Source organism: Drosophila montana, unplaced genomic scaffold, assembly GCF_035044405.1.
Source record: "Drosophila montana isolate Dmon_TW-CO22-7 unplaced genomic scaffold, ASM3504440v1 contig_1964_1, whole genome shotgun sequence".
NCBI classification, from domain to species: Eukaryota; Metazoa; Arthropoda; class Insecta; order Diptera; family Drosophilidae; genus Drosophila; species Drosophila montana.
Window position 1 is genome coordinate 372,158 of NW_026996881.1, and position 72,089 is coordinate 444,246.

The window sequence follows — 72,089 nt, forward strand, 5'->3', positions numbered from 1 at the left end:
CTAAATTTCATTTTCACACGTATATTTTGAATAATTTTAGTCGCGAGGCAAATCATATCCGTATACTTTGCCGCTCCAATCAATCTCCAGCTTATCGATCCTGTGTATTATTTCTCTCACTTGTCGCTTTCGGACTTTCCATTCTCGGTTATTACAGTTTCAACAGCATGGAGGAACATATTATCAATAATCACAAGAGTCATCATGGCAATCATTAATAGCTTTGTGTTATTTAAGGCCATTGTTAAATTTGTGCTTGTGATTTTAAATTTCTTTTATTTAAGAATTAGGGACTTTTGTAGATTTTTAATGTCATGGGTGACTTGATAGAACCCAAAAAGGTTAAGGATTGAAAGATCAAAACTGATTAGACGTAATATCTCACCGATTCTTGAATTTAACCACTGATAACTTATAGTTAAAATAGTTAAATTTAACACATGCATAGGAATAAAAAGAAAACGAAGAATAAGTCTTTCCAGTTGAGTATCAGAACATCCAACTTTCCTCACAAACTGATACCCATCCAGGATCTAAGCCTCTTATCTTCCAACTCGGACCCTCGTCTTAATGTTTTTCCCAGCGTACGGCAATTGTAAAGATTGAGAAATCGACCAACCTGAATGTTAAAAAATTAAATAATATCAAGGAAAATAATATTTGTAAGCTATAACCTCGAGGAAAGTACATAATATTTGGCTATATCTATATCTATACCTTATATGTAGTCGACAAAGATATCAGGTAGACAAAAGTTACTATCGATGCTGTTCTCCAGCTTTTATCCCTACATCGTTTATGCCTTTAATCGGTATAGGCTGGATTTTTTCCTGTGGCCTGCCACATTTTTATGTACTTTCTTTTCGGTTGAATCTTGTGGTTGCGCCGCCCAGAGGTCATAATTTCTTGTTAAGCCCACAACGCAAATGGCACTTTTACCTAAATGGACCATAAGGCGTTAAAATGTTGTTATCGCCCCAAGGCCCCCATCCACAACTCCCTCTCTGCCCGTACGCACACACACACACACACATACACACCCTCGAGTCTGAGGCCTTACCTTGACTTGGCTGGCGCAATAAAAAGCCGAAATACATTTCGATTATGCGACGCGAGTTTTTTCTTTTCTTTTCTTCTCTTTTTTATTTTTATTTTATTTTTATTTTTTAAATTTCATTTGTACAGTTGGCTTTACAGGTCCTTAACAACAATTGAATGCTCTGTTGGCTTAAGTTAATCGAATTTATGAATTTACCGACGCAATGCAATACAAATTTCTCGCTACAAAAAAGAAAAGCGAATTTGCCTCTTTGTACACAGGTATCCGATATTTTTGCCTAAATGGGAGTTTGTGACTTTTCTATCATATTTTATAACGAGTTGCTTAGTATATACAACCGAATTTTAAATTATTATAAATTAAAGATGTGTAGCATATGCAAATTGTAAGTAATTTTGGCTCCCCCCATTTGAATAATAACGCTAATGAATGCCATTTACATTTCCAGCTGTATAAAATTAGGCTGCAAACTGCTTTGTGTGTTGTTTTGTTCGATTTTCGGGGTACTTTTAATTCTGGCACTGGTTATCTATTTTGTATGCTTCCATAACAAGGGCGATAGCTCCAAGTCCGATGCCAAGGCGCTGAGTGACTTTTCTTTCTAAAATTGCGACCTGAACATTATAAAGGTTTCTGATTTTTTTCCATATTTTTTTAATACAAATTTTTATGTCACAGGAAATAATGTATATATGAAAAAGGTTTCGGATTAATGTGGAAGTCTTCTGAATAAATAATAGATTTTGTCTGGTATTGGAATAGTTTCATAAAGTGTGTAACGGGTGGAGGGAGGAAGATTGGAGATCGTTCCCAAGAGAGATATGTAACATATTCTCTAACATTTAGAATAAATATGTCTTAGTATTGGGGTAAGATGAGGGCAATTCTGAAAAATGAATCCTCTTCAATTTATCCAGAACTCATAGTTGACAGAAGCAAAGTATCGATTGTGGGCAATAGGTTTCGGGCAAAAGCCACATGTGATCGCTAGCTAAGATAAATATTTGGATTCATCAGTCTGTCTACTTAGGAGCCCATTATTAAATAAAATAAGAGGAATTTTTGTATAGCTATTGTATATTGTATCTTAATTAAAGGTAGATATAGTAAGATTCATAATGCTGGCGGTAATTCATGTCATTATCTAAAGTTTAATTTAAATGTGTAATAATTTGTTATTAGTGGAAAATCAGCTTTGTTGGCCATAGTATATTTATAGTTCCAGCAGGGCTCCAATCCTTCATATTGGCAATCGTCTCTTATGCCAGAGATTCAGCTCAACTTAACCTACAAGTCGATGAACACGGCTGTGCCATATTAATTATGTGTTGTTGCTGCTGCTGCTGCTGTTGGTCCTACTATATATACTATTCTAGAAGCTTAATGTCAAGTTTGGTGATTAAAGCTCATATTATTTTCCGAAATTGTCAAAAAAACAGGATTTCCATATCGATTTTTATCGATTACTTGGAAACGGGGCAAGTAATCGAATATCGGAAACAAACTCGATCTGCGCGGCACTAGGAGGACCTTCAGCTTCCTGCAGCTAAAATTTCAAGTCTCTAGCTCTTATAGGTTCTGAGATCCTTGCGTTCATACATACGGACAGACGGACGGCCTTACCTTGACTTGGCTGGCGCAATAAAAAGCCGAAATACATTTCGATTATGCGACGCGAGTTTTTTCTTTTCTTTTTTTTTTATTTTTATTTTATTTTTATTTTTTAAATTTCATTTGTACAGTTGGCTTTACAGGTCCTTAACAACAATTGATTGCTCTGTTGGCTTAAGTTAATCGAATTTATGAATTTACCGACGCAATGCAATACAAATTTCTCGCTACAAAAAATTAAAGAAAAGCGAATTTGCCTCTTCTACACAATATACACGATATTTTTGCCTAAATGGGAGTTTGTGACTTTTCTATCATATTTTATAACGAGTTGCTTAGTATATACAACCGAATTTTAAATTATTGTAAATTAAAGATGTGTAGCTTATGCAAATGGTAAGTCAGTTCAGCTCTCCCCATTTGAATAATAACGCTAATGAATGCCATTTACATTTCCAGCTGTATAAAATTGGGTTGCCAACTGCTTTGTGTGTTGTTTTGTTCGATTTTCGGGGTACTTTTAATTCTGGCACTGGTTATCTATTTTGTATGCTTCCATAACAAGGGCGATAGTTCCAAGTCCGATGTCAAGGTGCTGAGTGACTTTTCTCTCTAAAATTGCGACCTCAACATTATAAAGGTTTCTGCATTTTTTTCTATATTTTGCTAAAACAAATTTGAATGCCACAGGTAATAATCTATAAATGAAAAAGGTTCCGGATTCATGTGGAAGTCTTCTGAATAAATAATAGATTTTGTCTAGTATTGGAATTGTTTCATAAAGTGTGTAACGGGTGGAGGGAGGAAGATTGGAGATCGTTCCCAAGAGAGATATGTACAGAGAACTATTCTCTTCTCTAACATTTAGAATAAATATGTCTTAGTATTGGGGTAAGATGAGGGCAATTCTGAAAAATGAATCCTCTTCAATTTATCCAGAACTCATAGTTGACAAAAGCAAAGTATCGATTGTGGGCAATAGGTTTCGGGCAAAAGCCACATGTGATCGCTAGCTCAGATAAATATTCGGATTCATCAGTCTGTATGCTTAGGAGCCCATTATTAAATAAAATAAGAGGAATTTTTGTATAGCTATTGTATATTGTATCTTAATTAAAGGTAGATATAGTAAGATTCATAATGTTTAATTTAAATGTATAATAATTTGTTATTAGTGGAAAATCAGCTTTGTTGGCCATAGTATATATATAGTTCCAGCAGGGCTCCAATCGTACATGTTGGCAATCCTCTCTTATGCCAGAGATTCAGCTCAACTTAACCTACAAGTCGATGGACACGGCTGTGCCATATTAATTATGTGTTGCTGCTGCTGCTGTTGGTCCTACTTCTGTTTCTGCAGCTGGCAACTAGGCGTATGTGCAATTTATTTGCATATGATGACCGGCATTGCGTAAAAATTAATGAAAGGCAATTAAAAGCATTCGGAAATGTAATAAAATGGGTAATGCGCACAGCCAAAGCCGACGACAATTAAATGTGGAAGCTGTTGTTTGCTTAATGCAAATATAATATTACACGCAACAAAGCTGTCAACTATAAATAAACAATTTTAAATTTATATGGTAAATAAGTATACTTTAACATGCATACGAACAATGGCCACTCGTACAATTCAATGCAATTTGTTATAAATGTTTGGCAACATGTTTATGCCTATGAAAATTGAATTCAATTGTTCGACTTGTTTTTAGTGTTGAGAGCCAAATTGAATTTGTTATTTCGGGCATTTTAGTTCATGTTGTAGTTGTTGTCTGTAATCAATTGGCATGACAAATGCAGTTTGTCGTTGCAAAATTCCTTTGCTCATACCCTGTAGCTATACGCTTTGAAGTGAATATCAGCTCGGTAGAAGCTTGCATTTGTGTATTGATATAAATAATGTAATATAATAATAACAAACAGGCTTGTCTTAAATCCTATTTTCTGCAACCTCGACTTGCCAACAAATGGGAAACATGATTTATACAAGAGGTCTTTGTCGTGTTTGGTACTTTTCCTATTATAGCTATTATGTGAAGGATCATAGAGACATAGATAACAATTCCTAAGAAAACGAGGAACTTTCTTTCAGATAAAGAGTATTTTGTTGTTGACCAACACTGGGCTAGCCTTCATTGGGCATACATTATTAGCTTATAATAAAACGTGTTAATGTTATTATCAAAGGTTGACTCAAATCGTGGTCTGTCACATATTTTTTTGGATTCATTATTTTAATTTATTTTATGTCTGTACAAACTTTCATACGTAAAATTGTATATAAAAATGTTAGGTAAAATATATGCTACACCATAGACAGTAAATTTATTTTTTAAATGAAAAAAAAAATAGATTCTAGTAAGCAAACAAGAGGATAATAAAATGTTTTTATTATCCATGGTAACTCATAGTTCAGCTTCTTCACAGAAAGGAAAATCTTAGTTTTTGTTGTTGCCGCTGCAGCTGTTTGTCAAGTTTTTCGGTCATGCCACAAATCGGTAACAAACACTGTGCAGCGTTTGGAAACTGGCGCATTATTGCGATTTTACACGCTGCTGCACTTGAAAATGAAACGGACAATAAGCTCCACTTGGCTACAATAAGTTAGTCAGTTTGCAGCTTTTTAGGGCTGCGTTGGGGGCTGAGTTGTGTGTACTTTGGGGCGTGGCAGCCGCATCGTTGTCGTGGCCATCATTGCCACTGTCCGCCGCTAAAAGCTTTTTGATTATGAAAAATGTTCGAAACATATGCTCCAAATGACTGTGGAGCGTGCAAAGAACATGAAGAAGCACAACATTGCAGAGAAGAAGCATCAGCAGCAGCAGTAGCCACAGCAGCAGCAGCAGCAGTAGCAGAAGCAGAAGCTGTAGCAGAAGCAGAAGCTTGTACTCAGTACCTTTCTGCTGGTAGTGTGCTTTTTGCACTGCACTACAAAACTGTGTGTATACGATCCCATTCGAAGTACTTAAATCTGTATATGTAGAACACGTTCGCAACCATTGTGTAAGTGAACATATTTTTTGCCCGGCTTTAGTTTACTCGCCTTTCAGAAGTTATTGTTGTTGCTGCGTTTCCCTGTTTATTGTGGTTTCTATACCCTGGGCCCATTGAAAACGGGTAATAAAGGGTATACAACTACTGAGCAAATGTATGTTGCAGTCTAAAGGAATGGATTTCGACCCCACAAAAAGTGTAAACATATTCTTGATGATGATGCCGAGCTGTGGCATATAATTTTGGTATCAACAGAAGATGAATATATATCGATTTCAAAAGAAAGCTTTCTAAGCATTAGCTAAATATCCAATCTGAAAAATAAATATATTTTGATCGGAAACAGCTTTCGCATGTTTAAAGAAAGGGACTTGTTATGTCTGGTTAGAGGGTATCTCCTAGTCGAGCACTAGCAACTAGAGCACTCTAACTTGTCTTGCGTTTTACGTGTGAGTGTGTGCATTTGTTTTGTTGCTCGTGCATTGTTAATGGTTGCGCTATTTTATTTTGAAATTAATAAAGTGGCAAAAAGCGTACAACAAAAACAAACTATTTACTTCAAGAGTTTGGAAAGTCCGAGTGGCGGTTGCAAAGTTTAATTTGTTTTATTGTACTCTTCGCAAAATGGCAAACAAATTGTGAATAAAGTTTGTCCAGATCTTGTTTTAATGAAGCAGCAGCTGTAAAGCTCGCCAATAATATAATTTCACTTTAAGTACACAAAGTTATACAAAATTGTTGAGCTTTTGGTTAAATGGTTAAGATAATGTAGTTTTAAACCATTCTTGTGCTTTCAGAGCTTAAAATCTGAGTCGATAGATAATATGAGAAATATAGCATAAAGTATGTTTATATATGTTTAAAATATAATACTTATATCTATTTTTTCGAGCTGTGTGCTATAAAGCTGAAATGTTTAAAGAGTTTTTCATATTATTTCGGAAAGGCTTAAGGAACTTATGAACTTTTAAATTTCGAAATGGTCGTGATTCATTTGTATCAAAAGTGTTCAACATGTTTGTATGTTTATGACTTTTAGTCGTATTGGGATTCATTATATCAACTATGCAATTGACAATATTATGTTATAACGCATTATCACAGTTCAGGACAAAACCCTCATATCTCTGCTAATGAGTTTACTAATTCACACTTGTACACTTGTGTGTCCTATCCTAAAATAAAGCTCATGCGCCTGGTTGTCGCCATATATATATATATATATTTACGAAGCAAGTTCTGTCTTAGTTTTAAGTATATCAAACTGGAATCTTTCTCTTTGACTTCTTTGGTACTCAAGAAGAAACTTACTAATCTTTCATCGTTAACGAATCGGAGGACAGTTTTCAGTGTTGTCCTCCTATAGGATGTTGGCGACAGGCTTCTTTTCGCTCAACCCTTTTCGTAACGTATTACATCTATTTAAAAAGTATATTTACAAGTTATAATTGTTTTTTCCCATCTCTGTTATTATTGCATTTAATTGAATAATGAATAATAAAAAGTGGCAATCCTCGCCAACTATAATATAGAGGTAGGAAATTAATAAAATAAATTATTCCTACAAACTAAAGGGAAATATTTTGAAAGCGCTTGGCTTTAATATCTGTCGACAATCTCAGCTTTAGGTTAAACGTGCCTTTAAATGCTCCCAATTTGGTAACGCCAAGTGTCTGCAGGCAGCCGAGAACTTTGGAACAACTTCAAAATAAGATCAGACGTACTTAAAATGCTTCACAAGAGACACACAAAATAACAATTAAACATCAGCGAAACTGACAAACTTTGTTGAAGAGCAAACAAACCCAAAATACATAACAACTGGCAGCTGGCAGCTGGAGGCACGAGTATAATCCTATATGGATAGAGGTATGTATATGCATATGCAGTTGGTATGTATGTACTTGCCTCTATGGCCGCAAAAGACGCGACGTTTGAAAAGTTCGCGCCTTGGCACGGGTAAAGGTTACGGGCTAGAAAACTTTGTCAGCGAACGTGACATGAAAATCGCAGCGCTGATGAAAAATGCTAAATCGTGACTGGAATATGTGATGTAACAAAACAGGGCCCAACCACGCCCCCACCCAAAAAAAAAGAAGTAATAATAAGAAGAAGAAGAAGAAAGTTACAGCTTTAGCGACACATGGCCCGAGCCTATGGCTTGCCAATTGAATTTCCTCAAATAAATTTTGAGACATTCGAATCGCAAACTCGCGTCCATGTAACACGAGAGCGCAATGCGCTGCCGCTGTTGGCCAGCCCAAATATAGGAACTCCATTTCGAGTGTTGGACAAGTTGGACTATATTTAGGCCAAGACTTGGCTATATGGCTGGCGGCGGCTAATGGCTCCATTTGCTCTGTTGACTCAGTCCAATGCCCAACGCCCCGCCCCGGTTACTTGATGCCAATGCAATGTGCTCGGGAGTGTGTGCACTTGACTTCGCCTGCTGTGATTTTATCGTTTAAAAATATCATAAAAATTATCTGCCCGTTTCTCTGCTCTCTCTCTCTCCCTCTCTCTCTCTCTCTGTCAGATGCGCTCTCATAGTTTATAGACTGTATCTCTTTCTAGTTGTATTTGCATCTCGGTTTCAACGCGTTGGTTTCTATAAATACAAAGTCGCCAGTTCGCTCGCTGCATTTTTCCGGCAGCATTTGGGTGTGTGTGTGTGCGTGTGCGTGTGTGTGCGCTTGTTTTCTTATAGCTACAGTTACGTGGCGATCGCTCCCTGCCCGCTCCTCTTCTAGCCTCCTCTATTTTAGCTGTAATTAGATGTCGCCTTGGGGTTGGTCTTTCTTCTACTTTGACAAAGGCTATTGCACTCGGCTCTCGACTCTCGGCACTCGGCCTGCCTGGGGCATTCAATTACCAACGCGTTGACAAATATTTTCTAGTTGCCAGGCGGAGATTTTAAATGTATAACTGTCGAGTTCAGAGGCCCAACATGTGCACGTGCATCCCGATGAGCATTTAGATCATTTAATTGCTCAATAAGTGCCAATTGCTGTAGAAACTGATGGAGCTGCTATGCTGCTTGTCAAGTGGCCAAAGTACAGTGGTCGGCATAATTATTTTGACGAACAATATAGTCATTCGCTAGAAAACATTACATGTATCATGCTTGAAGCATAAAGAAAATGAACAAATTAAGTAATCGATATTGTAAGACTAAAAAAAAAATAAAAAACTTATTACAATTTGTCTCGTCCACATAATTATGCCCACCACTGTACATTGACGTTTAGCACTTGGCCAGGCCATGTGCGCCTGTCAATGTGGGAGGCGGCAGCTCAGAGATTATTTGATGAAATTGCCGCCTTGGAGGCTGTTAGATAACACGACGATCGAAATCTTGAAATGTGTTAGAAACAAAGAGCACCGTTCTTCTACGAAACCAAAAGAACGGAATCCTAGCCACGTATTTTGTGCGGGAGGCAGAAAGATTCTGAATCATTTGTATAACAAACAGGCCCAATTTATTAAGGGTTATCCATTCTTCTGATTGAGCGCCCTCAAGTTGGCTTTTGCTTTTTTCGAGTTTCAAATCTTCAACTTCAACAGAACGCATGGAGGAAACTTAATATATTCTTGTTCAGCTTATTATCGAGTATATTAGAATTCTGCTTATCTCGTACAAGGAAAAGTATAAAAGTTATTTTGCAATCTGCGTTGCTCTATTAGACTACTACTTTGTTGTTTTCATTTTATTTTGCCAGCTAGCAATATTTAGTACATTTTTTATTTTGTAGACATTTATATTAATACGGGGCATAAAAAAATATATGGTCTAAATTTTGTAGATGAATTGATCAAATGAGCGTGCTCTGGTGAAGAGTGTCCGACTACGAAATACCCTGGACCCAATGCCAGGCAGCCGCGGCGGTTTTGTGTGCTTTTAAGTTATGATTAAAAATCAAGTCTCGATAGATAAAAATAAAATCCATATTTTGGAAATGGGATGAGATATTGACAACAGCTTTTGTAGCTTTTCGGGCCGACGCTAAGTAGACTCAGCTCGTTGCCTTGATCAGGAATATATTTAAGCTTTTTTGCCTATAAACATAAATATGCACAAAAAAGGGAGGACTGCTCTATTCGAGGGTTTATTTCCATTACAAACAGCGCCAGTTAGACCCAGGTAGAACTATGTTTTAATCAACTTAGCAATATTCATTGCTAAATTACTTTTGAATTTATTAGCATCAAATGTTTGTACACACCAAAGTATGTCCACACATCTGCAAATGCATACATTTCAATTTAAATGGGCGTATCCAAAAAATGAAAATATTTATTCATGATCCACATGTATGCTATGCGAGAACTTAAATGTCAGAACAGGTGCTGCTATTTTTACTGTTACTGAGATCGAAATAAATAATAAGCAGAGTATATTGAAACTTATCTGTTTCAATCAAACATTCTGCAAAGAAAATTATCTATAGCCAAAAATGTTTAATTTAATTAAATTAATAATAGTATGCATGTTAAAAGGTTGCCTTCTTTTTTTTGGTGACTGTGAGTTTTGTTAGCGTGTTTCTTTTCTTATATAATAGATAATATGAGTCCACATGTATTTATTTATAGCATACGGTTCTTTCAGAGGCAAATTTTTCAAGACAATTTCTTAATATTTCGAGTATGTTCAACAATATTTTTAAGAGATCTCTTTGTTTTTTATATATTTTTATCTACACATATTAAAACTATTGTATGTACTTATATATATTCAAATATTTCAACAATATTTTCTTAAGGTTTGACTTGCTATTCTTTTCTCAAAAAAAGCACAGCAGATATTTCCTTTTGGTTGGCCAAAATAAATGTTGTCTCATATCTGTGCAACTTTTTAACCTTCGAAGATACATCGAGCATAGAAAAAACACCCTCCCCGTATGCCCCTTCAGTATTGCCCCCCCGCTTGGACAATGTGTGGAATAAAAATAAATATTAGTTGCTAACGCAGCCACATACAATCTATGAGTATGAAGGAGGGCATTTGTATCTAAGTATTTGTATCTTTGTGCCTGTATCTGTGTCAGCTGCCCACGTTGTTGATGCTGACTGCTGACGCCGTGTGTTGCTGTCGAGAGCATTTTATATTTTAATTCCTATTTACGTGTGTGTGTGTGTGTGTGTGTGCATGTAAGTGCTTAACTAGCAGAGCAGAGCCCTGGCCAGAAGCCGAACAGAAGCATCACCAGAGGCAGTTGCAGCGCCCGAACCCACCCACACACTCAAAAAATGTTGCCTGTATCCACTTGCGTGCGATTTCAAAGCGTTATTTATTTGTGGCACAAGCGACCATATTTCAAATGCACACCGCCAGCCTCCTCCAACCGCCAACCTACTGTAACCGCCAACCTCCACAATCCGCGCCCAAGTTGAAAAGTCGACAAAAATACACGCAGCGCGAAAGAGAGAGCAAAAGCGAACGCCAAAGAAGGATAGAAAGAGTAGGGCGAAAACTATACTAAATGGGGAATACTTCGTAAACGCGACGCCAACTTACCAACTTTTGAATGCCCTAAGCAGCACATATGAATATTGAAAATGGAACTAATACCCTTTTTCAAAAATAAGAATTATAAACAATAGAAATCCAATCATTTTTAATTCAAAAAACTTTGTTTTTGAAGATGTCTGCAGCTCTTATTTGAATGCAATTTTCATTTCATAGTTAATCATTTATTAGACATAATAGAACCTTGTTCACCTTCTGGACCAATCGTTATTTTTATATTTTTTAGTAAATAATTAGAGATTTATGCAAAATTTAATTAGGAACGTGACTTTCAAGGTAATACGGATAATTAAAGCAGTTGAGAAAAAGGTAGCAAACATTTTTTTAACTTGAAGAAAAACTTGAGCCGTGCAACGCTGGGTAATACGCATTTGAATAATATACAAAATAAGTATTTCGAATGAAATGTCCTACGATGTAATTCAACTCAGCTCACCTGTTTCTTATAGCTAGGATATTTAAGTATTTGGGATAGTTTAGACCTTGGCTTCTTCAACTTCCGGTAGGGGCTACCGGTTGCAGCTTTGCTGGAGGATTACGGGTTTCTTTGTTGTTATTATTGCTGCTGTCCAAAACGGTTGCTACAATTTTTTGTTATCCCCGAAAACTTTTTCGCACTCGTTGGCTTATGTTGCTGCAACTGCTGTTCCAGTTTTAAATTTTGTTGTTTTTGTTTTATTTATTTTTTTTAATTTTACAACTTAACATGTCGCACAAAGGTGCACATGAAGCGCATGAGTGTGAGTAAGGGTGTGTGTGTGGATGTGTGTGTGGCTGTGCGCTGATATCAGTCGCATGCATTGCTGCCGCTTGGTATTTGGCTCTAACCAGCTCTATAACTATCTAGCCCTCCCTTTAGCCGTGCCGCTCGCCTCCCCGCGGACAGCCACTTTTTTGTACTAAATTTATGCGCTTTCATTTTATGAAAAACTTTCGCAATAATTTCTCAAAACGTTTTTGTGGTGAATTGAAATGCGAGAAAAACATTTTGCGGATGGCGACTAAAAACTTGAGAAAAACCTTTGCCCACACACACACACACACACACACACGCACACTGAGCCCTTACTATGAGGAAAAACAAATACTTCCATTTTTTTTGTTGCACTCGACCATGCCCACAAATGACGTTTAGCAGCGCCTGCCAGCGGCAAAGTTATTCGCGCTTTTCCTAGCTCCTCCATGTCTTTTGGCTCTGCTGTGCCGTCGTCTTCCTCTTGGCCAAAACTTTAATGAAAAGTTTTGTTAAGAACTTTTGCGTTGGAAATTTCAACGCTTGAATGAAGGCGCTGCTGGCGCATCGGCAGAAGGCAAGGCAAGGAGACAGAGAATTGGTGTGTGGCATCGTGCCTGACATAAGATTGTTTTTGCAGCGGCGTTTGCCAAAAGTCAGCGAGACTTACTAACCTGGCCATAAACAACAACAACAAGCAACAACTACAACAACAACAATGAGAAGAGCGCGCTGGTAAATGGTATCAATTTTGTTATTGCAGTTGCCGACGCTTTTCCACCTGCACTTTCAAATTATTTACCTGAATAAACATTTGGTATTTTAATTACACAGCTGGGCACGTGTGTATGTGTGTGAGACTGTGGGGAGGCGATAACTTGGGCATAATTGAATTAACACACAATTTACGGTACATTGCGTAAACTTTTTGCTCTGCTGCCACATTGGGGAGGCTGCGCCGACTGAGAAGTACGGGTAGCCTGTTTGGGAGACAGGGGCTAATGTTGCAGTATTTGGCGGGATGCCTGGAATATCAATTTTTAGAGAAAAAATAATGGTAGAAAAGTTTTGCAAAACTCAAAAATCTGGCACGAAATATGCTCAAAGTTTTCTGTTTTTTTTTTTTGGTTTTTGTAAACCATCTTCTTATGAGTTTGTCACGAAATGCGGGATTAGTGTTTTTGACAATTTTAGCTTTTTAAGCCTATATTCACCTTAAGCTGCTATATGTTAGATAACTTTATCAAAAACTTTATTTTCCAACGATTTTTTTCTGTGGTGCTATATGATTCTGTAGTCAGCGTTTCAAATGATTTTGTTCATATATTGTTATGAGAGTGAATCTTGAGGTTGGTTAAAATATCTTGAAAAATGGACAACTTTTTTATCGACAGTCCAATCGCCTGAAGGGTAGGCCAGAGTATGGTAATGTCAGGACTAATAGACTAAATCTCAATTAAAGGAGTTTACTTTTAATGAATAATAGCTTTATTATGGACGCATTTTACACATCTTAGGATTTTTAGTTTAATCGTTATTAAACTAAAAAACCACTGAATGCAAGGCAACTATTATTATATATATACTCCATGACTTTTTTTTGATTTACGTTTAAAATTGGCAAATTTAAAAGATTTACTTTGTTGCCTTTAAAATTGCTTTCTTTTGTTTCGTCTTTTTTTTTTATGAAATAGCTTGAAATAATACATAAAAAGGCCGCCACTTGAGTTCATTCATACCCAGAGCCATGTGCAATAATACAATACAAGTACGAATACAAGTACGAATACGAGTTTAAGAATAAGTGTGGGTATGGGTATGAGTGCATGCGAGTATGCTGTCTGGTATACGTATCGGACCGGCTATTGGTACATGTGTAGGCATGTGGCATGTTCTACATGTGTCCGCTTGCCGGGCTTGACTTCCACGTAATTACGAAACAGTCGGCAGACAAACGTTGCAAGGGGCCACTGCCACTGGCTGTGGCAGAGCCCTGAGACAGCGGCGTCATCACATGTGGCACTGGATAAGAGTGGTAGATAGCCCAATAAGGGCTTTGTCCATGTCCAGATCTCGCCGACGAGTGTGTTACACATGTAACCCGTAACAGACAATGCCAAAGTGGGCGCATTGTGATTAAATGGGTGTGGCATCAAAGTGCATGTTGATGGGACAATTTATATATATATACATATATTCCACCATGTTCGCTATGACCAAATATTTAAGCCACGGGACATACAGACTCGACTAGGGGATACCCTTAACTGCAAGCCAGCTAGCTTCCTTCCATATACACACACGCACTTACAGCAGCTGCTTCCTCTGTCCTTAGCCCATCATTATGAGGAATGCTTAATTAAATAAGAAGTTTTATGTTAATTGTCCGATCTTCATGCATGGAAACATTATCATGAAAGCATACAATATTTTTCTTTACCATCCGATCGACTTTATACTCATTTTCAAAGGCTTAATTCATCATATACGTGCTTCACATCTTTCCCAAGATCCTCCCCTCTTAAATGAAAAATACGGTTCAATGATAGTTTGCACAAACTTTTGTTTATCAGTTTCAAGGTTCTCCAAAATGGATATGGAAAACTTTGATTCCAACAGTCCTTGATTCGATGGACATCAAACTCATTTATAACTATCTACGAAAAATGTAATTAAAACTTGGAGTTCAAAATACGACGGGTATATTTACATTTTCTACTGTCGGGAAACATTCGAAGCAAGGTCTGAGGAAGGCATATAAGGCATATATAACAAATATTTAAAATTAGTATAAATTTATTAGCTAAACTTTCTTGACATAGCTTAAAAGCATCTAAGTAATTTGTATTAATTCCAAATGAGGTTAATCTTGTAAATAATTTAAATTTATTTGTGAAATAAAAAATTAAAAAAAATCAATAAAATATTTTATAAGTAATAGTTTTTTAAGGTGGTTAATATAAAATTTATTTGTAATGACTCTTAAAGAAATTATTATATTAAATTTACATTTAACATAATTGTGTTATAATAAAACAAAATAGATAGTAAAAAATAAAAAATATTTCCCAAATTCAAACTAGCCTGAAAACTTGGGTACAATAACATACAATTTCTCTAATTTTATCCGTCTGATACTCAAAGTGATATTGAATATTTATGAATTAACGATTAAATTATCAATATTTTGGTCTTTAATATTATTCTTTTGTGTTTTAGTATTTACCATGTAATGTTATGTAAATTTTTGGAGCACCCTAAAGTAGAATATCATTGTAAATTGTATGGAATATAATTTAAAAATTAATTTTGTTGTTGCTGTCACTTAGATAATATTTTTAATGCATTTTTGTATGAAATGCCAATGCTCTTAAAGGTTCACTTCAAGTTTCTATATTTATGCATCGTCAAGGGGCATAAAATCTAAAATCGTTTGTCACGTTTTGCACATAAAAGGATTTTCAATTTTCCAATGTGACAAGCGCGCAATGTCCGCATTTGCATACTGAAGTTGAAATAGCAGCTAGGGGAGGGGAAGGTGCTTCGGGAGGCAAATGGGAAGCAAATAAAATCAAATTTTATGTAATGCCGCGAGGACAAACAGCGAGGCAGCATTTTAAGATTTTTCACTTTTTATTATCAATAAAATAAATGAAATCAAATTCTGCAATTTAATTGCTGTCGTAAAAACAAAGGAAAGTTGACAAAAAAAAAAAACAAATGTTGAAGATTTGTTTTGCGGCTGTGTGACGCATTACGAGTATGAGCCACAAAATATGGCATATAAAATGAGCGGGACACATAAATAAATACAATACGTGTCAAGATATGATTTTGGACCAATGATATTTTTTTTATACCCTGAGCCCTTCGAAAGTGGGTAAAAAGGGTATAATGTTTTTGCAAATGCGTGCAATGGCAGAAGAAGACATCTCCGATTCCATAAAGTATATATATTCTTATTCAGCTTCAATATTCAAGTCGGTCTGTTAGTATTTATGTATGAACGCGTCCATCTCAGAGGATAGGGACTTCAAATTTGCCAGAAAGTTCGTGACGGTGTCTCGGCGAGGGGCTAAGGTAATCTCTTAGTCTGGTATCCACGGCTAGAGAACTTATACATGTTTATTTTAGTACTATTATTTTATTTATTTTTTGGCACATTTTCAAGGCTTATCAAATTTCTGAGTGTTCCTCTTCACGTCCTTCCTAAAAGCTTATAAATATGAACGGCATTGAAGAGATTTTTCCGTACATTTAATGATGATTAACATTTTTAATGAACTACGTAACCGCATATTGTAGTTAATATTTATTTTAACAATTTGTACATTCTAAAAATTGTCTTATATTTTATTATTTATTGATTTTGTTAAGGTCCTCAGTGCATGTATAGGGTATCTCCTAGTCGGATACTCCCAACTAGAGCATAAGGGCTATCTATTAAAAGTTTCGAATGTAGAGCGACAACGTAAAGAGCATATTTTCATTTCATTCGAGAATCTTGCAGAGAATTCACAAGTAAACCGTTTTCTTAGCAATTGGAACGACGGGCCAAAAATCGTCTATGTATAAAACACACAATTTATTTTAACATTTTGATGCAATTGAATTTGTTTCATATAGAATTTTATAAATATAAATTAACTAATAAGTCCTAAGGCCTAACCGAATAAATGTTTCGACTGTAGTTTGTTCTCGTTATTTCTCTCTCGTATGATGCGTTTTTATGGTCATGCAGCTTTCAATGCATTTGATGAGGGTTTCTGTATCTGCATAAGGGGCCTAACGAGTAGTGGGTATATGTATACATGTGTGTTTGTGTGTGTGAGTTTGTTGTGTACTCCTTAAAGAGATTTATATGTAGACAACAGTTGGTGCCTATGTTTTTATGGCACAACAGCGACAGACAAATTCATCAAGCTAACGGCAAGGACGAGAATCTCTCTGGAAGCTATTATTGCCACCCAAAAATACGTATCATACGCGCCAAAGATGAGAGAGAACAAAAAGGAGAAATCGTCCAAAATCGAGCAAAAAATTAAATTGCATTTGTGTGTTTCGCTCGCATGTAAGCAGAGGCATCTTCTACTTCTTCTTGCTGGCTGTATCCATCAGATGCATACATTATGGGTATGTGTGTGTGCAGCTGCAAGTTTTTCAAAGATGCCTGAGTGAGTGAGCGTGACTGTGTGTGCATTAGTTAAGCTTTACATTTGCACATTAAAAGGCGAATTGTGTTTTAGCTTTTTGTGCAAACTTGAACATTTTCTAAGCCCTTAAAAGGGTTTCATGTCGAATACTTTAAAATGCATTTAAAGCATTTTATGATTAGCAACAAATACTATTATAAAGCGTATTTCACATAAGTAACGATAGAAAGTTTAAAACAAAAAGATCTGCTTCTAAAAATCAAGAGGGCCTGTGCCAAGCTGCCTTTAAAAATATTTTAGCTGCCTTCTATACATACAAATTTAAAAACACACTCATTTATTTGCATACAGTAGCTTATTTTCCTCTTCTCTTAGGCCCACGCTATGAGAAATTCTTTATTGAATGGCTTCGGTGCTTATAAATGAAATTTGTAGAGGATATATATGACACCCGAATATCAAACGGATATATATGAATCCACAATAATTTAATATAATTTAACTTATTTTTATTCAGAGAATTAATTGTATCCAATGGAAAATGTTTGTCACAACTGCATCCTATCGGAATAAAATAAAGAAGTATCCGTTAATTAAAGCATATATTCATTATTATTATTAAATATTTAAAAAAATTAAGCATTATTAAAAATTTTAACGCATTGCTTTAAATGGATGCTCACTTCAGTTACTTAAGTTAGTCGTCTGAATAACTAAATTATTAATCTATAGTTGATGGCTGACGGTTTGTAGAACCAACATAAATTATTAACTATTATATTAAATTAGATAATCAACCCAAGACCAATCCGTCCACAAACAAAATTAAATTCTAATTGTTTGTGGAAAGTTCAGAGAGGAGCTGTACTTTGGTACATACGAGTGATACATAGTGATAAACCGATCACCATTTGGGAGGTAGCCAAATGAGTTCGGTTGTGTAGTTGTGTGTGTGTGTGTGTTGAAGAAAAGTAATTAAGCAATTCAAACGCATTTTGACATTTCCAAAAATATGTCAACCCCAAAAAAGCGAGTGACTCGAGAGTGTGCGAAAAAAAAGAGAAAGACAACAAAATAAAAGAAATGGCAAATCGATGCCTATGGCCGGGCTGGGCTATGGCAATTGCTGATGCTACATGTTGCCAAAAAGCCGAAACACAATCGGATCGTAATGCTAGATCGTGTGCGACCAGACATACTCATACACTATAATTGTATCTCTATCAGTTGTTGTTGTTTGGTTTTTGAATGTTATTTTTAAAGCACGATGTTCGCATTGGGACGACGAGGCCCATTCGAACCAGCCAGCAGTTCCACGATCGGCCAATCTTCCGTATATACCAAAGCGGCTAAGTATAGACAGAGTGCTGGGTGTGTGTGTGTGTGTGTGTGTGTGTGTGTGTGTGTGTGTGTGTGATGCGCCTGCGTAAGAGGATCAGTGGTGTGGATCATTTGAGGCGGAATGTGGAAGCAAAAGCCCGAAAACAACAACAAGAACACCAACATCAACGACGAAGTCTTTGGCATATTTTGGGCGGACGATCTTAGCTATATAACAAGCTATATATCAATAGCTATATACGCCTTATATACATGCTCGTACATGTATAATAAGCAAGACAAGAAGACGAGACAAAGCTATAAATATGTACGAAATAAATATATATACATAGAAATACACATATACAAATGAAATGAAAGTTCTCATCGTCGCCGGCACTGGCAGACGGGTAGGTGAGCGGAGTGGGTGCTGGCGGGCACAGTTGCGAGTTCTCGATTCTTTGATTCTTGATTCTCGGATCTTTTTGGGGTAGCGCTTGTGCGTTCGGGCTGCCGGTACAGTTATAGCCGGGCGAAACGGGCAGCAGCAACGCGTTTGGGGGCCGCCACAAACAGCGCCAAGAATTAATTTGAGAATATTTTTTGCATCCTTTAGTGCATTACCGATTCTGTTGTCGAGCTGTGCAGATCGGTTGACTCCGGCCTGCCCTCTCCGCTTTGTTTATAATATCTAAAAAAAAAAAAAAAGAAAAGAAAAAGAATAAGAATAAGAAACACACTGATCAAGTGTTCAAGCGCAGTGCTCTAAAAAAGTCGCTTGTAAAAATATTTGTAAAATTCCTTTTTAATATGTTTGAAAATATGTTAAAATTGAAAAACAGTTCAACGCGAAAGTGAGCGGATTAATTGTGGAAGGCAAGAAAATCCAACTAAAAAAAGGTCTTGATAAAGTTCAGTTCAACTCGTTGGTGTGCACTTTCAAGCAGTCTCTGGCTATTTATGGAGAGTGCCGCAAATTGTTATAAATACAACAGAGAAACAGCGCAGAAATCGCCAGAGAAATCTGTATCTGTGCCTGTGCATGTGTGCGAATGTGTGAGTATCTGTGTGGGGCTGAGGTATGCGAGCGCTGAATAATGCGGCTCATCGCTATTTTCGTATATAGCGGAAATATAAAGAAATAATCTATGCATATAACAAATTTCTATTACATATGATATATACATATGATATATGTATATGCTTATAGTTGAGGTTAACAAATCTTCGGCTACCAAGTGAAAATTATATAAAATTTAGTTTGGCATTTTAACTGCCCGATTTTAAGGAAAATATGCCTAGTTATATAATTCACAAGTTTGTACAGTTGTCAGGTTTCACTGCTTCAGCTTATTACATTTTTTTTCCATAATCCCAGAGGTTTTTAAAAATTAAAATATGTTTGCACAGTTGTTTTATTATTCATATAATTTTTGGCTTAACTCTATTTAAATAGTCTATGTAAGAGTGAATGTAAAAAATACTTTTCTCCCCTCTTTAAACATACTCGTTTTAAATTGTTATTCTACTATTTTTTTTGAAGCCTTCAACCACTTAGATCCTTGTCAACATATTAACATTAACCGCTTTACGCATGCAGCTCAGTAATTAATTTGAATTAAAATATGTACACGTTAATAGCTATAATAGCATTTAAATAATTAGTTACATGGCGACCAAGCCGCTTTTTGATTCAATGCTATTATTATTGTTATAGGCACAGAACTGCACCTCTCTTTCCACCTTGTCATTGGCTTGTCCGTTCGTTGCTATTACACAGAAATTATAATTTAACAAAAGTGCATTAAATTTGCTCGAAGTGCATTAAGAGAGCTGAGAGCTGTTAAGTTTGGAGTACTCGACTATGGGATACGCTTTCTCATATTAATAGTTCCGCATATCAGCTGACAGATTTGTGAAATATTTCCTTTCTGCTCAGTTAGTGAAATCCTATCCAATTATTTTAAAAATAAGATATAGATATAGATCGCGCTCGTCGGTAAATTGCAGTGTACTTATCCCTCTGATCGTTGTAGCTGCTGCATTTGCAACCAAATAGTTACAGGGTATACATTGGGCAATGCGCACAGGCCACACGGCAAATTGCTAATTAAAATACGCCATTGTGAATTCTGTTTTTTTTTTTTTACTTTGACCAATGCTGCTGACACGTTGACAATTTTCATTACAGTTCGATTAAGTTTCATTGCGCTGGTCACAAAATGTTAATTGGGACAACATTTCAGCAATAATGCGCGTATAAATCTTGCGGCTTGTAGGACATAAATCGAAATTGCAGAAAGGTTCTAGTCATTTATTTAGCGTATTGTAAAATCCAGGATTTGAGAAAATTATTTGTTCTGTCCATTAAAAGATCATTAAGTTTAGAAAAGGTGTTTCTCATGCTGGAATTGTTACCCGTTCGTCTTTTTTTTGTTCTTCGATTTTATTTGGTTCATTTGATTCCTTTGATTCATCCTGGTCCGCTGGTGGCTCCGGTTTAGGGTCTGCTTCGGGGACGTGTGGGCCTGCGGTTCCTGACGGAGACTCTGAGACAGCTGGTTCCGGCGTTGGGGCCTTATCGGGTATCACATTGAACTCCGGCGTCATCTGGCACAGATCCTCCTGGAACAAATCCGGGCCCGGAAAGCTGGGCTGAGTGCCACGGTGCCCAACAGCGTAGGCGGCACAAATGTTAGCCGCACTGATGTGACTCTCCCGGCACAGATTTGGAAACATTGACATGTGGTAGGCCAGACTGCCCAAAAAGGCTTCACCCGCGCCGGAAGTATCGGCCAAGAAGCGCACAGGTGCTGCCGGGCACTGGGTGCAGACGTCCCGATCCTTGCTCGACAAATGGACAGCGCCCAGGGGTCCCATCGTAATGATGACACTCTTGGCACCCTTGTCTATCAGATCATTGGCAGCCGCCTTGGCATCCTGCAGTGTTTTGATCTCCTCGCGGCCCGTTAGTTGCGCCGCCTCCAACCTATTGACGCACAAAATAGTTGGCACTTTGATCAGCGCTTCGTTCATATTTTTGGGTACCGGCGAGACATTCAATATGGTTTCACCCTTAAATTGCTGCAACGCGCAGAGGGCGGCCTTCTCATTTGTTTCCAGTTGGCAAATCAGTACCTTGGCGCGCTTGAACACCCTCCTGGCGCGGGAGACATCGGTGGACTTAAGGCATTGGTTTGCACCGGCCATCACGATGATTGCGTTCTCAGTATTATCGGCCACAATGATTTCGGACAAGCCCGTTTGCTGACCTTCTGCCCTTTCCACAAAGTCCACATTGATCCCTAATTCCCGCAGATACTCGAAGTAGTCATCGCCAAGCTTATCATTGCCCAATTTGGACACCAGGGCACATCTGCCGCCTAGTTTCGCAGCGGCTACGCACTGGCTGGCGCCCTTGCCGCCATAGCATTGTTCCCTGTACATGCCAAACAACGTCTCTCCAGGCCTGGGAAGCTCATTGACATACCTGCAGGATTTGTAGGGTTCCATGGATAAGCAATGGACTTGTAGGGAAGCGCTTACGTAATGTAGTCGATATTTGCTGAACCAAACACTAGCACATCCAGTTCCATATCGGATTTCCTGCGCTTTCCGCTCGAGAATTTTGTTAGGCCAAATAATTTGATTTTTAAAATAATTGACTTAAAATTCACTTTAGCAGCTTTATACATAGTAGCAAATTTTGGCTAAGTGAAACACAATTATTTCTCTGTACAAAAACTTACTGCAGAACAATTTAAAAAAGCCTGTTTAGCAACAAGCTTACGTTAAAAGTTGTTTTCAAAATGTTTTTTTTGCTAACATTTAATATGACTAGTTAGACTTGACGTTCGTCGAACTTCAATGAGTACCTGCCACCCTGCTGCCTACTAAAGGTAGAGTTCACAGTTAATTCAGGTGTTGTTGTAGTTAGTGGAAAATATATTTATTTATTGGTTACTATAAACAAAAACCAAAGCGAAATCGGTGTAAAAAAAAAACGACTGAGCCGAACCGTGAACTAATAAAAAGAAAAACTGTTGAGGTAGACCCATGATAAGTTTCACAGTTTTATTGTTTCAATGAGGTAAAATATAGGTCAATTTAGTATCGATAATTATTTTCTTTTAAATACTAAAGAGGCAAGTTTCGATCATGCATTCATTTTAATTTCTGAGTTTCTGAGCAAAGCAAACTTAGGAGATATTTACATTAAAATTGTTAAAAATTGGGCTTTTGGGTGCATAATTAATTGCTCAATTAATTATTGCTTAAACATATTTATTTAATTGAGAGTTTAGAGTGCGAGCTTCCCTAGATCGAAATCTTGAACATATGATTACCATTTGACATTCGAGCCGTTGATTTGCTGTAAAACTGCGCACCACATGGTCTGACTGGCTGGCTGGCTGGCTGGACTGATCTGGCCTGGCCTGGCCCGCTACACTTTAGGCGGGCGCTGGGAAACGCCTGCGGTGTCTGCAGATTGCATCCATGTGCCACATCCTGCATCAACAACGATGACGCTGACGCAGACGCTGACGGCGACGCCGCGTGGGTATTGCCATTAAGAGCGTCGCATTTGTTGATGCTCTTCAAGTAGGTAAAAACTATAACGGAGCACATGTGTTGGACTTGACCTGCTAGCGGGTCGACTGCGACGCTTCATGTGGGTCTCCGAATCGAGGGCTGGCGAGGTTTTAATTTTAGGCACCTATATAAACGTCTGTTTACAATGCGCTTAGAGGACAGTCGCATTTGCCAGGGCACGCCGTTAACTTGCATCTCGTGTTTGGTTTTGACTTAGTTGGATCTGTTTCTAAATCGAAACAGCATTCGCTTGTGAGCTACGCGGATTTTGTTTTGTGTGACACATTGCGTTGCCGGAATGTGACCAGAGAAAAAAGTACAAGTACAAAAATTAACAAAAAATGTCAAGAAAAAACCGTTTAAGCGCAAAGCTAAAGCCATACACAGAGACGCAGCAGGCGGCGGTGGGGCACGCGCGGTGGACCTCTCTGTCTCTCTGGCCATGTGGCGCAAAATATGCGCATAAAAAACAAAGTCCAAACAGAAAGGGCGCAATTTTATTGCGGGCGCCGTGAGGCGCCCACACACACATGCAAAAAATCAGCAACAAAAAAAAAACAGCTGGCAAAAAGTTTATGAATTTTTTGTGCAGGCGCGTGAAAAATGTAACAAATAAAAAAGTAAAAACAAAAGCAGATACTACGCGAACAAGAGTTGTATCCAGGACCACGCCCCACAACGCCCAGTCACATATAAACACACTTCACTGCGCTTAAAAATTGCTTTATTGCAGTTGGACTATAAAAACGCACGGCAAAAAGTATTAAGCCCCATCTACCCCATCCACAAACAAAAAGTACAAAATAAAAGTAAAACCACCAAAGCCAACGAGAAACAGGAAAATTTGCAAGCCACAGCCGGAGCGCAAGAAGCACAAGGATACCAAGGATTTAGTTCTAAAACAGGAAAAAGAAATAAAATTAAAAAAAAAAATAAAACCAAGCTAACAAAAAAACGTTATAGTTGGCTAAGAATTGCCCCGAAAATTGCAGTTAGAGTATTGTGTAAAATGTTTTTGCCAACTGTTGTTGCAATTACATTCACCATTGTCATTATTTAAGTGAAAATCAGCAGCGAAACAGACTGGGAAAACGCAAATGAAATGCAACAACGCAAGTAAGATATTAAAGTTAAGTGTGTGTGTTGTAATGGTTTTTAAATTGTGCTTACTTGGCCTTTGAGAGTTCCATGCTTCCTTGCATTCAATAGTATTCAAATAAGCATATGGAATGTAAAGAAGTATGGAGCGAAATCTGGCGGAACATCATCAAACAACAATAACATTAAGCAGTCGTAAGATACTTAGTTTAATAATACAAAAAAGATCTTTCTTTCTAGAAACACTTTAAAAACGGGTTTGCTAAATGTCAAATATGTTAAACAGTAAAATATATATAGGCAAATAAAACTCAGTTATTAAGACAAACAAAATCAAAGTCCTCTAATAAGGAGATCGGATACGATCTGAGTATATGCTGTATGTACATTCAATACATATGTACATAAGAATTGTAAATGTTAAGTATAAATTGCTTAAATCAAGTTCTTATAAATTTAATAAACTTATAAGATAAATGGATCTCTAAAATTGTACAAAAGTTATTTTGCTAAAACGAGAATTATTACTGGATTTTAAAATGAAGTTAAAAATAAAAGGTCTAAATTTAAACTAATTTATAATATAATATCAAGATACTTTTGATATGTAAGCATTTGGTATCTTTGCGTCAAGGCCAAAATAAAGAGCTAAAATCTGAACATATTTTATAGTACTTTTATTTGCTTATGAATGAACTCGTGTTAAAAATAGCAAACAAGCAGCAAACATTTTGAAATATCTGAAAATATTTGTACTATGTATGTGTAAAAACTATATGTATCTGCATATATGTAGCTGTAGATATACTATTTGCCGCGTATCGCATTTCGTTGCTCCCATTGAGAATGTTGTTATAAATAAATTCAAGTGGACGAACCATTTGGAACATGGCAACAAAGGTTGTTTAGCTACGTTAAGTTGCTGCACGTATTATAAATAGTACGCATGTGTGTGTGTGTGTGTGGGCGTGTGTGTGTGGGCGTGTGTGTGTGTGGCGTATAGCCAGGGCTTTCTGGTTTTGCGGGCGAGCCAGTTCGAATTGCAGTTAAGCACAGGACAACTAAGCCCCCCGAACATGTGCAGCAAAGTGGATTTACCAAGCTGAAATTATCACTGGAGCTGCAAGCCATGGGCTATGTGGCGCATGTGGCGCCATCTAGTGGCGGCGTCGGTGGCTATAACTTAATGCAATTAATATGCAAAATCGTGACACACACACACACACCCACATGCATACACTGAGACAGTAAGGAACGACGACGTGCACAGCATGTGCGGAACGATGCAGTCAGCCAGGTTCAGGTTCAGGATCGTGTGCAGCAACAGTAACGAATCCAGCGAGTCGGAGTGGGAGTGGGAGTGGCAGTGGGAGTGGGAGTGGGAATGGGAGTCATCATCATCATCGTCGGCGTCGTCCTCGTCGTCGTCGCTATAGTCGGTGGAGCGCATTAAAAACAGCGCGGCGAAGGCAAAGTGCGCCAAATTGATGAGCGTCACGTGCATTTTGCTCACTTTATGCCACGCCTGCAGCCGGCGGTGTCATACGCCATGTGTGCGTGCGTGTGTGTGGATGTGTGTGCGCGCCTGTGTGTGTATGTATTATACTTGGGTGTGTGTCGGACAATGCTGTGACTTAAGCTTTTTTTTTTCAATTATTATGGCTAGATTAAAAAACAAAAAATCTAGCAACAAAATTAGGTGATTTGATCGCCTTCAATTTCTTACAATAAATATATTTGTATTATACATTATATACATTTTATATTTGAATTATATTTTATATTATATTATATTTGTAATTATATTATTAAATATTCCAAATCAAATGTTTATACTAAACCATTTTTTAAAGGAAACATGGTTCGGTTCAGGTTTGGATAAGGCTGAATTTGGCTGAGGGATCACAGTAATCATAGTAATTAAATGACAGATGCATCAAATAAATTATCTTGACTCTTATATAGTATTCACAGTTTACAAAAATATCTCACTTCTTGAATACTTCACACATTAACATTCATCAACCTATTACCTATTAAAAAAAAGGGCATATTTACAGGGGCATCTGTATTTTTATGTGGTGTTTATCATTTATAGGGTGCTGGATATCTCCTGTTTGTGTACTCCCTACTATGTGTATGCATATTTTATGCAATCGTAATAAGACTTTTACTTGTTTTAATTATGCTCATAAAATATTCATAAGGCGTTTACCAAAAAATTAATTGCTTTTGCTATGCAAATGAAAATCGTTTCCGAATTAATTTTCTGCAAAGTTCTGGCTTGCTTCGCTGCAAATGTTTAGCCTTTTTCTAGCCAACATCGATTGCTGTCGCCATAGTTCATCTCTAGACTGCTCAGTTATACGTTTTTGTTCTCCTGTTGCTGTTGTTGCTGCTGCTGCTGCTGATGCAATTGTTGCAGGGCAAGTCGTAAAAGTAAACAGAGCATCTGCTGTGCCCCCTTGTACCCATAGTACCCATAGTTCAGATATTACTCGTTGTACGAGTTGCATGCTATAAAGCGCTTAATTTTTTTACGTGTATGCAATTTCTACAAGGTGAGAAATATGCCAAGCTGTACAGGTGTCTGAAATGGGTGGGAAACAGTTTGTGATTCTGTGCAGTCTATTTTCAGAGCAAACTCCCAGTCAGAGTGCCAGCTCAATGGCCGCATGCTCCACATGCTGCACAAACATTTGGTGGCAAATGCCGAACTGGAGAACAAATTGACCCACATTGGACACCACCACTGACCGGTTGACAAAACAAGCACGGGAGCTGCTCAGGCTGCCAAGCCCCCCATTGTGCCGAACCGCACTCTTGGAGCAGCATTAAATATTTTGATGGCGCCCGCAAAATGGCAAATTAGTTTCAATTAAATAATGTTGTCGCAATTTAGACACAGCTGACAGTCCAACAGGCGGGCGTGGCACTCACACTTCAGCTACCCGCTTGTCATCTCTCGGATCTGCACACACACACACACACACACACACACACAAATAGTGAAAACATGCTGAGTTTATGCATAACGCAAATGTTGGGGAATGTGGAGGGTCGCAAGAAGCAGGGTCCCTGGCAGCACAGCAACCTTGTCACTCGCCTCGTCCTGACCGTCCATGTCTACAGCTTCCCAGCATGTCCATGCAATAACGATTGTGGATTCAACATAATGCCCTCATAATTACTGCACACACGCCTCAAAGTGGTGGGCTGGGATGTCGCTGGCCAGGCGCAGCGGCCGCAATGAGTTGACAGCACATTAGACGCCAGACGCCCCAAAACCCAAACCCGGAACCAAGCTCCAGCCCCTAGTTGGCCATGTTCGCAGTCTCCTGACTGCAATTTGCATTAAATGTGCGCTTTGTGTTATTAATTTTGAGTGTTGCCATTTTTCATTAAAGTCTGCACGCAACATTTATGAAATTAATATATACGACAGACGCTCCAGAAGTTGTAAAAAATAACCTTAAATTTCCTTGACTTTAATTGGCAGAATGTAAAAAATGTTTTTAATTTGAAATGTGTGCAATGAATAAATTAAAATATTCGGCTGGGAAAATTTACTTATTGTTGGAGTACGTTTTTTTTTGTAAGGAAAATATGTGAGCTGAATTTCAAATGAAACCTGTACTTGTTGCTGATTCTTGGTCAAAAGTCGAATGAAAAACAGTTTAATGCAAAAGTTATATGGATTCAATGAATATAACATGACATTTTAGATAATCGTTCTAAGTTTTTCATTCGTAGCTTATTTATTTTAATTATTTATACGGAAATGCAATGCATATAAGATTAAAAGCAATTTGGAACTAAACAATATTATAAAATTATGAGAAAATAAAGTAAAATAAAATTAATGTTATATTTATTATGCAATTTTTGGTCGGTTTGGTTTTGCACTTGGTTGCATTTTGTCACGCACAAAACGCAAACTAAACCGGACATGGAATACAAACGGAGATGGGGGCGGGGCATGGGGGATGGGGGATATAACATGCAACAACTGCAAAAACTTGACATGAACATAACATGCAAATACTTTGTAAACGAATATAATTCATTGTACTATATTCAATAAATAAACTGTGTATTAATTTATTTACTCACAACTGTGTATACCCTGTTCGCATTAAAAATGGGTAGATAGGGAGTATTGATTGTGAACAGGCAGAAAGAAGCTTCCTTTTCAGTGTTTTATATTTATATTCTTGGAATACTTTTTACCTGATGAATGTGTCAAGCTCGCATCTCCAAGCTGAAGACACCTGACTTCTTGTGAGGAAAGTTGAAATGTTTGTTATGGCCAAAGGGTATCTCCTGGTCGGGCACTCTTCGTTCTTGGTTGTTTGACAAATTTGCATTTTGCCATGCGGTTTCGCTATTTGCATAAATCAATTGAATATTGCGTGTAGTGTGTCGAGTATCATATTTCTAATTATGTGCACAGCACTTTTAGTTTGTTTAATTTATGTAAATTGTTTGTTTGTCCAAGTACTATGCCCCGCTTAGTACTTGTCCCTGATTAATTGTTTGTGGTCGCTTACCATTTTTTTCGCTCTTTTTTATTTTTTATAACTGCGAAAATGTCAAAGCCACACAGTGAGCAGTAATTTAAGTGGAAATTTAATTAAGCTATTTAATAGTGCTAAATATAAGCAATTAATATTAATGCCCTCGTGTAAACGCAGGCGAAAGTTTACACGATTTAATTATAGATTAGGGGTAGGCAATATTATATTATTATGTCTCTACCCTGTAACCAAGTGACGATGGACGAAGAGTCTAACAAAGATTTGCAAATACATGCAGAGCCTGAAATAAATTTGCCAAGGCATAGCTCAGACCAGCCCAAAAAGGTGGAGAATAGATCAAATACTTTAACTAATTTGCATATTTAAAAAAATTGAAGAATAGGAATGTCGGATATTTCTAACACAACATCTACTTTATTTCAACACTCTAATTTGATTTTTTCCGACTGGTTTCCGTCTTGAAATCCGGATAAGTGTTGCTTGCGTCGAAAGTTAACCCTAATTTGAAGTGTTGTGTAACTACTTATGATGCATAGTTATGGATGGCATTATTGAATATTTCGATTGTAAGTTCACCTAAATCATCGATGAATCGCTTTTTTTGAAACCATTGATTGTATTTAATTGTTCTATTGCTCATATTGTTGATTCAGTTTTCAATTTAAAAAAACTGAAATTGGAATAATAATAATGAAGATTTATTTTCACATTTCAGCATAAAAAGTTAATTTAATTTCACTAATAAAAAACGTAATCAATATATGTTCTTATTATTATTGTTCTTATTTTTTTCCCTAATATCTCTTGAATCTATTTATAAAGGCAGAGTTTTGTTTCCTATGTAAAACACAATTATTATTCCGACATCAATTAAGCACAAGTAAAAGTCTCTTTGAACTATAATTAATAAAAATTTCAAAAATCTCAGTCAGCCAGTCGGATTATAGCGTAGCTACAAGTCGAGCAATTGAATTTGATGTTCTTATAGGGAATTCTTTGGTTTATTCAAAGGTAATTTTCTGATTGCACGCTAGTTGCGGGCATGAGGTTTAAATTGTATTACAATGTGTACTTGATTTAACTAATTTCTGGGCATGTCCTGTTTATTATACCAATTAATAGAGCTCTGCGCTCTAATGCTAATGCAATTTGCGCACAATGGGGCGTGGCAGATACGTGTATTGTGCAATGCACGCAGTAAACTCTTAATTGGAATCATCTTTTAATTGCCATATTAAGCACGCTCTATAAGTACACACAGCGTACACACACACAGCGCATACACACACACACTGTACACACACACGGGCAAGCAATTATGCATGAAGACGGTATTTAGTTGAAATTGATTGCACACGACAGAGACAGTCGATTGGTTTAGATATGGAGCATAGTTTATGTGTATATACACGTACCTTTGTACATATAGAGACTTGTCAAGTAAAACTTCGATTCATTCAGGTGTTGAGGTGTGCTGTGTGTGTGGGTCTACACTCAATTAAACAGTTTGACAGTTGAACAAATTGTGCAATGTTAGCCAAATTCAGTTCTGCACTTGGCACAGTATTTGGTTAATTGATAAGTTCGGGTTGAAAAGCTAAGCTGAAGTCCATCAATTTATATATCTATACATCTATCTATCTCTATTTATAAGTGACCATCTGAAAGATCGGATATCTTTTGTCGCTGTCCATAATTTGGATCAGATAAGAGCTTAAGATTTATCTATATAACTGTTTCAGCTTTTCTGTGGCACATATTTCTTGGCTAATGCTGCAGCTCTTTAATCTACATACGAGAGCTTTTTCTACTAGTCCCAAGTTTAACTTTAAAGCAGCTTATAGATTCGAAGACATCGCAGATGCTGAAAATTGAACTGAAATTGATTTTCAGATTATACTCAATATAATCCAAGAAAATGTGCCGACAGTTGTGTTCCATTTGCAGAATATTGCAATTATTAATGCAAAACAGCAAATTGCTTAAATTAACATGAGTGCGTGTGTGTGTGTGTGTGCGTGTGTGTCTGTATTGGTAGCCAAGAGGAAGTTACGGCCTCGAAGTGCCTGCGAGAGCTTCATTTATTACGGTATTTATGTGCGGCGTAAATCAAGTGCGCAAATGGATTGGAATTAATAAATGCGTCGGCCGCAACAGCAACGAAAAAAACAACAATTGTTAAAGGTCTCTTGTTGTTGTTTTTATATAAATGAATATGTAGAAAATTTGTTTGAATTTAAATAACCAGCCCAAAAGTAGGCAATCTAGTAAAGTTCTTTTACTTTGTAATATTGTTTAAATTAATTTTTTTTTAAATTTATATATTTTTATATTTTTATTTCATTTATTTTTTTTTTCCTAATAAAACCCGGAGATTTTCGAAAGAGCAAGTTTTTTTTTGAATATCGTAAAGTAGATCACGCCATCTAACGAGTGAAAGAGAAAAAGTAATAAACTAAACTGCAAAAGTGCCAGACCCAATCAGGGGTAAGTTGGATTTTTGATAGACCGATTTTTTTTTCGACTCAAAAGACTAAATAGCACTTTTGTCTTAACCTGTCTTTTGGAGGTATGGCGCTTTGTAATGTTCTCATAAATATATTAGAATGAGATATTATATTATTTCGGCTTTCTGCAATTAGCAGCGGCAAAAATTTCTTTTTCGACTGCCGAAACCCGAAATATGCAGAACACCTGTTATTGCCCTCATTAATTCGCCTTGACGCAAATAGCTAAATCAGCTGAGCCCAGCTTTATCGTCTCGTTCGTTCTCTTTCGCCTGCTCGAAAATGGGAGTTCGAAAGAGGAATTAGGAAGAGACGATCGCCGTCGCCGAAACTCTAAAAATCAGTTGGAAATCGTTCCCTGGTGGCGGACGTCGTCAAAAGCGGCTGCATTTAAGTTTATCGCGCAATTATTTTCGCCACATAAAAGCGAACCGGCATTTTTATTTTTTATTAAGTGTAGTGTAAGAAATGAATAGTTAGCTCAGCTAACAGAAGAGTGAAAAAATTGCAAAAGTTCTATTGAGAACGCCATTGGCGTAGTTAAGTCGCGTTATGCGCATAATTTTTTTGCATTGCCCCACATATTCTTTCTATTGGCCAATATTCTTTTCTCTCCTTCCATGCTCCGAAATTCGGATCGCCATATTGCTGGTGAGAGCCAAATTTTTAAGTAATTCGAAAAGCAACGTACGAAGAGATAGAGAGAGAGAGAGCACAAGTCACACGAAGTTCGATAGAAAAAGTTTTTTTTTTGTGGAATTCGAAGTGCATTTTTGATAAAGCAGATCATCGCACATTAAATCGATAAAGGCGCTTTCGGAGATGGAGTGAATGCACGTAAGTGAAGTAAAACTTTTAAATTTTATTTCTTGTACTAATTTACGAGAAAAAGAGAATGGCCTAATCAAAAGAAAAAAAACATAAGCTGAATAATCTAAAGTCCCGTTAAAGAGCAAACGAAACGTGTTAAAGAGAAAATATTAAGAGATCAATCGAGTTCAAATGAGCTTTAATGCTTTTACTTCAGTTACATTACTTTTTTTAACAGATTAAATGCATTTTTTTTTCAACAACAGCTAGTGTCCCTAGTTTAATCTAGTACACTTTCTTTTACTCTGTCGGCTAGACGCTTCACGGACATCAGCTCTCGTACTTACGTTGTATGTTACCAATAAGAGAAAACAGCGGAAAAATTATTTGGTACAAATTATCTATAAGCTTGCGCCTGGCCAATGGCGAGAGCCCCGAAAAGTATGCTACAGTCAAATTGATTGTACAAAGCACACAGATACATATACACACCCACATACCACGCTCACACACATGCACACATGGAGTCGACACTCAGTAATTTGATTTTAAATGCAAGTTATTGTTGTTGCTGTTTTTGCTGCTTATTTTATGTTAATTAAACTTGTTGCAACGACTTTTTGTGCATGTATCCGTGGCCGCAACTTGAAACCAATTACGTTGTAATCATATATACACAAGGCACGCACACACACATACAATAACAGTGACTCATATACTGACAGCTTGTTACGCTGCTTAATTCCTTCTCCAACTCTCCCATTCTTCAGCAGCGCTCTGTTCCCACTTCAGCCACCCACTTGGGCGTTCGTTACTTCGTTAGTTAGTTTTGACGTGCCGCCTCCCCAAGCAGCGGCAGTAGCAGCGGCAGAGGCAGCGGCAGCGGCAGAAGTTCGCTCCAAGCGTGAAATAACTTCCGTAGCGAATTTTATGTTCGTTGCAAATTTTTATTCACAAAATGCACAATGCGCAGATACCTCTGAGAGTGTAAGTGTGTGTGTGCAATTACAGCTCACATGTGCGCACATGTGTATGGCTAGCTTTGTGTGTGTGCGTGTGTATGTGTGGTATAGTTTTGCTGACTGTGTTTTCAGTTTTTACATTTCGCTGTCATTCACTTAGCGGTGCATGTGTTTTAATGAGCTTCAAGTTATGATGCGTGGCCGTAACAAGCTGAGCGGATGATGCAAGCCAGCTTAATGAAAGGTGCTTCACCATCGGAATCCAGAGATATCAGATATTCATAATGATTTCTAAATCGAAATCATCTGGCTAAACAATTATGCTATGTCAAAATCATAATAATTGGGAACTTAGCAAAATTGGACGATACAAATTGACATATGCGTGAGTTTAACGATTCCCCAAGCGAGATGGCGAGATGTTAATGAGTTAGCATTGCCTTAAATTTACGACTTGAAACGAGGATATTGATTTGTCCTTCTTTCTCGTCAAATTTCTCAGACTGACCTCTTTGTTTATTGAAGCCGATTGTTGAGAATCAGCCGCAAGGTATATCACCAACAGTTCTAGCTAGAAACGTCACGTTTCTCTGGCAGACAAATTTTGGGCCTTCTCATAAGACCGAGCTAAAAATAATGCAGCCACAATCCCAATTGTTACAATGTGAACAGAGTCCTACTAACTTGTTTCCTTTGGTCAATACTTATCTTAAAATTACGAATTATTCAAAAGGTAAAGCTGAGTTCCTCTTAACAAGAGGTCTTTGGGCTTACTTAGGTTTTCTTTCCTGTAGGGAGCTATTCAATTCCAGTTGGGCATTTGGATCTGGAGCGTGAGATTTACATAGCTCCTTTCAAATAGTTCAGGAAGTGTTCTTTGCGATTTAATTGAAAAAGTTCTAGCGACTATAAGGAGATAGGACTATATGTTGACATGTAAACATCAGGCTTGTTAGACTTGAAATATCTGTCTATCTTTCTGACTGAAGTAACTCTGCATTGATTTGATTTGGTTCGCTTCCATTGAAATATTCAGTAAAAAATCTGTATTTGGTTTAAACACTTATTATGTTTAAATATCTGTATGAATTTCAATCAAGATGCTGATATCAACATCCATCTCCATTTATCTCGTGTATCTAGACTTTGTAAGAAAAAATTAATTCGTTTTTTAAGATAGCTTGACGAAATTTGGTATTAACGAGCATTAAATTGTGTATAGAATATAACAAAATGTTATCAAATAAATTTAGCTCCAATTATATATAGATTAATTGAATTATCCAAATTTGTTATTAAAAGGCACATTAACTGTTCTTTCCTCAGAGTTTGGCATAATACCATATAATATATATTTATTTCATTTTGAACTGAAAATTAAACTGTTAAACTGCTAGTTAAACTGTAAACTAGGCGAATAAAGGCAATTAAAAAGAGCAATAATATTAAGTGCCACAAATATTAGCCACAAAATATGCGAATAGCCAAAAATGGCCCAAAAATGCCCCACAAATAGGCAACATTTAAATTAAGAACGTTGCACGAAGCCCAAATTGTCGCACAAAGCGGTTGCTTATTGTAGGCACACACCCACACACCCACACACACACACACACACATATACGCCCACACCTTTCACTGAGTGAATTGTGTGTGCATAGCTGCCATTGGGGAGGGCAACGCAACTAACGCAGTGAGAGCGCCTAAAGGCAGGCTGTGAAAATGCATTTACCAAAGTGTTGAAATGTTGCACAACTTAAATTAAAATGACTTTGTCGACTTGTTTGGCATATCTTTCGGGTCCCCGAAATCCCCTTAAACGTATGCTCTGCCCGAACTTCAATACGATTTTTAATATGCTCATATAAAAATACTGTATAAAAATTCATTTAATTTTTATTATACCCTTTATGTGGTTATAAGATGAATATAATAATGAAGAATTTCTAGATCTTAAAGCTATTTTATATACAATTATTTTCGTTTGTTCATATAGTACCTTAAAATTATAAAATATAAAAGTACACCATAAAAAGATATTTTATAACACTTTTTCGTTGACTACAGGGTGTTTCATAGCCCATACGCTACATTTATTTCAGATTTATTTCGTGCTGTCTTTGCGTGTGGTTTGGTTGCTGTTGTTCTTTTTGTCTACCTCGCCCCCAAGTTTGTAATTATTTTCCTTCTTCGTTCGCCGCAAGTGTGAAAATATTGTAAGAACAACTTTTTTGTCTGAAGTCATTTTCCATGCTTTCTCCGTATCTCTCAATGCCTTCATCTTTCGCCTCTGTTTTCACTTTTTGTGCAGCCTTAACGCTGAATAATAATGGTGGTAAAAGTTTTTTATCGCCGCGCTCGGCATGCGGTTTGGTCAGGTAAAGCAATACTGAGCTCGCTATTAAAAATATATAGAGGGTATTTAATTCAGATGTGCGGTTGGTCAATGTTCTACAAAATTCTGTATTTCTTTTGCCCCTGTATAACAGTTTGAGGTTTGTGTCTGCACTAAAGCTAGCCAAGACACGCGCACGGATTGATTCCACCACCAACTTGTTTAAAACGATCTCAATTTGAAACCTACCACCAGAAATGGGAGAACCAAACGCATTGAGTGTCGCAGAGAGACAGAGAGCGACGGAGAGACAGTTAGAGTTAGAGAGGGAGTGGAAAACCGTGTGTTTTCATGTTGAGCTGTGGGTGGTAAAAGTGGTGGTGAGCATTTATAGCATGAGAAAACAGGTTTACAGAGAGTGCTGTGACCTTTTCATCATAACATTTATGGACAGCATACTGTGTAGACAAGTTTCAAATTTTATTCTTATACACATTTGATTATAAATCTATTTTAATAATGGCTCTGGATAATTATTTCTATAAAGTAAGACGCTATCATCCCAACATACTGACCAATGTTGGGCGTGTCTTATTGAATGCCAAGTGCACCACGCCTGACCATACCATGACTCTCGCCCAGATACGTGGTAAGTTTCAAGACCCAAATATTATTGGGTAGATAAATGTCTTGAGTTGGTCTTTCTTGCTTTTTGCAGCTGGTTACAGGGAACTAACTGATGACAAATTTCCCAGTATGGGCGATCCACGAGTAGAAATGTGTTTCTTGCTCTCAATGCCGCATATCGCCTGCTTCTCCAATAAGCACGGCACATTCCATTTTTACATCATTCGGGAAAATGAGCCAAAATAAGTCGGGACTTTACCTTTAATAGAGGAATTATACGGATGTAGTGCAATTTGTAACAACTTTTTCATAGTTTTAATTTTATAGATTCAAGAAATACACAAAATCGTGCGTGCGCTAATATTTTATATCTAATTTTGTTTTTGTATATTTTTTGGAAATACAACTGATTCCGACAACATACAACTTTCGAAAATAATTGCAAGTCATCTCAGATCACATTAAAGATGAAAGAATAAGATTAGTATGCAAAATTGTTAAAGACTCTTTAGTATGAACATTACTTTATTTGGTATTGTGGCAACGAATAAGTCAAAAACTCAATTTCACATTTAGTCAACTAGTTGCCACAGTGGATAATCGAAGCTAGGGCAATGAAATCAATGGCATAACAACCCACAATTCCAAAAAATCAGACCCAGATAGCAAATAATTGTTGGCCAACAGAGAACACATCAAATCAAATGAATATGCGCCCGCAGATTTACATACTGTAAACATATATACACCATACTACACAGGGCCAGAGAACCTGACTATAAAAAACACAAAACCGAACAACAAACAAACTAACAGAACTCTATAGAGTGCCAGAAACGGACAAGTAAACAAACCAACTGAGCAAACTGAATCAAAAACCGACTCAGCCACACTGCAGGGGCGGGAGTTAGTTTTTGTGGGTGGGTAGGTGTGTGTGTGTTAAGGGGGTGGCGGTGTTATGGGTGGCGGTTAGACTAGTTGGGTCACGCAGCCGCAGTGGAGCCAAAGCAAAACGTAATGAAACTAAATGCCGTACCGAAGAAAACCCCAAAACAAATTCATTACGGAACTGCACCTCAGGGGGTGATAATTCGATTCAACGAAAACTTTGCTGATTATTTATTGCCAGCATGCAGCGAGCCCTCGATTCGTGTGCTCTCTCTCTCTCTCTCGCTTTCTCACTTTTTATACCCTTTTTAGAGTATACTGTAATTTGTCACATATTGTGTTATTCATACACAGCGCAAAAAAATCAAGTATTTCTTACTTAAAATTTCATATTTCAAGCTTGATTTTCGTTTTATTTCATTAGTTAAAAGTGAGCTGAAAAAGTACTCAAAGAAGGGAGTTGTTCTTGATTCAAGTACATTTGAAACTGCAATGAAGTTCCTGATAATTTGTCAATATCTTATCTTGAGTGTAGAGTTGTACCGAATGTCCCAATTATACATCTACACAGTAGAGCACGTTTGTAGACTCTACCGTGTAGACTCCCTACTTATAGTGTAAACAAAGCACATGATATTGGACATATGAAAACATTAGCCAAAATCAAGTAGCAACATCGAACCCCATAAAGAATAAATATTCTTGATCAACCAAGTCGATATTGATAGGCGCCTCTGTCAGTCTCTCTGATTTTATGCAAGCTAGTCTCATGTAAATTTGTATAGGCATGCTTATGTCGAAATCTGCCGGATTCGACGACTACATCACACCTGCCAAAACGATGATCGGTCAAAAAAAAGTTCGTTCATGAAACTATAGTTTCCTATAGAAGATATATTGAGCAAATCTTATGAGTTGCACCATGCTCCTTACCATCGAGCTAAGTCTTATATTTCCTTATATTTCTTATATTTCCCTATTCAAGATATCCCGTCCAAACTCAGCAATTACGATCTTTACTATGTTACTAATGACTAAGTCTACAAGGGTATATCAATTTCGGCGTGTTGAAAGTAGCCATTCATTCTTGTTGTATGTGTGTGTGGTTCTCCATGTGTGTGTGATGTCGTTGTTGTTGTTGTTGTTGTTGTGGCTCTGACGCTGAAGTTATCCCCGTGGCGTTTAGCTGTTAGTGTCATAAAATGTTTTGTGGCAGAAAACTGGGCACTAGAACTCATTATTTTGTTCATTAACACTTTTTGCTTTCTGTTTTGGTTTTTGTTTTTTTGTTTCGCTGTTGTCCGTTTGGTTTTTACACTCTTGCCAAAGAGTAGTATAACTTTTCACGAAATGTGTCTAATATAATTCTATATCATTAGTGAGCGGCTTTTTACCCACCAAATTGTATGCTCTTAATTGGAATGTCGATATAGACTTTTGGTTTGAAGTGGACTTGGTAAAAACTTACGTTAGCTGCTTCTCATTGCTTTAGCCAAGAGTGTCACGGCAGAGATTGTGGATTTGGTTTCTGTCTCTATGTCTCTATGGAACAACCAGCATGCAAAAATAAATTAATTCCCATTTAATTTATTTCCAAAAGTTTACATTTTCTCTGTTTCACAATTCTGTTGTGTTGTTGGCAACTAGAAATACTTGATACTTGAAAACAAACCAAGGATAGAGGTTTACTAAAAACCTCGCCGTCGGCTTGGAATACTTTTGGTCATCCTTTCCGGCCAGTTAGCTGAAATGCGCAATTCTAGAATATTTAAGGATGGCCTAATGACATTTCGGCTCAATGTATTTGTTCGCTTCACTTAAATTTAAGGTCGGTTGAAAGGCATAATCGGTTGAAGTTAAATTTATATAAAAGAACAAGCGTTTATCGATTTGAAAAAATTATGCTTCATGTTATAAATAATATTCATGAAGGGTATTAAAACGTCGACTCGTAATAAACATTTTATTTTCTTGTCTTTTATTTATCCCTGTTTCGTTGATGTAGGTGCCGTGGTGCCTTATACTAAATTATGCGACCTTTGGTTTTCATCCTTTTGTATTTGTGCTTTTTTGTTTGTTTTTTATAAATTTGATTTATGCTCCCAAATATATATGAGTTTGTGACCAAATGTAAAATAATTTCAAGTTTATTTTTATGGCTTCCAGTTTGTGGTTTAGTTTTTTGTTGAATGCAAATATTTATTGTCTTTAATATTATGTCTGTCTGCCTGCTTAAGTTTTATTAACAGCGGCTTTAATTCATTAGCAAGAGTAGACATAATACGGCTGAAACTCTTGCCAGGAAATGCCCTTGTATATGGGGCTGCACTTGGCCATTACAACGAGTTATGGCACTTGGCCGAGTTATAAAATGTTATCGACTGAGCAGGTTTTTATGTTTCGGGGTCAGATAAATGTGTTTATTGGACATTTTCAGCTAAGTCGTCAGGCGGCTGTTTAATTTTTGTGGTCCGTTATTTTTTGTGGGATTTTTGTTGCCGCCAGCAGCCGCATCTTAGATAGAAAACATGTTTACGACACACAAACGCAGTTCCGGCAGATTTGTCCTGGGATTAGACCCAAATGTTAAGAGCTGCTCATTAAGAGGCTAAGAGAATGTGTGCGACTTTACGACCAGCTCAAGCCAACAACAGTTCTCAACAAGATAGTGCCAGATGCACAGGGCGAATGCGTGTGTTCCACTTACAAACTGATGAAGTACTTGACAGAGAATTGTTAGATGGGCCATTCTAATGCTCTCCAGTCTCTCATATGTGTTCAACTTTTATTATACTACGAATCTTTAAAGAGGATTAGTTTAAGATGAAGCTACCACTGGGGGAGGGCTAACTAAGAATGTTTTAGCTCAACTAAATATTTTTATTTAAATAGTAATTGTATTAAATATTTCCAAAGCTTAAATTTGAGCTTGGATAATAATAATAGCGAATATTTCCCGCTTAATACGTAGAACGTTGAGTGATTCAAATTGTAAATAAAATGAATTTGATCAAACACCTTTGAAATGGAGCTGAGGCTAATCGGGTGGTTATCATAAAAGTTTGATGCAACAATATTAAGTAATTTTTGCATATTTGCGGTTGAAATTTCTCGTCTAAGCGTGCAGCTCTAGTCAGTCAATCAGGACAAACAGATTTAATTGATATTTATTATTTAATAATTCTAATATTAATAATTTTTTGCCTGCCTTTATTTGAAAATTATAGTATCCACTGTGCATTCGAACTGCAATCCTACATATTTATTTAACCCAAGAAGGGAGTTGGAGAAAGGTTAACTTTTAATAGAACTAAGGGAAAGCAAGTATTTGCTTTGAATACGAAAACGAGCTTCTATAGCTTTTCCCCTTGAGATCTTATTGAACTTAATTTTAGAACGAAAAAGGACCGAATCAAGTTTAAATATCTCTGAAGCTAGGAACAAATAAATTCATAAATTCATTCAAATAAATTCAAAGCCAACAGTGCTTAAATGTTCTTCATCTTTTCTTAAAATAATCCAAGTTTGAGCTGGAAAAAAGATTTGCTTCAGCAATTTTCTCCACCAAAACAAAAAAAATTACTTCTGTTCTGTTGTGTAAGTCTTAAATAAATATATTTTGTTTTGACATGTGCTAGATTTGCTGCTTTGAAGCGTTTTTAACGTGCTTAAAACTAATTTATTTTGAAATCCCTTAACTAAATCAAAGTTAAACATTTTATTGGCTGGCCCAACGGAGTCACACAGCAAGTTTCAATTAAATAGCTCGCTCCTAGATGCTAGTTCCCGGGTCCTTGGGCTCGGCCAAGTTCTATTTGCAGTCAACTCCTTGCGGATTTAGAGCCGTCAAACAATGGAGCGCCCGGCGCACAAGCCATGAATTCATTTTAAAATTGTAGCTGCAAAACAAAAGAACTGCCATTGTGCAATTAAAATTGTATGGCATCGGGGAGTAGGGGCCGGATTGGGGTCCGGCTCCAGAAGGGCATCTGCAGTTGAGCCAGCTGCCCTGCCGATAAGAGAAATTAAAACAAACAGACGCCGTACGTTCTCTAACTGTTGTACAATCTGTACAACTTCCAAAGTGACACAGTGCTAAAACAAACACAAACACAGGGACAGACGGCCAGCTCGCCAGCCCGCCAGAGTTCAATATGTGTCCATGTGACTGGAATCCTGGACCAGGCTCAGTCCCAGACTCGGTCTCTGGTCTCAGGGTCCAGTACCAGGTTCAGGCCCAGCTCTGCTGTCAGTAGCCACGGTCACAGCCACAGCCACAGCTACAGCTGGTCATGTTTACGGCATATCATGACAGTTGTCCCACTCTCCACTCTCCATTTTTCTTGTTTTTTTCTTTCCCCTATTGCTTTTAGTTGTCACAGTTGTTCAAGTTGTCGAGTCCAGTTTAGTTCGGTCCAGTCCCCCAGCAGCTGCACTTGTCGTGTTGCTTAAGTCCCCAATGATATCGCATAAGTTTTTCAATTTTGTGCGTTATTAGAAGCGATTAGAGCCAAAGTACGGAACAGTAAGTAACATACAGACCGGGAGTGACTGCAAGAAGCCACGACTCACCCTCGCCAGGTTCGGGGGGGTGAAGTACACAGCAGCCATAAACACTTCACACCAATTGGCAGCTGGCTTTATTTGCTGCGTAAATAATACTTTATTTATATATACTAGCAATTTCCGAAGCGACTTTGCTCGCGTACGTCTGGGCTAGGCCGGACAAATTTTCACCACGTATCTATGCAATCACGTACTTCCCTACCAACCCTCATTTAACAAATTAATATTAAAACACAAACAAGGCAACATTTCCGCTGTTGTTGGTTGAGTGTAAATGCATTGTTAAATGCAGCAGGAAGATAAAGTAGATATTTTTGGCTGTCCAATCTATAGCCGAGACGATCTAGCATGTCCGTCTGTCCGAATGTATGAACGCGTCGATCGCAGAACCTACAAGAGCTAAAGATTTGGAATTTTGAATGTTAGTCCTTCTAGGTAGCTGTTAAGTCTTGTGCGATAACTAAGAAAAGGGTGTTCGACATTTGGAGAAGGTCTTAAAGTTAGTCGGTGGCAAAGAAACGAATAAAGCAGATATAGTATTTTTTTATAGAGTATTTATTTACTATTTATTAATAGTCGAAAAAACGAGAGCCCGTGTTAAGAACGGAAGACAATTTTCAGAAATGCAAAAGAAAGGTCGAAGTGATTATTTTGCAATTCTCCTGTTATTTCTAACATCAGACTTCCCAACCATTTGTCGAAAGGAATTATATAGGATTTTTTCCTAAAAGATGCAAAGACATAAGACGCAAAGGAATTTTGAATTTGACAAATCTTTTGCAATGGGCGATGAAGAGAAAGCAACAAATAATTATTTAACATGTTAAAATAGTGGTGCGTGCAATATTGGTGTTATTAATATAGGGTATGAAAATGTATATACATTATAAATGGATACTTACTTTTATTCAAAGCACTAAATGAATGTCGAGTATAATCTGTTATAAATAACACTAAATAAACCCTCATTCAGTGCTTTTGTTGAGGTTATTATTAATAGGTTCATTAGCTGCTTATACGATTTCACATCTGAATGAATTTATTTTTTGTAATTTAAAGCTCGTACATGCACTGAAAATGGCCTCAAGCTGCTAAGCTTAGCCACCGGTCAAAATTATGGGCAATTAGGCCAGCCACAAGCCAGCAAATGGATTTTCAGCTGGAGGTAATGTGTCAACAGCTGGGCAGCTGCACAGGATTGCGGTTGTATATATGTATGGGTCTGCGTGTGTTTGTTTGTGTGTGTGCGTAATGAGGCTTAATTTGTAAAAGTCCATGGCTTTTAATTGGCATTGGGCAAACCACAAAGCAATGCAGCTAACTGAAGTACCGGCCGCCAGACTTAGGGCAAGTGCATGGCGTAATTATGTGGTCAAGTGGTCAAGCCTTGAGGACAAGACATGTGTGTGTGTGTGGCTCAAACTCAAACTGGAGCGTATCAAAATATTTAAGAATTTAAGCGACAATGCAATCCATTTTTATAGTTGCTATTCTTGTGTTTATGGCACGCAATAAAAATAAGTGGCATTACGCTGCCACCTCCGTGAAGTTGCAAGACCACAAAATGCAGGACAAAAAATTAAGTTGCAACAAAAAAGAAAATATATGCTAAAATAAAACAAGGAACAAAAAAAAAAGCCAAAAGCACAACATGGCCACAAAAGCAGCCCCCAAATGCAGCGTGGCGAGTGTCACGACGTAAAGTTTTTTAGTTTTTTTTTTTTTATTACGTAACTTTGTCCTTTACGAGCGGGAAGAGGCGCCAAAGGGAAAGGCGATGCGAACGCACATTGCATGCATTTTCGCGCAGTCCGTGCGTTGCCCGAAAACTTTTGGGACATTGTTTTCCTGCAAATGGCCCACGCCCAATAGTTTGTGCTGGTCGCATTATCCCCGCTTGGTTCTTGCCACTTGCCTCCATTGTGTGGCAGCTGGTTTGGCTCAGCGGAGGCTCAGCGTGTGGGCAACTGCAACTTTTTTGACATTGCCTTTTGGTGTATGGGTGTGGAGAGGGGTGGCAACTTTTGTTGCCAAACTTGCTGACATCAAATGCCGATGGGGCCCGCTGCATTATGTAATGGTGCGTATTATGCGTGTAATTGGCATTGCAATTTCCGTCTTATGAACCTACTGAACTTTGCGAAATGTCAAGCGGGTGTCAGCAGCAAGCAATTCGCTGTGGCCTGTTGCAATTGTATTGTTTTCCTCGTTCCAGCAGCCAAATATTTGCTTTTCATTTTGTTAGACATCACATATATGAAAAATAGTTATTCAATTAATTTGTTCACCTATTTTGTAATAACAAAATACATATTTAAATTAAACATATAAAAATTGGTTGAGGCTTACGAAAGTTACGGCGAATGTAGTCATGAACAACATTTAAAACATTTAAAAAGAATAAACAAATAGAAATAGAAAAATGTTTCAAAATCCATTTCGGTATAAAAATATTGATTTCATCATATACGGTCATATGGTGTAGCACAGTGCTATAAGCATTTAATAAGTCAGGCCAAAATGTAATTACAAATAAGTACAACCGATTACGCAGTATCTGCTCAAATCTTAATACAGTTAAAATGAGTAAACTGGGGTTTGATTTGGTGACTTTAAGTTTGTTATCCCAATTCAATGACCTTCAAACTGTGCGACCTTGGCAGATGAATATATACTTAATGTTTGAGGTCCTTAGCTTCAAAAGAGTGGGAAATTCGTTCACATACGAGCAGCAGACAAATACAAATCTAATGATATCGTTTGTCTTAGTTTGTGAATGGGGTATATAACTTAAAGCATAAACAAACTTTTTGCGCACAAATGTAGGAAATATTAAAATTATTAAAGATACTTTTGATTTGCGCTTAAAAGTAGGCAACGTTAGTAGAGCTGTCATTTGCTCTTCCAAATCATTAGGCACATTTAGTTGTTGCCTTTGAGGCATTTAAGATTGTTGCGTTAATAGTCTACATTATCAGTAGCAGCAGTGCCAGCAACTGCAGCAACAACAATCACACAAAAACTGAAAGCTAAGACAAAAAGTTGTGCCTAAGTTGATGTTGTTGTTGTTGCCCCCGGGGCAGCGTTAAGACCACAAGTTACATTTGTAAAATGCACATTTAAAACTCAACAAAACTAGAGGACACACACACACACACAGGCACACAGCAGAGCTTTGTAACATTGGTAGCCCAAAAGGATAATAAGAAACGCCTTGCGTTGACTTCAACAGCATCAGCCGCAGGAGCAGAACTGTGAAAACTTTTCAATTTATTGTTAAACTTTTGCACTGAGGCGCACAATTATAAAGTGTCATTTAGCACAGGGAGACCCGAAGGCGTTGCACTAGCTGGCAATGGGGCAGCAGCAGCAGCAGCAGGAGCACTGTCAAGAAATTATGAAGTGCTGGACGGCACAGACTGGCGACACTTGCGGCTACGGCCACTTCCGGTGCGAGCCAACACTGCAGCATCGTCATCAACAACGTCAACAATGCCCTCGCCGTTGGACATTTTTGGGCTGCTTCAGCTACAGCTTCGGCTGCTCCTTCTCTCTCTCTCGAGTTGACACTGAAGTGCAAGCGACTTTCAGGCGGCGCTTTCAAGTGTTGTTCCGCTGCCCTGCAAAGTGTCACAAACACAAATAGAGACGGTCTCGCACTTGGTGCTGCGTGATTTACAGCCTGCGACTTTTATTTGAAGTGGGACATTCATTTTACGCTAAAGTGAACCTAAATCAACACCCACAGCCCAGACACCCCGCTTGCTCCAGCCCACGCCAAGCAACTGGCTGCTCAGTATTCGCATTTTTTGGCAGCTGCTTTCAACTTTGTCGGGGCGTCTCTTGTGGCAGCGTCTCTTGATTGAAATGCCTGGTAGGCCAAAAGGATGGCAGCGGAAGGCAGCGACGGCGACGGCGATGGCAACGGCGCCGCTGCACTTAAGTTGGCTTAATTAGTTTTTCAAAGTTATGCCAACACCACAACCACGCCTCCTTAATTGTTATGGGGGCTGCTGCTCCAAGTGATTGCTGATGCACTGCAGAAAGAAAAAAAAAACACAAGTGGGTTGCCTGCAGTTGAACAGGGGGGCAGCGGCAAGCGGCGGGTACATTAAGTTGGTAGGGAAACTGACTAAGTTCCGCTCAAGGCATCTGCATCCTTTTGGGTGCTGCTGCTGCTGCTCTTGCTCCTGGTCCTGCAGCTTCATAAAGCGTCAGCTGTTGTTATATGATATGCGTTTGAATTAGTTTCTTGCAACACATGCGACTACATATACTCTTCAAATTTGCAAATGTTTCTTAAATTGAGAACAAATTAAATCGTTCTGTAAAATATATATATCAATAAACATAGACACAAAAGTGCCTGTGCTATAAAAGCTTTATTTCTCAGCCATATTAAAATAACAAAACTTGCTGGAGAAACATTTAGAAGAGGTTTTATAACTTTTTTATACATATACAAGAAGAGCTCACAAAAGATTGCTTTTTGTTATAGCTTAATATTGATTATACTTATATTATTACTTATATACTTATATACTTATATTATTGCAGGTGGCTTTTGCAGTCAGGATCAGCGTTAGTAAGACACAATTCCACTCGGACTTGATGACGGTTACAAAAGTTTAAAAAAGATCTTAGGAAAAGCTTTTTTCTATTGCAGTGGCATAATTGCGTTTTGAAAAAATGTTACCAAATAAACTTATGTATCCGATATAAGTTCAGCTCTAAGTTTATCTGTGCTTCAGGTCTTTATGGCCCCTAAAACGGTTTTCTTTAAATTTGTTTTAGGTTTTTCAGTTTTTGTAACTGTATTGTAGTACCATGAAACAGAAGCTTGAGCTTTATTACAGATTAATTTTGATAATACTTTATATATTCTCATAAAGCTTCGTTTACTTTCTACCTGAATTTAGCTTTAAGCTTTTCTGTGCATTCAACGTTTTTTTTATGTTCCAACTGTTTGTAAAAAATGAGATTTCCATATTAGGGTAATCAAGTTCTTCTATTACTTCTTCATGAGTTTCGTTGTGCTCGCATTTTGCCTTCGTGATTTTTCTGGGCCGCAACAAATTTTCTTGTCGTTTTTTTGCGCATTTTTGGCAGGACCACACTTTTTCCTTCATTCTCTATTTTATTTTGTTTTATTTCGAATTTAATTATGGAAATTTCTGCGGCAAAAGGAAATTTGCATAAATATTGAGTGCGCGCATTCATGAAGTTGCATTCTGGTCTCGTGCTTAACCAACTGCAGAGTTTATTTCTTTTTTTTTTTCTATTTTTGTTTTGGGGTCTGTCAGGGTCATCAAACAGAACGCGTGTGAAAAGTGTCAAACGCTGAACTGCTAAAAGCCTGAATGGACAAATGCAGCTTACACACACTACACACACACACACGCTCTCACACACACACTTAGCCACAGTCATCAAACCGAAACAGAAATGCTTTTATGCCTCCAGGCAACCAGAAAGGAAGAGGACAGAGGGAGAGAGAGAGCTGCACATTCATTTCCAATGAGACTCATTTTGCGGATACACACGAGGTCGAGTCTAGTGTCCTGCTGTCCTGATATCCTGACTGTTGGCTTTTGGCTCTTTTACAGCTGAGCGGTTAGACGCAGCCCGCAACCACAGTTCGTCCAGCCGAAGTCGACAGCAGCCAGCAGGCGGCATGCTGAAATTAACTTGACTACTGACACCTTGACAATTTTTTCAACTGGCAGGCAGGCAGGCAGGGAAGGGCGTGTAGTCGTGTAGTAGGCAGTGACATTAAATAGGCAACCGCAATTTTATATAGCACTTGACATTTGGCACTGCGTGTGCTGCATATCTGAACCATCTGAGTCGTTCCGGGGCCTACGTCTGGCTCTTAGATGGAGGAAGACGAATGTTGATTTTGGCAGCCGGCACGCTGAATTTTCAATTTTATTTGCAATTTTTTGTGCTGCATCAGCAGAGTGTCAGAGAGGCGTCGACGTGTCAGCTGCCAAACGTGACCCTGTCCAATGTGGTTAAAGCATTTAATAGAATTATCCAGCTGCCAGCAAGGTTAAAGTAGGTCGGACTGTACAGGCTGCTACCAGTGAAAATATTAAATCCATTTTGGTCGGGATCATCCGAATTGTAATGATCTCCTAACTCTATCGCATGGTTGAGCCGCCAACCCAGTCCTATAAATAACCAATCACCAGTAGACCAAAACAATATAAAACCAGTCTGGTACTTCCAGTCGATAAGCCATCCTATTCCTAATAAAATTTCAGAGATATAAAACCTTTATAGTTATGCTGATGGATTTTGGTTTATAACAAATTTCAACAAGAAGAAGAATGTAGCAAAAACTCAAAGTAGCTTTTATAAAACATTGCTTAGGATCAAAATTATTATTCAAAAATTGTTTACACTTGCATATTAGTTATAAAAGACATGGAACGAAAATCTAAAACTTTTAAGCGCCACATCAAATATCTAATTTACGCCGTGGTCCACTCTTAACAAATTCAAAGAAATAGCAGATGCAGGATTCGAATTGTGCTCCCGTGAATATTCTAATCAAAAGAAGTTTGAACACTGTAGAGAAGTGTACCATTCTGTATAATATTTAATATTCAATATAATATTTTTGTTAACTGTTTTCCGATCTTCATGAAATTTATGGGTATTAATATGACATTCACACAAGTATATGCTGGTAGCTAGTTTTCACTTTTATATAGTCTAAATGAAAGCAATGCACACTAATATTATTCCCGTCCGTGGGATATTTGAATCTATATATAAAAATTTTGTAAAGATTAGTGTGAAGTTTATCGAATGGGGAAGCATAAGTTGGAATCAACTTTTTCGGTCCCGTGGTGTTAAGCATGAAATCATGAAATAAACCTTGCTAAATACAACCTTTGACCCGTATTTCCCTTCAAAAAGGAGTGGATTTTGCGTATAATCCACAAGTGGACGTATGAAACACATGCAGTTTAATTGGCTCACACACGTCATAATAAAAAAAAGTGTTTTAAATTACAAAAATTTCGTGTCGATATTGAGGAAACACAAGCAAAATGTGCTCCGGTAAAATTGAATATATTCATCAATATCATATGTGCACGGCAAATTATCTTATCAATGAAGTCAAGAGAAAAATTATCTGAATATTCAGTTTTCCCAGTCGAACGCTGGCAAACTGGCTGCTGCTTCTGGCCGCGTGTTGCCTGCTGCTTGATGATGCACTCATTCATTCACGAGCAGCGCCAAATGGCTCTGTCAGCAGCCGATATGAATCAATGGGAAAGCAAATGCGTATGCAAAGTGGAAAGGACTTTTCGTAGGGGACAGGGGACAGGCGGAGCAGATGGTGGGAGTGCGTGGGTGTGGCAGCTGCTGACTGGTTGCTCATTCGACTGCTCATTCATTATGCCAATGCCAGGCGCTAGCCCTTTTAAAGAATTATGCCATAAGTTAACTTTAGACAGGATGAGTTTTAGCTGCTTTTGGCAGTGGCGTGTTGCATGTTGCATATTGCATGTTGCCAGTTGCTTGTTGCCTGTTGCTATATGCAGCTTTTCAGCTTTGCTTATTTATATAGAGCTGACAGCTGCTTGTTTCTCACTTGGGTCTGCCTTCTGACCCGCACGCAGCTCCCAGCTTCACATGACGTATGCGTAATTTGTTGATGCTGCAGCTGCAACAGCTGGAACTAACTTTGCAACACACACACACACACACACACACACACATATATCACACTTTATTAAATGTATGTTTGCTGCTCACCTTGGTGCAAATCTAAGGCAACATTTCTTTGTCGAAGCTAGTAGAAATTCTCACCATCTACACAGCAAATTGGCAATTTATTTGTTGGTCCTTGGCAACATTTTGTGGCACATTTTCTTTTATTGACTGCCGCACAGAAGCGAACAATTTTACACATGATGTGGCAGCTGTGATACAAACAGCCTGAGCATATCTAATGGCCACACTCTAGCGAACTCCACTCACTTCTGTTGCAAGATCAAGTTGCAGGTTGCATGTCAATGGAAACTAATTAGGAATATCAAATTCAGTTTTACAGTTTGCCAATTACTTTCTCATTGCTCTGCACTCTGTTTGTGGCATTGCGTGCGTTTTATTTCAATTTAGTTTAAATCAATTGCATCTCGAGTGCTGACCCATTCAATTTGCCTGCTAAATGCATTTCATATTAGTTTAGTAACAGTTGAAAACAAACCATCAACACAAAATATATATTAAGGAAAAGCGTGCCATTCGGCTCGCTCCTAGGAATTCACATTTGAATGGGATTTGTATTTTAGCTGCTCTTTTTGGTTATAATTTGCAATTAGAATAAATAAGGCTTGGCCTTTAATGGGCTCTGCTTAAATTACACTATGTAACAGATTGCTGCAATCGTAAATTGTTTCGTTCTTTGACAACGATTTGAATACTTTGCATTTTAAGAAAATGTTTATATAAATAAACGATATGCTATAAAATGGTTCAGAAGATTAAAGCTTTTAAAAACTGGTTTTTACTAAATCTTCTTAATACTTAGCATTAGAGCTGTGGAGGCGTGACTATATGGCGTGTCTGGCTTACAAATTAAATATTAGGAAAACTTTTGGTTTTTAATTTGACGAACTTTAAACTGTCTAAATATCTGTGTAAAAAATGTTATGCCATGTGGTAGTTTTAATTTTGCATAGGCGGCAATGTTACAATTCAAGCTTTTATATAATTGTATGCTATATTTTTCCCTGATACGTGCTCATCTTTACTTGGCATGTCAATAAATCCAAATCTTGCTTTAAGTTTTTTTAGGGGTAGATTTAATAAATGTGGAGGAAAAATTCCTAATTATCACCTTTAAAGCTGTTTTTCCAAATACCACAGTTCAACCATCGCTTGAAGAATCACCACAATCAAGAAGTCTCTGCACATATATGTTATTTGAAACATTTTTGTTTGTGTATCCCATAATTATTATCTTGGTATCATATATATATTTTCAAGGATTTTGTTTTAATAGAGCAACATTATTATTATCTTTGTTGCACACCTTTATTTAATGGGACTGCTCATGAAAACCGCAAATTGCTTTTCAGTGTGTAAATTTGTTTAATATTTCCACAAAGTATATGGAAATGTTAGTTCCATTTAACCCAACCGCATGGTCAAAGCGCTTTTCCGCTGCACAGCAGCCGCAGTTGCCATCGCTGGGGACACGCCTCCTGGCTGGTGGCAGGTTTCGCTCAGCTGCCGCAGGGCTTTGCAGCTGTCATTATCTGCACGTCCGCATGGACTATGGAAGGGGCATGGTGGGGGAGAGGAGCAAGGGGTCTGCTTAGCTAAACGTAATGCGCATACATTAGTCATATCAGAAACGAGCGAATGTGTCCTCCGGGTCCTGGGCGAGCGGACGCATCCGGTTTAGCATAAAAGAGATACGCACGCGTAACGACAATAACCGTAAAACGCGCGTCTCTAATTACGTCGAATACAATGCAACAGCGGCTGGCAATGGGCGCAAAAATTACCGATAAGCCTCAATGTGGCAGGTTTCGCTAACGAGGACTACGAGAAGGACTACAGTCCCCGGCAGCAATCTAAATGAAGGCGATGCCTGACAATTATTCAAAGCGGCACGCGTTAAACTTTTTGCGCTCGACACTCGTAATTTTTATTAATTTTACGCCAAACTTTTATTTTTTCTCTTTCTTTTGGCTTAGCGGCTGCTTACAAGCGCTTGGCGTTGTCCAAAAATTATAATAAAAACTTTGGCAACGAAAAACAAAAAAATAGACATAAAACATGAAATTTTCTTTTACTTTGGCTTTGCTACTTAAGCGGAAGTTGCCGAACATGGTCAGGGAGACGACGAGGAGGGGCCATTGTGGATTTCCGTTTTAATTAGTCGACTGCGGCAGCGCGCGGGCACCGGAATCTGAATTCTGCAACTGAATCTCTGCACGGGCTCGGGACAATGGGCCCAAAGAGTCCGGGCCGAATGGCAAAAGTTGCCCATCGCCAGCCATAACTGTAAAATGCGCCTTGACACAAAGTTTCTTGAAAACTGTGTGTGGCATAAGAAGGCATGCTGGAAAGAGGATAGCTCCTCTGAGATAGGGGCAGGCGGGTAAATCTTATCTTGCACACTGCTCTCATCTGCGTGTTTTGGCAGCCCTGTCTTCGGCTTCATCTGCCGCGTCCTGCGTCGTCAACCATTGTCTGCGGCCGGGAAGTTCAAGTGATGTGCATAATTTAAATGAAAATGTCAACGCGGCTTTCGGCATCTCGCTGCAGTTACTTTAACAGTGCATGCTTTTTCCTCTTCATTTGCTTTTTCTTGTTATTATTGTTGTTGCAACTGCGGCTGTCTGCTTTGTGTATGAGTGTGTGTGTGTGTGTGTGTGCCGGAAGTGACAAAAGTTGGCTGCACTTTGCATTGCGCTCTTCTTAGCAGCTGGTAATGTCCTGCGGTTGGCTTTAAGTGCCTTTAATGAGGCAAATGGTAGATATTTGGTTGGGGAAGAGGAATGAAAACATAAAACGACAAATAAAGAAATTATTTTGTCGGGCGCTAAAATCTTTGCTGTCAAATATGGAGTTAACTTAATTGGTAAAGCTGGTTCAAAATTGATGAGCAACGGATTTCTATTTTGTATAGGTTTAGGTGAACAATCGGTGCTAAGCTAAGTTTTTTTTGAAGTGTTTTTGCTGGATAGCTGATCTGGCCATGCCCGTCTGTCCGTAGGTATAAACGCGTCGATCTCAGAACCTTATTTCCGCGCAGTATGAGTCTGTTTTTCAACTCTTGATTATCTCTGGATTTGCGTTGCCAGAGTAAGATTCGGGGTTTTTGCCACTCAGATACTTGTTGGTTTATCTTTACTTATAGTAGACATAAATTTGAGATAGATAATAACCGTCCTGAATTAATTTATGAATCGATGCTATAGAGGTTGCAGCACACACGTCCACCAACATATCGACTTAAATCATAAAGGAGAGTTATCTCTGTTATGGAATGTTGCTTAATAATAATGTGCAGAATATACATTGATTCATCAACATTATCCTATTATGCTTAATAGATGCATTAATGGGTCACACATTGTTATTCCCTATGGATGCATTGTGGGTCAGATATATGCGCATCGATTGAAAAAACTTTAAATTGCGTAAAATGTTGACGCTTGATAAAAAACTGTTTACACAAACCGAACAAAACTTCAACAGCAAATGGAAAATAGTTAACGCCATTTTTATTTATGACGTAAATACGATCCAGCATATTTCATGACAACTACAAACTGATAGATACAATGCATTTGCAAGTGGCCTCGATTTTATTCACCCGTTCTGTTTTTTTTTATTCCCCTTTTGTTTGTTCGACGCCTGCCTATCGGGCCCGTTGGGAGGATGGGGGACGCGGACTTGGGCTTGCATTTGATGGGCGTCTGTCAATGCCACCAACAAAAGAAAAACTCTGAAAAATGTGTACAGCTTCGACGGCTGAGCAAAAACGAGGCAGATAAATTTATATTCAACCGCACACTCACACACACACACAAACATAAGCCCACATAAAGCACTCAGGGAGCTGAACGAGCCTGCATTTAACAATTTATCTGCAGCTGTCAAAATTAAAACCCCATACGGAGACCCAGAGCCGTGGCCAGAACCATGCTTCGAACAGAGACCGGGAGCAGGCGCACTGAGCCACGACGACTCAATACCCGTGGCAGCCGTTGCAGTGTCCAGAACATAACCCAGTCGCAAGTCAGCTGCAGGCGGCATGGATTTGCAAAATAATAAAAAAGCAGAATGAAAAAGAAGCACCAAAGGATTGTGAGGAAGAGTTCAAAGGGGAATGCAAGAAAAGTGCAGCATCATTCCAAGGGACGGGGGCTTGGGGGAGTAACACAATAATGCCGGTCTCAGGATAAGCAAGCCGTTCCAGCCAGACAGAGAGCCTGCCTGTTGGCTGGTACATGGAGGGGGGGCGGCAAGGGGCGAACTGAGGTACAAGCGGACAGCAAGACAGTCAATAGCAGCGGCTGGCTATAAAAAACGGAAATGGGGCAATCATAAATTTACACAGATATGCAAGTCTACATCTGTGTGTAGGTGAGTGGGCTGTGTTTGTGTTTGCCGCTCTTAACCCCTCCTGACCACCAAACCGACAACAACGAGACACAAACAGACCCAACAGAAAAGAATTGCAAAAAAAGTGCTGCAGCCAAATAGAAAATCTCATGGAATCGCAGCTATTGCCATTGGGGAGCAGAGATGATCACGTGATTCTTTTCGGGAAGTACAAATCTCAAAGTGTTGCAACTATTTGAAGTGAAGTATGCTTTTCATTAATGGGCATTTAATTAATGCAAATACTGACAAGTCGAGCCATAAAGGCTTATGTTCAAAATGAGATTCGTGGTCTCATTAAATAATTGCGTTTTTAAGGCATGACTGCAAACTCCACAAAATTGTCTCTTTTTTGAAACAATGCCTAGGCTTAAGTTTGGTTGGCGAACGTGGTTTCCTACAGGCATGCAAGTTGTTTTGCATTTATGTTCCAAATCAAAAAGATAAATTAACTATATCATATATGTCTATCAATCGAAACTTGATAATTTTACATGCGTCCTAAGGGAACCTTTGGCAGAAACTGAAACATGTTGTAACAAAATTGTTAATATCCCAAATTGAATTTTGTACTATTTGGTCTTGACGGTTTCGCTTGGGTTATTTTAAATTTATGCTTGAAAATCGGCTTCGTAACTATTTGGCTCGAAACAGGGATGTTGCCATTGGAAGCTTTTTATTTATTATTTGTTTTGGATATCAATGCAACAATTGCACGCTACAATTCACTTCAAGTTGCAAAATAAATAAAACAAGTGAACTCGACGCAATAGCAAAATCGCCTATAGGATTTTCATTTATTTTTATTTTTAATTGGTTTACAAAGTAAAGAAAATACGCCATGCTGACCGCCCATTTGACCGTCTGTGAGTACGTTTACATTTTATTTGATTATGATAAATTAAACTGGTAGCTTACTTATTGCGTCCACGCTTACTACAGTCTCGACAAATGAACTTCATTGGAGTTACAGACTGAGAGTCATCAGGCTAAGATAGAGAATTGTTCAGTATATACAACCCGACTTATTTCGATATTTTTCAATATTTTGAGGCTTAGGTTTTCTAGTTTGTGTTACTTGTAACTCACATGGAAAACTTACAAGAGTATTTGAATAATAGGAATGCTCCATGTTATTATGAATACTCCCGAGTACTCTTCTGGTTATGAGTAACACTCACGAGAGCATCTCCAGCGCGACTGGCCGCAAGTAATTCAGCTGCCAAATGGCAATAGTTGATGTGAGTGTGGTTATGTGAATGGAATGGGTGTCGTGGAGGCGCAGTCACGGGAACGACTTCGATTTAATGCGAATGCGATGCGTCGCCCTTTGGCTGGCCTCCTCGAATACCCTTGTTGAATATCCAGGGGCCACAATTTTATTTTTATTTTTATTTTTATTTTTACTCTTTTTGCTTTAGTTTGCTTTGCACGCGCTGCACTCGCTGAGCTGAGATTTGTGGTGCGGTGCAAGTAGATTTCTAGCGTAGAACATAAATAAAACTCACACACACAAGCACACACAATCAAATTGTGTGTGTGTGTGCGGGTGTGCACAAGTGTTAGTGTTGGTTGCCAGTTGATCCTCTGGTCGGTATGCAAAAAACGAAAATCAAAGTGTTTGCATTTGTTCAAATCGCACACAAAGCAAACGCACCCACTGCAAATGGGCGTGGCTCTAGTTGGAGGCGTGCCCATGACAAGGCTATTCTCTGTGCTACGGCTTTGCATGCAAATTTTCTACGGACGGGCAAAACGTTTGACATTTGCCCAACTCTCTGCTTGAGATAATGTGCCTTTGTGTGCCCAGTTCTCTACGAGATTTCTATGGGTCCGCTTTCACTCCGTCTGCATCTTTTTTTCATTTTATTCAGTTTTGCTCGTCGCATGTTTTGCGTTGCCTTGCATAATGATGCCCGGGCCTTGTTTGCTGCATTCTGCATCCTGACTGCCAGTTAGCCATGCATGCGGCTTGAATATCGCCTGGTCACACTGACATGCTTGTTCACTGTCTGCCCGAGTCAGCAATTTGGCCCAAACATTTTTTTGTGTACTTCATTAGTGTCATTTTTGGTGTAATTAGTGGCTCAAACATCTGCATAGTTGTTTGGTTACCCAGAAGGTGTTTTTTTCCATAACTGTTTCTCTCTCTCTCTCGCTCTCTCTAACAGCTCGAAAAATGGTCCCTAATTCTGTTCTGTATTAGCTTAATATTTATATATTTAGAGGATATTACAAAAAGTATATTCTTGTTCAACCGACTCAATATAAATATGGATCGAACTATTATACTTGATTGGATGAAAAGTAACATTTTACATAAGCAAGTTTATTGTTATTCGAATAATTTTGGCCAAACTTTTCATTGTCGGGCTTACTCTATCAAAAAGCTCTTTAGAAAGCATCGGTAGACAAAAATTTTTTTGGTTTTCTAGATATCTTTACCAATCTAGAGACGATTGATTTGGAAAAGTGCTTCCGTACAAAAGCATTTTTCAGAGAGTTGTTTATATGGGTACTTTTTCTTCTGTTTGCCAAAGTGACTTTTCCTTCTTTTTCACATTATTATCTTTGACGTCCTCACATGTGTCCCAAATATGTTTCCTTCCCAAATAAATTTTCTTATAAAAATTTTGTACACAATAGTGAAGCCAGAGACTAGTGGAAATAAAAACATGTTAACAGCTGCAAACTCGTAGTTAGAATGTGAATCTTTAAATTTATATTTTTAAATCAAAAAGTAAATTAAAATTAAGTTAAAACGTTTATTCAGTGTCACAATCACTATGCAACCTTAGACTAGCTGCTTCCTACACTTAAATTAATTACACGGGAATCACAATGATACAATAGGCCTCTAGGTGATATTAACAGGAGCCTAGTCTAACTTTATAGACTTAAGTATAAATTCATCAAGTGGGTAGTGTTAAAATGTCAAATTTCTCCAGAGATATGATAAAAAATGTTGACTGGATGACTGGCAAAAACCGGAGGCATTGCATTTTTAAAGCAAACACAAATATGGGTAAAAAAGCGAACCCATGCTACGTCAACTTCAGCAGCAACGACGAACTAAAACTCCAACTTTTGCACCGCCTCCAACTCGGACTCCAAGTTGAGCTCGAACTGCAACTCGAGGCTCTTGGTAATCCCTAAGTGCTGCTGAACACGAGAATAACACACGTAATGCATATTTAAACATTTGCTGATAGCAAATGACAAAGGTGGGAGCCAGGACCTGGAGCAGGAGCAGGAGCAGGAACAGGAGGTAGGCACATGTATACAGACCATAGAAAACAATGTTAGCCGCCAGGCAATTGAGTGGCAGGGAGGGCAGAGAAGAGTTTGGGTAAATGTTTGGCCAACTTAAACCTTAATCAATGCAAAAGTTTTTGGCCTAATCGCTCTCAATTATTCAAGTGAAACGTGGCATTTAACAACTACGTGAACAGAGCCACTCACGTCAAAAGCACGTCACGGCGCAGGATGTGGGCTGTATGTGTGCAGCGGGATCCTTAACGAATCATAACTTTCGCTCTCAGGTAGGCTGCCAACATCTGGGCCACTCAAATCGAGCCTAGCGGCTGCCAGTTAAGTACCACAGTGTTGCTAGGGTTAATAATAATCATATTTAAGTAGAGCGCATTGGACCAGCCCCACGTTCCGCTCCGAGTCCACCCAACCCCCATAAAGCGACAGGACAAAGTTGCAAACGGAAACGGAAGCAACTACACAGAGCTACATCGTACCTGGTCATCGTTTCACAGCGGACCAAACGCTATGTCTCCGTGTGTGCTGAAAAGTCTTTTGTAACCACAGTTAGATAGGGAATAAGCCATATATACATATATAAGTTTATATATATATAGAGAAAGGGAGAGATAGGGAGAGAGGGAGCGAACACGTTGCAAACTGTAACTGGAATTACTGAAAACTATTCACACACAAAAATATTGTTCAAGCGGCACACACAAAAATTGAAAATTCTCTACTTTTCTAGTTCTCCCAGCTAAAATCGGAGCGGAGCAAAAAACTTTGTCTGGTTGCAACGCCAACACCACCAGCAGCACAGGTAAACTGACTATCCAGATTTGAAGGAGTGAAAAGGATTCGCTTGAGTTCGGGTTTGAGTTCTGGGCTGTTGGCTGATGAAAAGTCAGGAAGTAAAGTTTTACGGTTCACATAAAAGCTGAAATGTTCATACAATCAGCATGAATTATAACTCGGATGTGGATTAATTGTTGGCCAAGTGTGCGTGTGTATATGTGTGTCTGTGTGTATTCGCGTGTGCAGAAGTGGGTGTGGATGTACCTAGCTGGGCGCTGGATTTGGGTGTAGATTTGGATTCGGCTTACCGACAGCCCTTTCAGCATGATTTTGTGGCCATAAAGCTGCAAAGCCGAGTTGAAAGTTAAGAGCTTCTGCATTCTATATTCCTGATTTCCTGTTATTTAAATTTCTAAAATGACAGTTATTTGCAATATCAGTGCATTTAATATAATTAAATGAATCGACTTTATTATACAGAAGTGCATAAGCTATAGCAATTATTTTAAATACTCGTAATAATTCTAGAGGATTAAGCAGAAATACAAAAACATTCCTGTGCGATGAGGGATGAGGGAATTTTAATGAGTTCTACCTCCAGGTGGGGGAAATACACATGTTAAAGACCTTCACACGAGGTTTGGCTCTTTGTTCATGGTTCGGCTACTAGATAAATTTTGTATCTAAATCTGGCAACATATCCTATCCTCGATTTAATAATATTATCTAATTTTATTTAAAGATCACCTTGAACTTCTATTTATAATATTAATTTTACTATTATTATTTAGTTTATGATAGTGAGAAGTGCCGAGAAATGCTCTCTGTAAACTTGAAATATCGATTATAGGAACTTTTTATGTATGATGATATATAAATTATATACATTTTGCCGAGCAGTCATGGACATAAATTAGAAAATGCTGCGTTGACACGAAACGAAAAAGAATTCAACATCAGCAAATATTTGCGGCACGTATTTCGTTTACATATCAGCTTGACAACTTTTGCATTACGATTAAGATGTACAGCAACCAAGTTGACAACAACAAAAATAGCTGAGACAACAATAAAACAACGTTATCAACACCTTTGCCAAAAAAACATGCGGGCTGTGTTGTGGGCGGAGACGGCAGCCAAGTCCGAGCCGAGGAGTCGAGCATTGGAGTCCAAGTCATGAGTGAGATTTATGTGTTTTGCTTGGCTGCGATTTGGCCTTCTATTCTTGTGTGTGTGCTACTGTGTGCCTGTGTGTGTGTGTGTGTGTGTGTGTGTGTGTGTGTGACAATAAAACAAAACAAAACTTGCGATTAGATGGCAGTTATTACCACAGAGAGGTGAGTGGGGGTGGAGCTTACAGCATTCGTCGCATATATATCAGCACGCTGGCAAACGTGGCAAACATCGAATGCCAAATATTTTGACGTATTTCAATGGACGACAGAGGCTTGGAGGGGGCGTTATGCGTATACACACTCACACAAACACACAATGGTCATTATGGCCACAAACGTTGGAATAACAAGCAGCCAGCCAGCCAGCCAGCTCTGCTTCACACACCCTACAGCTACTTGCCACATTGCAACTTATATTTATGAGTGGCATTCGCGAGTGCTGCTTTCGTCGTGGTTGTTGTCGTTAGGAGTGCGTAGGAATTTCGCCTTTGGCTCGTTAAGATTTACGAGGCACTGACACACACACACACACACACACACGCAGACAAACACACGAGCACAGGAAACAGGAGCATTGTGGCACGTCGCTGACTTTAGAAATTAATTGGCCCAACTAAGAAATTCGAGAGTAAACGTTGTGCTCATAAGTCCTGGCTGCGTCCTGTTCGGTCAGCGTCCACCTCGCCTAGGTCCTTGCGGCTTCTTTGGTTTTTTCTTTCTCCTTCGAACAGACAAAATTAATTTGTTATCCTCGCTTGTTTAACGCAGCTATAAATTATGATGCCAAAACTTTTTGGCCACTCAAAAAGCAAACAGCCAGAAACAACAAAAACAACAACGAGGGCTAGTTTTCAACGTGGCCAGCACGTTGCTGGGCAATTATTAGCTTTTGTTACGCACACTTTATCACTGGCCATGTCGATATGCATCAGGAGGCCCTCCAGCCTACCTCCTGTCGCCTGAGCCCATTTTATATATGGGCCGCGTAATTGGTGGGCACGTTAATCAACACTGGATGCTGTAGCTTGGGCCAGCCCAATTAGAGAACCAATGACTGCAGCGCCTTTAGGTTGGAAGATGGATGCTGATGAGCCTCCGCCTTGGCCTTAGCCCCAGCACTCGTGCCTCAGCCAACTCTGATGTGTTGTGCCTGAGCCAGACGCATGGATATGCTACATAAATCTTGAAGCTGTTGCTACTATTAGTGTGGCGTTTAGTATGCCTTGAGCTTTGATTAGCCCCGCGATGAGAAGCCAACATTAGCATGGCTAAGTGCTTTGAAATGAAATTTAGCTACAATTTCCGCTGCCAGCAACTGGTTAATCATTTTTGTTTTGCAAACCTTGAGGTCTAGTAAAATTCGGGGTATGGTATGGAACGAATCCATTTGTAAGCGAACGCAGAGGCTAGTTATGTATTCATTTACTTTCCACATGTAAATCTCCAGCAATTTCGTATGCATGAGAGTTATAGGTGGTAATTTACAGCAGATTTAACAATAAAAATCCACATTAGAGAACATTTTCTATGTTATTCCCCATCACTAATTAAATACCTATGTTGCCTATGTGCCCAATATTGAACTTTGTCTATTCGTTGCTTAACAGCAATAAGATGTTTTAAGGCATTTAAAGTTCTATAGATCGTTCTTGGATTGGGCTCAACCCTGAAGCTCATTTCTTGTAACTCTCAATTACTTAGAATAGCTAGGTAAACTACAAATTTACACTTGTTCCGTACATCCGGTTCGTTTTTCGCATCAATCATAGTACTTAATATCGCAATTGGCTACTTTTCGACTTTCATGATCCCTAATTAGGAAGCTAGCGTTGACCTAGCTCAGAAACTTTGCAGGTATTTTGTCTCGATACCTTGTATCGAAAATAGATTAAATTTCTTTTGCTGTTGCCATTGTAACGCGTTTAATCTTATTTCTCTCACTCTCTCTCTCTCTCGCTCGGACTGTCTATCTTTTTTTTGGTTCGTGTGTGGCATGGTTGTCGCCTTGTTAATTAAACGTAGCACACACCGTGCGGTGCGGAATTGCGCCTCGATTGCGATTGACACAATAAATTGTCAATTACAGTGCAATTACGTATGGAAATCGTTGCAGGTTGTGGCGTAACAGAAAAAAGAAACACACAAAACGACAAAAAAGAATGTATATACATATATGTTTGTACGTATACATTGTACTTGCCGCAGCAGCCGCCGCTTGATTAAATCGATAAAAATCGAGTCGCATTTTAAGCGCCGTTATAACGCACACAATAGAAACGTGCAAATTTGCCAGCCCCCCCTGCGAATGCGACTGCGAATTGCCTGCGAGCCGAACATTTAAAAATGGTCGAAACGTTATCAACTCACGGCGAGAAAGTCGGTCAACATGGCCCCCATCGGCTGTTCAGGAGGACAACTGGGACCTGGGACGTTCGGTGGTTTGGGAATGGCGAGTTGGGTATTTGGGGCTTTTGGGACTGCAAAGGTTGTACAGGTAGCCCGTTTTCGAGTGCCCTGCAGCAAACAACTGTGGCAGCAACAAAAAGTAGAAATAAAAAAAAATTGCAACAAAATAAACGAGTATTTGGAACAATTTATTTCCCTACATGAGCACCATTTTAGCAGCTGGAATTCTCGAACTTCATTTAAAAGATGCTGTACGTTAAATGTTTTATATACAATTATACAATAATACAATACAAAACAGTTTTCCAAATAAACTGAGCTAATTAAATGAGAGGTGCTTGGAAAAGAGGATACTTAAACTCCATGCAAAGAAATTCTCTTTTTATTACGAGTTTTTGATCTTTGCTGCGCTTGGTCCCAAAGGGCTCTGATCGTTTCACAATTTCGAATATTCTTAAATTTATTGTTAATTTGCTTTAAATTATCATAAATTAATTTAAAATTTGTCAAAAAAGATTCAATTTTTTTTTTTAAATTACTTTATTTGTTATTCCTTAAAATTAGATATACATATAAGTTTATTTATGTTTGAAATTAATACTTACTATTAAGAACGCAATATTATCTTGTCTTTACATATACACACAACGCTTAAGTTATAATATTTAATAATATTTAATACATATATTAATAAATTTGTCAAACTTATATTAAAAATGAACAAGATAATCTATAGTTAGGGATTTATATGTGGCATGAGAAAAAATTAACAAAACCCAATCAGTATTTTAAAAATGTAATTAAACCTACCAATTATTAACATTGAGTTGTATGTCATATATTGATATCGAATCGATATGCTTTTAATATTGTCAGCTTTACTATCGAATGTGGCTCTGTTGGATCTGGAGCCTAGACAAATGCAAGCCCTATCCTGCGCCTAGCTTACTATTCACAAATAGTGCGACTTGTAGGGTATTTCTTTGGTTAATACGAACGCATTCATGAGTGCATCTGCCGATGCACGAAATATCCAACAGAGCGAGACTCCACAACATGTGTCTCAACTGCTGCCCAATATTCATTCATTCTGTGTCTGGGTGTGTGTGTGTGTCTGTGACAAAAGTGCGTGTGTATTTCCGTTTCCGGTTCGTTAATAGAGTTAGTTACACATGCTCCAACTGCAGATGGTATCCCCCAAAAAATACGCGAGTGGCTCACTCGCTGCTGGAAAAAGAGTAAGACAGGGGACAAGCCAAAGCCAGTGCGAGGAGCCGTTGGTGGTCACCAATGGTGGCCTGTCCTTGGTGCTATTTGCTTTACTTGCTGTTATTTTGGGCTAAAGGTAGTTGTTGTTGTTGTTGCTGGCATTTAACTATTTTTGCCATGGCGTTAATTGGAAATGGCAATTTCATGCGCTCGACTTGCGGAACGTGGCAACATTTCTCCCCATGCGCGGCACTTGCAACAAATTTCGTTGCCGCCTCCATTTTTGCGGGGGTGGGGGACACTTTTATTTTATGGCATTTTTGTTGCACACACGAATGTATCCACACTCATACATGCGAGCGCGGACTCAATCTGTGTCTGTAGCACATATTGCGCTGCACAGTTCGATTCGCCTGGTGAATGAATATACTCGTATCGGCCATTCTAAACATTTTTAGTTGATTGAAAAATTGTGCAGTTGGTTGGCAATTTGTATCTGTGTGCAACTGCCAATTTATGTGTGTGTGTGCGTGTGTATGTCTGTGTGTAAGTGTCTGTACATGAGTATGTGTGTGTGGATAAAAGTAGCAGCAAGACCAAAAAAATTTAAGCCGAGTTTAATTGGGCAAAAGGGGGTTTGGTATTGAAAAGCGGATTAAAAATGCGCTGACAATGTGTTCATGTGTGCCTGCAGGCGTGTGCGTATATGTTAGTGTGTGTGTGTGTGTGCCAGTTATTAGTGCTGTTATTAAATAGTTCAATGGGTTACTCTATAGTCTTTAGCTAGTCTTAGTCTCTTTAAGTCAGCAACGTCGAACAAACTTTAAACCAATTGAAAGATAAAACACAGCTTCAGTTGAAAATTTAATTTGTATTCGGTTTTGTAATCCATATACTTATGAACGCAACTGTTAATTTTCGCCTTCTACGGGGTAATTTAACACTAAGAGGGGGCTTGCAAATTCCTTCCACGAGAGCTTAAAGCTGGCTCGTTTTTCCTATTATGAATAAATATATTATTTATTTTCTTTACAAAACCTTTCCAACCCATTCCTCTACGGGTCAAACATAATGCAACTCGACTCTCCACACAATACTAATTGGAGACCCCGGCGGCGTTTGGATGTCAGATAAGTACATTAAACTTTAATGTTTGCGGGCAAGTGCAGCGCCATATAATATGTACGCATATGTACGTACATAGTTTGATATTGTACAGAATGTATTTGTATGCACATAAATATCATTATATTCGCATGCAACGTGAGCACTGCCGTATCCGAACTAATTAAAAAAGTACCAGCTGCGAGAGTTGGCAAAAATATTTTCGTATTTTCTAATTGCTGGCAAAAAATTAAATTAGAAACGTAAATTGAATTTGCAAACGAGGCAAAATAACACGCCGAAAAATGAGTAATGGCTGTATGTGTGGGTGTGTGGGGGTGTGGCGGTGTGTGTGTCTGTATGTGAGCGACTTAATCGACTTAGTCAGCTTTTGTTCAAGCTGCACTAGAAAAAGCTAAAAGATGTGATAGTTTTGCTTTGATAAAAAAAGAGGAAATGCAATTTCGAAAATTGAAAACGCTTTTCTTTTTACTCGTTTTTCCTGAGCTCTTTGCCGTTTAACTTTTCCATCCTACTCATTTGCATGCGATTTGCTACTATATAATTGAATTTGCGGAAAGCGGCAAGAAAAAGACCTTTTAGACCCTGTAGTTGGGAGCAGCTCACAAGTTTTGCCTCCTCCACACAAGACAAATGTGTGCGTAAACAGTGAGGGAAACAGTGGGAATGGCTGGGTCCTGCTGCCTGGACTACTGACTATGTCACTGGCTGATAACGCTTAATGGATTGCATGGAACTCCGGGCGAGATACAGCATACAGCTGGGGGATGGTGGTATTGTTTTTTTGCGTAGGCCTCGCAATGAAGACATTAAAATATTAATGTGCAGCATAAATCAGCTGTGGCAGCGAGGGGACAACGTGGGAAAGGGTATAACAGTGGGGTGCAGTGGAAGATAGCTGAGCTTAGCGAAGATGTTCTTCAAATCGTATTTAGCTACAAAATCCCCAAAGAGCAAAACAAATAAAAAGAGTAAAATAGTTTTAAAATAATGATATGTGTTTATTTCCTTTTTTTACTGTTTTATTTTATATTTTCCAATAATCTTTCCACTGATCATCAAACAATTTGTTAAAAAAAAATAATCGTTGTTATATTAACTAGATAAGTCTTGCAATTGTACCTGCTTTACTGTGAAATCGCCGAGAAAACAATTTTGAAAACAAGCCATGAGGAAAGGCAGTTTTAAATGCCATAGTAAATTGTATCTGTCTCCGTGCTTGTTTCCTAGCAGCATCTCAAAAGCATAGCCAACACTTTTCACTGTCTCTCTCGGCTTGTTTGCCGTCTGTCTGTCGGCCTGTCACCCTGCGATATGCAAAGCAGTTGATGAGATGCCCGCAAATGACGCCCATATTTACTACTTAAAGCGAAATACTACTACAGACGGTTGCCAAGTCAACAAACAAATTAATTACTGGCTGTCTCAATAGTTGCCGCATGTATCTATGAGATACAATTTGCGCCTGTCAACAGAGCTTAGCGACGCCTCGCCAAAAATTGAATGCAAAACTCATTATGACAAAGCTAAAAGCGAGCTCTGCTGCGCCTCTACAAACATCCCCCTGCTGATGTGGTATTACAAAACATATTAATTAGCATTAAATAATTAAAATATGCCCGCCGCTTAACGTCATTCATTTTAATCAGTTTTAATCCTTCGCTGGTTTTTGTGGTTTCTGTGTTTATGCGTGCATGTGCATGTATGCGTGTGGCATATTAAATGTTACTCATTAACAAATATGATATATATGTAATTACAACTAATTAAACGATTGCAACAACTTTAAATGTGCCCAAACGTTGCTGGCAAGAGTGTATACGTCATAAAAAATGGCTCAGACACCAGAAAAAATTAAAAGTTATTTGTGCTTTTCGCTTGCTTTCAATGATTTTGTGCCCCCAAGGCGAAACAAACAACAAATTGGTTGGGAAAGGCGGAAAAATTGAAATAGTGCCATGAGTTGTCCCTTACCTGTAAGATTTTGTGTTTAATACCATCAAACATTTAATAGAATATAAAATATGAAACAATTTTTAAAAACACGTTTATTTTAGCGGTCTCAACTTTATACAAAAAAAAGAAGGTTTTTATAATGCGGTTACAAGAAATGAATTAAATTGCATAATGTATTCATTACGTTGTAATACTTAGAATAAAAATGATACAGAATACGGTTTCTGCTTACAACTTTATTAAGTTCGTTTTCAATAGAAAAAAAAAATGATTGCCTTGTGTTGTTGATGGTGTGATACTCTTATGCATCGCATAACATTAGCCTAATTAAAAAGAATCCATCATCTTTCATATTTTATACAAAAAAACGTATGCGTATTTAATCAGCCTAGTCTTAGAGCAACTGCATTGTTTATTTTGATTATATTTTCAGCATTCTTGCAGTGTATTTCCAGGACGAAAATCTGAAATGAGACAATAGTGAAAGTGTATAATGCCAACTCAATACAATAGACGGTGTTTTGATGCCATAATGAATATTCCCATTCAGATATTTGCACTTTCGTCCATGCACAGTTGCATGCCGAATCCGATTTGTGTGGGTCATGACAAAGGCGTAGGTCAAACAATGGAACAGCATGACAGGCCATATCTCCCATGTTTTTGTTGCGTTGACAATGGGCACCAAAATTTAATGCTATTCTCCGTCTGACAGTCGCCTCTGCGTAGACAGCACAACATTTGTATAGTCAATTGAAAAATGTTGTTTACCAACGGAGTAAAATTCTAATACGTATATTGGCTCTCTCAGCAATGGCACTTAGCCGTATTAGCAGGCCTGCACACAATGCCTGCAATTTGCGTAAAAGAATAAAAATAGTACAATCAGAAGCTGCCAACATTTGCTTTTTGGCAAAAATGGTAAATAAAAATTCGTGCCAATTGAAAAAGCTACGATTCAGTTGGGCATATTAGCAGGCTTAACGAACATATAAAACATAACAGTAAAAAATTTTAAATAAATAAATAATAATATCATAATATATAAATAATCATATAAATCATATTAAATAAAGACACATAAATAGAAGAAATTTTACATGTCATTTGGGCCGCAATTTTAGATACAAATTTGTACATTTTCCAATAAATTTTGACTATTTTTATAAAATAATGTGGTATTAAAAATAAAATTAGGATTTTTAAACTTGTATTTATTATTCGTATTCTAATCCCATTAATAATGCTATTAATTATTTATTTGTAAAATTTTCTTTTATTAGAAGAAAACTAGCCTCAAAAATAAAATATCTAATACTCAGAGGTAAATTATCTGGGTTCCTGCCTGGAATATATTTAAATATTAAATATATATTTAGCTGGCTCGAGGTTCCGGCCTAATTTATTAGAATTATATATATATATTTTCCCTTCAGCTATTCAGTTTAGTTACTAATTAAGTATTCCAAGGCTTTTTTAATTTCATCGCTGTGGGATTCCTCTCAAACTTTTCTTGCAGGAACATTCAAAATTCATTGCAGCCGCCTCCGGTGACGCAAAATGTTTATGTCACGTTTATTTAGAATTTGTTGCCAATGGCAAAAACAATTTAAATTTTGTCTCTGCCAAGCAAATGAAAATAAAATAACGACTGTGTTCGATGCCGATGCCAAGCAAATCGAAATGTAATCGCGCGCGCAAATCCAAAGCCGAAAGCAATCGCATTATCGCCACATTGGCGTGAAAGAGTCACGCCCATAGCCGCCCACACCTCCTGGAGGGGGTGGGTGGAAGGTGGGAGGAGGGGGAGAAACGTCAGTATGCTGATATTTATAGTCGGCTCATATTTATGGTTACAATATTTGCCTTTAACCGGAAATCGATGAAATTTTTATGCCTCCGCTACGGCGCCCCTTTATTTTATTTATGTTTGTGCGTATTTCTGCATGTGCTGGCAAAAATATTTCACTCCAAATGTTTTCGCTTTATGTGTGTAACACACACATTTTTACTTTCCACATACATACATACATACACGCACTCGCCCCAAGCATTTGCAGTCAGCTTGATTTTCCATTTTGTTATTTTTTCTTCCATCGCATTTAGGCAATTTAGCGGCTTAACTAAATCGTTTCTGGTACTCATGAATTTATACGTTTCGTTTGTGCAGTGCATGTAAAATTTTTGTTTTTGCCATATGAGTATTTAATATGGGTTCGAGATCCCAGATTCTAGCTGACCCATTAAGCTTGAGTGTGCCTCGTTTTGGTCTCCAGCTTATGGATTTGGCTATGAAATTACGTGAAATTGTGTTGTTTTTGTTATTGCTAGGCATTAATTGGGTCTCAATTTGCGTTTTGATTCATATTTGGGCCTATTGATACAAGAAGAGGTAGGTGTGGAATATAACTATAATATAAATTATAGTGATTATCTACTTTATATAATAACTAGTTCCCCGGCCTCGCCCGTGTCAAGTTCTGTCTTTTAAATTTAAAATTTAACTTTACGTTTAAATCTAGCCATACCATTTCGAACTTTTCTTCTGGTTAAATTTAAATATTTCAAAAAAAGTTGTAAGTTGTAAAAAATAAAATTTTTTAATTCAAAAAAGTGTATAAATAAATGTTCACTTATATCTTTAAAAATGAAAATCGTTGTTCAATTTAATTTCAGGGGTGCTTCGGAAAATCCATTCCTCCTTGGACGAAACCTATTAAGCCTATTTTCATGATAAGCTCTCATGAAAATAGGTTCAATTCGTGTTTAAAAGATTTTGAAAATATCACCCGTAATTGTAGGAACATTTCTTAATCTTTTTTGTTTACCATTGGATCGGCTTCAAACTTATTTTCAAAGCTAGATTTAAATTGTCTACGGGCGGAAAATTGGTAAAAGAGGTTTATCTAAGATTTAAAGCACAAATCTTGCAATGGGCAACGCCGGGGAATGCACGCTAGTCTACAATATAACAATATACCTTCCGTTTTTGAACATGTGCGAACGATGCAGTCGTGTGCAACCGATTGCTAATTATTCGTTCACATCCCAATAAGAGATGCTAACCAATTCTATCAATGATTTTTCCGAATTGCTACGCCCATATGGCCCCTACGTCCCAGTACAAGTGTTCAAAATCAGCTCATCAGTAGTATTTTGCTCCACATTTGCACACAAGCTGTAAAATGGTGAAATATGTACAGTTTCCCATTTTCACTTTATTTGAGGAGAGCGTACTACAATTTATTTTACGAAGCTACCTTCTATAGATGTACATTTTGGTGAACGTGTATAACAATATTTATGATAATACTAAAATTTATTTATCGAATGATAGTTTTTCAAAATTAAAAGCTTTTTGGTTGAGTAAAATTCGACCCGATCGATCTATCTTAAGAAGCTAAAAACATTTTCCGACAAACTTAAGTTTAGTTTTTAACGGTTTGTGAAATTTGACAACATTGGTGACATTTTTCAGAAATCATTATCCTGCCGTTGGTAACACAAGCAAAGGGACATCCTTAGCTATGCTTGAAATATCTGGCACGCTCTGCGAAAAGTGGCAACAATGTTGCAGCTTTCAGATTCGTAATTATATGACAATTTCATTGATTACGCGCTCCACTTAACAGCGGATGGCAGCTAAATCTGTGGCACGTATTACGACTGTATTATAGTTTTTATGCCCGCGAACAATGGAGCTGCATTCGAAGCGTAAATTTTCCATAGCTCCAATTTAGCAGAGTGAGCGAGTGAACAGGAGGACGGATAGAGGGGAATGGCGCGCTAATGCTTGAGTTTCCAGACCCAGTGCCAATGATGATGAATAACACTTGGGGAGGAGTAGGTGCCCGGACAAGCCAAAGTCGGACTGAGCCATGCCCAGGCACGTGCTCCACTGGATGGCTGACTCGGGCAAGCAAGAAGGAGGTTGGTTCCAACTTGCTGGAGCATGTACGGAGTTCCGTTGTTCCGTTGCCGAACTTACTGCAGTTATATTTCATATTTTAGCCGGCCGGCCCCCTGGCTCTCGATTCATTGCATTTGCTTGGCCATTTTTAGCTGCAGGAGTTATCTGAATTGGTTTCTCACTTTTTCATGGCTTTCGCTGCAATCTTGCGCACAAGAGCACAAGAATTTTTACCTGCACGGAATTGAAAATGATGCGAGGCGACAGCACTGCCAGCAGAGGTCACGTAAGCAGTTTTACTTTGTCACTGGCACACACACAGACACACATACTGAAACACACACCCAAACACACACAGGCACTCCCCACACACTCTACACTCAAGCAATGGATGTGGGGTCAGCTGAATCATTTACTGTCATTTACTGCTACCTACAGTTGGATTAGCTCCATGTATTTGTATTATGTTGATATTAAAAACGCTCTCGGGTATGCACGACTGCGCTTGGTTCATGTGAGCAGCATGCCAAAAGCCGAACTCTGAACCCTCACTGACTGAGAGTCCCCACAATTCGAATTTTTGTCCAGCCGACACGTAACTTGAATGAACAGCAGCCCAAGCAAATAAATTGATTTCTATGCTGCTGCTCTTAATTAAAAGACAACACCCTAGCTCTGTTTATCAGTGGATATTACAGAAATCTAAATAGCTCACATTTCAAATTTTTGTACAGTTCGCGTTAACTTAAGGCGCCTTATTTGCCACAATCCGGCTATGCATTTATTTCTGATTTACAAAATATATTGGCAAATGAAACTCTTATGAAAAAATTGGCCGGAAGAATTTCTAAAAGGAAGGAAAAGGTGGAATTGGGTGGGAAATCTAAATTTTAAAGAAAATTACTACCAATAAATTGAATTTAAAATTAATATTTTAAGCTTATAGTCTTTGCGAAAGCTAAGCTGATTATCTAGTTGAATTTGCCCAAAAAAATAAACATGAGTTTAAATAAATATATTAGTTGTAATAGCTTACATGAAAATGTTCTTTTCTATCAGCGTTTAATCTAATATTTCCTTTTCATATGATTAACTATCTGAGAAAAGCCAAAGTTTAAAGCTTATAGTCTTTGCGATAGCTAAGCTGATTATCTAGTGGAAATTTGCCCACAGTTTAAATAAATATATTATTTGTAATAGCTTACAAGAAAATGTTCTTTCTATCAGCGTTTTATTTAATATTTCCTTTTCGTATGATTAACTATCTGAGAAAAGCCAAAGTTTAAAGAGAAAACCAATTTATCTTTGATCAAGCAGAAAAAATGTGTTGACATATTTGCATATAACACTTGCAAAACATTTGAGCCAAATCAAAAGACTCACACATATGCACGCACGCACACAGCCACACGGCGAATACAAGTACAATACGAGAATTTATTGTAAATCGAGTTAAGAAATGGTAGGCGTGGCAGCCTTTGGCCTTTTGCATGAAAGGAGAAAATGTGAAAAGCACCGCGACAACGACAAACAGCTAGGAACTGTGCGCCCAAGGGTGTCGGGTGTCGGGTGTGGGGTGTATTGTGAACGGAAGGGCTGAAAGGGCCGCTGCGTACCCAAAAGCCAACGTGCTGATAGCAAAACTTCCGTTTGTGGCACCACAAACAGATGCCTCTGCCGCAGCGGCGGCTGCTGCTCTTCTTCTGTGCTTTTTGGTTGCTCGAAATGAATTTCTAATACGAGTCCCAAAAATTGCATTGAAAAGTGCACACGACTTCTCCCTGGCAAGCGCTTACAATTGTTTTGGCTAAGAGCTTTGCCAACTTCCCGATGCAGATGCATCGCCAAACGGGACACGCACGCCGCCCAGAGCCAGAGTCAGAGTCAGAGCTAACACCCCACGCCAAACCGGAAGCGGTGGACCCCGCGACGCACACCGCCTGCCCCACGCCTGAATCCTGATTCTTCTCAGCTTCTTGGCTGGCTTCGTTACTTGCCTGTGGCTCACTTCATGCTGGGCATGCAAATGTGAATCTAATACAATGCCAAGCGCCAAAAAGGCAAAAAAAGAACAACAACAATAATAACAATAGCAACAGCAACAAATATGCCGTTCACATACATACACGAAAAACAGGAAATTGAATTTTCGACTTTGCCAAGTGCGTGGCAGGAAGAGGAAGAACAGCTGCAGCAACCGAAGGAAAAGGAACATCACATATACAAGTGTCGGTTGTTGTTATATAGCGTTGTGTGTGTGTGTGTGTGTATGTGTGTGTGTGTGTTGCCTGGCTGCTGTATGCAACTATTACGGACGCAGGACGAGAAGTCCTGACACTGTCGGCGCCTCATTTTGCATACCAAGCAGCTGGCAAACAGTGCAAACGGAAACGAAATATTTAACAACAATGCAGCCAACGAACAGCACCAGCTTATAGGCGCATAATTGAGTGGGCGTGGCACCAGCATACAAGGTGTCGGCCTGCAAAGTGCCAATGACACGAACTGAAAGCTGCAAGTTTAGCAAATTGTGCCTGCTAAGCGACTAAATGAGCTTTCTGAAGCTAAGATACCTTCAACCAAAGCAAATAGCCTTGCTTTTAAAAGCAAGTTTTAAGTGCACATTGCTGGTATTTGTCAGTGGCTTCACATATGAAGAGAACTCACTTATATTACCCTTTCTTCTTCCTTGCAATTCCCAGATTAATCCGATTCTCAAGTGCTTTTTAAGCAAATGTCATCCAGCCATTGCTCACATATCACATAGACAGTCGGAAAAGTTCGAGTTGCTAAGT

At 38.2% G+C, this 72,089-nt stretch overlaps 2 protein-coding genes and 3 long non-coding RNA genes across 8 annotated transcripts; 3 read left to right on the top strand and 2 right to left on the bottom strand.

Annotated features, from left to right (window-relative positions):
- Window positions 1–471: 471 nt before the first annotated feature.
- Window positions 472–1,789, bottom strand: LOC135426111 (uncharacterized). Its single transcript, XR_010435842.1, has 3 exons — window positions 1,061–1,789; window positions 718–939; window positions 472–619 (listed from the first exon to the last, which is right to left on the bottom strand). It is a non-coding gene; the product is annotated as an uncharacterized LOC135426111 (long non-coding RNA).
- Window positions 1,790–2,803: 1,014 nt separating this feature from the next.
- Window positions 2,804–3,436, top strand: LOC135426110 (uncharacterized). Of its 2 annotated transcripts, XR_010435841.1 has the most exons (3): window positions 2,909–3,067; window positions 3,131–3,311; window positions 3,362–3,436. It is a non-coding gene; the product is annotated as an uncharacterized LOC135426110 (long non-coding RNA). The 2 variants fall into 2 exon arrangements; XR_010435840.1 differs by having other exon boundaries at window positions 2,804–3,067; window positions 3,131–3,436.
- A 17,261-nt stretch (window positions 3,437–20,697) lies between these two features.
- On the bottom strand, window positions 20,698–22,234 carry LOC135426141 (ribokinase). Its single transcript, XM_064679141.1, has 2 exons — window positions 21,945–22,234; window positions 20,698–21,888 (listed from the first exon to the last, which is right to left on the bottom strand). Exons 1-2 carry the CDS (start codon window positions 22,091–22,093, stop codon window positions 20,799–20,801), a joined length of 1,239 nt encoding a protein of 412 aa, XP_064535211.1. The 5' UTR covers window positions 22,094–22,234; the 3' UTR covers window positions 20,698–20,798.
- Window positions 22,235–35,690: 13,456 nt separating this feature from the next.
- On the top strand, window positions 35,691–36,243 carry LOC135426125 (uncharacterized). Its single transcript, XM_064679122.1, has 2 exons — window positions 35,691–35,890; window positions 35,960–36,243. The coding sequence occupies exons 1-2, from the start codon at window positions 35,761–35,763 to the stop codon at window positions 36,112–36,114; spliced, it is 285 nt and encodes a 94-aa protein (XP_064535192.1). The 5' UTR covers window positions 35,691–35,760; the 3' UTR covers window positions 36,115–36,243.
- A 20,090-nt stretch (window positions 36,244–56,333) lies between these two features.
- LOC135426117 (uncharacterized) lies at window positions 56,334–57,995 on the top strand. Of its 3 annotated transcripts, XR_010435845.1 has the most exons (3): window positions 56,347–56,815; window positions 56,887–57,008; window positions 57,106–57,995. It is a non-coding gene; the product is annotated as an uncharacterized LOC135426117 (long non-coding RNA). The 3 variants fall into 3 exon arrangements; XR_010435844.1 differs by lacking the exon at window positions 56,887–57,008 and having other exon boundaries at window positions 56,334–56,734; XR_010435843.1 differs by lacking the exon at window positions 56,887–57,008 and having other exon boundaries at window positions 56,334–56,734; window positions 57,467–57,995.
- The last annotated feature ends 14,094 nt before the right edge of the window (window positions 57,996–72,089 follow it).

Bases quoted from the DNA above. Each gene is read 5' to 3' on its own strand.
- LOC135426141 (XM_064679141.1), bottom strand. From the start codon at position 22,093: ATGTATAAAGCTGCTAAAGTGAATTTTAAGTCAATTATTTTAAAAATC. The intron at 21,889-21,944 runs GTAAGCGCTTCC...CAAATCCTGCAG, and splicing joins GCAAATATCGACTACATTAC to GTATGTCAATGAGCTTCCCA.
- LOC135426125 (XM_064679122.1), top strand. From the start codon at position 35,761: ATGGCTCTGGATAATTATTTCTATAAAGTAAGACGCTATCATCCCAAC. The intron at 35,891-35,959 runs GTAAGTTTCAAG...TGCTTTTTGCAG, and splicing joins GACTCTCGCCCAGATACGTG to CTGGTTACAGGGAACTAACT.